Source organism: Trifolium pratense, linkage group LG3 (assembly GCF_020283565.1).
Source record: "Trifolium pratense cultivar HEN17-A07 linkage group LG3, ARS_RC_1.1, whole genome shotgun sequence".
In the NCBI taxonomy this organism is placed as follows: Eukaryota; Viridiplantae; Streptophyta; class Magnoliopsida; order Fabales; family Fabaceae; genus Trifolium; species Trifolium pratense.
Genome location: NC_060061.1, coordinates 530,538 through 601,204, shown reverse-complemented (window position 1 = coordinate 601,204; position 70,667 = coordinate 530,538). Strand labels below are relative to the sequence as shown.

General features: G+C 32.5%; 9 protein-coding genes and 1 long non-coding RNA gene across 11 annotated transcripts; 6 read left to right on the top strand and 4 right to left on the bottom strand.

Moving 5' to 3' along the window:
* The first annotated feature begins 317 nt into the window (after nt 1–317).
* Nucleotides 318–1,387, top strand: LOC123913356. Its single transcript, XM_045964074.1, has 2 exons — nt 318–353; nt 620–1,387. Exons 1-2 carry the CDS (start codon nt 318–320, stop codon nt 1,385–1,387), a joined length of 804 nt encoding a protein of 267 aa, XP_045820030.1.
* An 11,519-nt stretch (nt 1,388–12,906) lies between these two features.
* On the top strand, nt 12,907–14,970 carry LOC123918196. The gene has a single exon (XM_045970172.1). The coding sequence runs from the start codon at nt 13,952–13,954 to the stop codon at nt 14,684–14,686; it is 735 nt and encodes a 244-aa protein (XP_045826128.1). The 5' UTR covers nt 12,907–13,951; the 3' UTR covers nt 14,687–14,970.
* A 1,173-nt stretch (nt 14,971–16,143) lies between these two features.
* On the bottom strand, nt 16,144–19,703 carry LOC123918195. Its single transcript, XM_045970171.1, has 6 exons — nt 19,118–19,703; nt 18,363–18,851; nt 18,127–18,276; nt 17,971–18,027; nt 17,301–17,734; nt 16,144–17,076 (listed from the first exon to the last, which is right to left on the bottom strand). The coding sequence occupies exons 1-6, from the start codon at nt 19,182–19,184 to the stop codon at nt 16,480–16,482; spliced, it is 1,794 nt and encodes a 597-aa protein (XP_045826127.1). The 5' UTR covers nt 19,185–19,703; the 3' UTR covers nt 16,144–16,479.
* Nucleotides 19,704–28,339: 8,636 nt separating this feature from the next.
* Nucleotides 28,340–29,660, top strand: LOC123918194 (peamaclein-like). The gene is made up of 2 exons (XM_045970170.1): nt 28,340–28,621; nt 29,235–29,660. The coding sequence occupies exons 1-2, from the start codon at nt 28,549–28,551 to the stop codon at nt 29,417–29,419; spliced, it is 258 nt and encodes an 85-aa protein (XP_045826126.1). The 5' UTR covers nt 28,340–28,548; the 3' UTR covers nt 29,420–29,660.
* A 3,581-nt stretch (nt 29,661–33,241) lies between these two features.
* LOC123918193 (pumilio homolog 12-like) lies at nt 33,242–37,014 on the bottom strand. The gene is made up of 5 exons (XM_045970169.1): nt 35,839–37,014; nt 35,564–35,726; nt 34,857–35,020; nt 34,506–34,764; nt 33,242–34,004 (listed from the first exon to the last, which is right to left on the bottom strand). The coding sequence occupies exons 1-5, from the start codon at nt 36,753–36,755 to the stop codon at nt 33,882–33,884; spliced, it is 1,626 nt and encodes a 541-aa protein (XP_045826125.1). The 5' UTR covers nt 36,756–37,014; the 3' UTR covers nt 33,242–33,881.
* Nucleotides 37,015–43,510: 6,496 nt separating this feature from the next.
* LOC123918192 (metal transporter Nramp2-like) lies at nt 43,511–48,940 on the bottom strand. The gene is made up of 4 exons (XM_045970168.1): nt 47,956–48,940; nt 46,616–46,752; nt 45,863–46,515; nt 43,511–44,266 (listed from the first exon to the last, which is right to left on the bottom strand). The coding sequence occupies exons 1-4, from the start codon at nt 48,537–48,539 to the stop codon at nt 44,045–44,047; spliced, it is 1,596 nt and encodes a 531-aa protein (XP_045826124.1). The 5' UTR covers nt 48,540–48,940; the 3' UTR covers nt 43,511–44,044.
* Nucleotides 48,941–54,072: 5,132 nt separating this feature from the next.
* LOC123918191 lies at nt 54,073–57,188 on the top strand. Its single transcript, XR_006812716.1, has 6 exons — nt 54,073–54,324; nt 54,448–54,485; nt 54,569–54,679; nt 54,912–55,651; nt 55,757–55,890; nt 56,931–57,188. It is a non-coding gene; the product is annotated as an uncharacterized LOC123918191 (long non-coding RNA).
* Nucleotides 57,189–58,665: 1,477 nt separating this feature from the next.
* Nucleotides 58,666–61,777, top strand: LOC123918189 (agamous-like MADS-box protein AGL104). The gene is made up of 11 exons (XM_045970164.1): nt 58,666–59,304; nt 59,398–59,451; nt 59,730–59,745; nt 59,868–59,929; nt 60,054–60,081; nt 60,174–60,235; nt 60,361–60,460; nt 60,565–60,606; nt 60,793–60,929; nt 61,007–61,197; nt 61,475–61,777. Exons 1-11 carry the CDS (start codon nt 59,111–59,113, stop codon nt 61,588–61,590), a joined length of 1,002 nt encoding a protein of 333 aa, XP_045826120.1. The 5' UTR covers nt 58,666–59,110; the 3' UTR covers nt 61,591–61,777.
* A 1,195-nt stretch (nt 61,778–62,972) lies between these two features.
* On the top strand, nt 62,973–65,628 carry LOC123918190. 2 transcript variants are annotated; one of them, XM_045970166.1, is made up of 2 exons: nt 62,973–63,999; nt 64,169–64,497. In XM_045970166.1, the coding sequence occupies exon 1, from the start codon at nt 63,054–63,056 to the stop codon at nt 63,915–63,917; it is 864 nt and encodes a 287-aa protein (XP_045826122.1). In that variant the 5' UTR covers nt 62,973–63,053; the 3' UTR covers nt 63,918–63,999; nt 64,169–64,497. The 2 variants fall into 2 exon arrangements, with proteins under 2 accessions (XP_045826122.1, XP_045826121.1); XM_045970165.1 differs by lacking the exon at nt 64,169–64,497 and adding an exon at nt 65,383–65,628 and having other exon boundaries at nt 62,974–63,999.
* A 1,332-nt stretch (nt 65,629–66,960) lies between these two features.
* On the bottom strand, nt 66,961–68,313 carry LOC123913351 (putative cyclin-A3-1). Its single transcript, XM_045964067.1, has 3 exons — nt 67,678–68,313; nt 67,511–67,586; nt 66,961–67,125 (listed from the first exon to the last, which is right to left on the bottom strand). Exons 1-3 carry the CDS (start codon nt 68,127–68,129, stop codon nt 66,961–66,963), a joined length of 693 nt encoding a protein of 230 aa, XP_045820023.1. The 5' UTR covers nt 68,130–68,313.
* Between the last annotated feature and the right edge of the window lie 2,354 nt (nt 68,314–70,667).

Below are 70,667 nucleotides of genomic sequence, written 5' to 3'. Positions count from 1 at the left end.
GCAAAATAAGAATTACTGACTTATCTAATGAAAATAGTATTAAAAAGAGAGTATAATATTTAAAAATAATAGAAACACAATAAATAAATAAAAAAGTAAATATGACTTTATTGATTAAATCACGAGAATTAATAAAGTTGGTGATAGTACTAATAAATTTATCGATAATTGATGTTATTTTTATAAATGAGTTTTTCTAGTATGTGCAATTTTAAACACGTTACGAAGTTCATTGTATAATTTATATTAAATGCATAATTTTTTGACAAATAATTGTTGTTTTTTAATAAAAAATTACTATTTTTAGTTGCTTTAAAATGTGTACCATTTATCAATCGTTAGTTGATTCAGTGGTGATTGATACTGAACTTAGTAGAGATGATCACGATTCTATCTCCCGCAACTGCTACCGGGAGAGGGCTGCAGCCAATTAATGTCAGAACTGACCACTGAACCAGATTAAACTGGTGGTAAAAAATATGTGCACATTTTATAAATTCATCCCGTAAGATAAAGAATTTATTTATGTTTATTTTTTGTAGATAGACGAAATGATAAAACAATTATAAACTCACATACTCAAGTAAACTTTACTTGAGAAATTTCATGCAACAACAAGGGGGTGTACCGTAAGTCCAAGATATCATTTCTTCTAATCAATCCTTTTAAAAGAACAAACAAGATAATCCACGCACCCAGCTTTGAAACTTATATGTTTAGTTATTATAACCATGTATTGCTTGCTTTTAGCAAATGCTCTGAGGAATTTGTTTTTGTGATTTTATGCACACAATCCAAATGCTTGCATGTCTATCAATCTCGAAACTGTGGTTGCGTTACTTTTTCTTCGAAGATGGGAAATCAAGAGCGGGTTGTTCACTTTGTGGTTTTGCATAATATAATATACGTTGTCACTAACAAGGCCAACATAGGAGTACTCAGTTTGAATTATCCAACTATTAAATTTCTAAAACTGAAGGGCACTCCCGATGTAACTAACATAAGGTTTAAGTTGGTTAATTGTGATGAGCAACTTTTAGTTGTTGATTCAACGTACGGTCAAATAAGGAATGTATACAAGATAGACTTCTCCGCTATAAATTATGTCAAACTGGAAACTTTGGGAGACATTGCATTATTTTGTAACGTGTGTGATTGGAAGACAGATTGTTATGCATTGAGCAATCCAAACAGGTGGGGATATGAGAGCAACTCTGTGTATGTCACCACTGAATCAACCACAACGTGTAAAGTTTATTCAGCGGATGATAACAAATTGCAAAAATGCATCACGCTTCCAACTCCTGGGGGTGAATCAAATCACTACGTGTACGATTGGTGTTTTAAACATCTACGACACGAAATAGATTATTCTCTGGTTGAATGACATGCATTATGTTACTTTATTTATGGTCTTTGTGTTTCAACCTATTTTGTATCTCCTTGTGCAAAACCTGTAATTCAATTATACACATAATGAGGATTTTTGTTTATTTGAGTCCAGTACTACTATTTATTATTTTGTCAGTTTATTGTTTCTAATTTTCTTGCAAGTGTATAACTGCTGAAATTGTGTCTGCATTACTGCTGATCAACGAAAGTTTGTCTGAATGTTCTTTTCGATGCCAAATTTTGTTTTAAGTGACTTCACATCGTTGATATTTTGAATTTTGAGAAATTAAGCAAGAAATATCTACTGCTTAAATTTTAAAAGACGCTGAATGTCACTGAAGTTTAAATAAGAGTTTTTTTAAATTGATTCTCAGATCAATGTTTTAAAAATTGGACCGGAGATTGAACCGTCGAGACCTCCGGTTCATGGTTCAATCAGTTTAACCGATTGAACTATTATAAACCAGTTCAGTTGAACTGGATAATTAATAAATAAGTAAATAAATATTTTTTAAGAACATATAAGAGTAAAAAAGACACTTCCAAGTGACAGAGATTTTAAAATGAAAGGATTAGAGGAACAATTATTAACAATCTGATCAAAACCAACGCTCCTGATTAAATTTTAGCATTTAAACTACGATTTATTCTTTTTACATCCAATCCATTCGCCTCCTTCTGAACCTTTTCTTTTCCCCCCTTTCTACACCTTTTCTCGTGTATCTATCTGACGCAGTACGGAAGCGCTAGGTTAGCAAAACGCTAAACCTAATGGATAAAGACAAGCCGCAAACACAAACTTGTCAAAATAGGGTTTCGGAGTCCACCGAAAGAGTAATTTGGAGTCCACCAAATTTGAGAAAAATCTCCGAATTTTTATTCAATCAAAAAGTTTCCTTCAAGGCTACAATAATTTAGCTTAAATAGGAGTGACAAATAAAATTAACAAATCTCCTAAAGATTGTAAAAATAAAAATAACAAACCTAGCTAAATAAAAATTACAAATCTACCTAAAATATAAAAATAACTAACCTAGGTGAAATATAAAAATAAGGAATCAACCTAAAATATAATAAAACTAAATCTAACTAAAATAATAAAATACAGAAGAAATCCTCCTACATCAGACTCCTCTACCTCAAAAGAACTCGACCCCGAGTTCTCGTCTTGATAAAGAGCTTCCTTTGCAGGTTGACTCCTCCAATGAACAAGAGACCACCCTCCTGGATCCCATTGAATTAAGTGAGAGGACCTGTCTCGTGTCAACACATCCAAATAACCACCGGGGTTCCATTGCTCAAAGATAGAACACAGAATTCGAAATTTATCACAAAAGGGTATTTGACCCAACTCAGTTAACATGTTTGAGCTAGTGCCTAAACCATAAGATTTAAGGTAAAATCCGAATTGAACCCGATCTATAAGCAAATCCTTGAGTTCAATGTGACGCTGTGATGCGGAGGTTTTGCTGAGATGGAAGTCACCGCCTGCATCCTAGTGTCCGGAGGTTCTAGCGGCGGTGAGGTTGTTGTCGGATTTCGCACAAATACATCTGGCCTAAACGGAGCCGCCACAGGTAGGTCGACCTCAAGTTGTGGATCGCCAGACTTGCACAAGACAATTTTTTTTATCCTAGTTGGATTCTCTTTACCTCCCTCTTCGGACACAACTTCCTCATCCTCAGAACTCGAGTCATTAGTAGATGGGTTGTTGCGGTTGTTGTCGTCGTTTCTGTTGTTGTTACTGTTTCTATTGCTGTTGTAGTTTCGGTTGTTGTTGGATAACGTTGTCACCTGTGTTGTCAGAGCTGTGATGGCCGCGGTTAAAGCCGTCATGGCACCGTAAAACTCTGCTTTCGTCACCGGTTGATCTCCCATCTGATCACGTTAGAAAAGAACAGGAGAAACCTGCTCTGATACCAACTGACGCAGTACGGAAGCGCTAGGTTAGCAAAACGCTAAACCTAATGGATAAAGACAAGCCGCAAACACAAACTTGTCAAAATAGGGTTTCGGAGTCCACCGAAAGAGTAATTTGGAGTCCACCAAATTTGAGAAAAATCTCCGAATTTTTATTCAATCAAAAAGTTTCCTTCAAGGCTACAATAATTTAGCTTAAATAGGAGTGACAAATAAAATTAACAAATCTCCTAAAGATTGTAAAAATAAAAATAACAAACCTAGCTAAATAAAAATTACAAATCTACCTAAAATATAAAAATAACTAACCTAGGTGAAATATAAAAATAAGGAATCAACCTAAAATATAATAAAACTAAATCTAACTAAAATAATAAAATACAGAAGAAATCCTCCTACATCACTATCGATGTTTTAAAGTTTCTCAATCTCATACTGCCATGTGATTCATGTTGTTGTTATGTCTATGTTTTCTAAAATCAATTCAAAGTTCTTGTAACTAAAGATTAATGAGGAGCGTTATATTGACTCCAAGAGTAATTTTAATGGACTAAAATTAATTCTCATTAATAATGATGGACCATCTTCTTCAATTATTTCTCATCATATTTATGATTTTTTTTTTGACAATTTTATAGTTTCCTTTTATTATATTCAATATTCATTCTTTCCTTAATTATATTTTTATACCACAACTAATAATTGTTAAAATAAGAAAAGAAGAAGCAATATCCACATATTCTTTCGAATCTCATGTGCATTGTGCAAGAATGATTTCTTAACCATGAAAGCAAAAAGAATGTGTCAAGTGACAATATTACATCTCTCTATAAATAACAAGTTAAATTTGTTGATTTTTTTAGCAGATTGAATTTGTTGATGATTTTATATAGGGACATATAAACATTATCAAGAATGTCAAGTGTCATTCCTTAAGATTAATTGTAATCTTATATATGCTAAACTTAACCCTAAAGAAGAATATGTCAAGAACCTTTCTCTTCTACTTCCTGACGATTTTGATCTAGGGACTTATGTTGTTCCTTAATTGATAGAATAAAGGCTAAATTGCACTTTTGGCCCCCTAAGTTTCAGAAGCTTGCAATTTTGGCCCCTTATGTTTCAAAATAGCACTTATAGCCCCCTAAGTTTCAAAAAGTTGCGATTTTGGCCCTCTATGTCTCAAAATAGCAATTTTGGCCCCCTAAGTTTCAGTAGTTGCGATTTTGGCCACCTATGTTTCAAAATAGCACTTTTGGCCCATATCTTTACCCCTTTTGCAAAAGGTCAATTTTGATCGAGTCAAAGTTGATGTGGCAAGTCACTTAAGTGACTCAGCTGCCACGTCAACATTTTTTTGTCATCTTATAATTAAAAAAACTAAAAGAATAAAAAAATAAAAGGAAGAAGTCACATGCTTTAAATTTATTCTTTCACTAACACACATATATAATCTCAAATCCTAAAGAATTAACCAAATACTTCGTGACGTTTATTCAAAAGGATTTTTCACTATACGTAAAAAATAAAAATAAAAACCTAATTCCAAATCCAAAAATAGGAAACAATGGAAATTGAAAACTCTTCGTGCTTTTTGTTATGTCTTTTTAATTATGTAATGACTTGATTTGTTATGTCATTTTGATTTAGAAAAGTGTCTTGAACTTCCATTTAGAAAAGTGTCTTGAACTTTCATTTTGCAAAAGGGGTAAACATAGGGGGCCAAAATTGCTATCTTGAAACATAGGAGGCCAAAATAGCAACTTTTTGAAATTTAGGGGGCCAAAAGTGCTATTTTGAAACATAGGGGGTCAAAATTGCAACTTCCTGAAACTTAAGGGGGCAAAAATGCTATTTTGAAATATAGGGGACCAAAATCGTAACTTTCTGAAACTTAAGGGGTCAAAAGTGCAATTTAGCCTAGAATAACAGAAAAGAAAAATATTAATTTTGACAAAGAGGGAATCATAATGTTCTGAAGAATAATTAGGTAAAATAAGGTATATGATTATTATTGAGAATTAAATTTAGTCCATTAAATCTAAACAAAATCAAGGATGAGAATGTGGAGTAACTATTTAAAGTTCCTCTTAGAGTCGATATAAACTTCCTCAAGATTAATTATAAGGTTTCTTTTTAAATATGAAAATTAGCAATATATAAAGCTGACACCTTTGTAGAAGAACAACTAGGTGAGAATGTTGTCAGATTGCCATGGTTGCCAACTAAACCACCAAAAATGAAATCAACTGTGAATTAATTAAAGCATCTAAATCGTTTTCCTTTTGTATTTATTATTAAGAGCAATTAATCGATATCAATGGATTAGTGAAAACTTCCAAAGGTTAAATACTACTCTGGTATACATTGGTGGATAGTGAAAGATGAAGGCTTGAGAGAGAAAACGAAGAGCGATATAATCGGGGACGGATCCACGAATTTATAAAACGGGGGCCGAAAAATGTAATACTTCCTCGGTCTTTAATTTTTTTTGTCTTTTAACTTTTGAGTACACATGTTAAAAAAAATTACATTACAAGGTTAGAACTTTTTTTTACCCTTAATTCATTTGACACGTACTTTTAATTTTTATAAGTATACAAATTAAAGGAAAAGTTCTTAGTTAGATTGTTTGAGAGAACCTGAACTTAAATCATGTGTATAAGACAATTTTTAGTAAATTTTTACTTACTTTTTGACTGAACTTCAAATTATTAGAATCTCAAAATAGTTAACAACCAAAAATAAATCAAACTAAAATATATTATTGATTATTATACACACAAAGTTGGACACATTTAATTTAATTCTATCATTAAACAGAACAATTGCAAACTTGGAATCATGATTGTATATTATTAGTAGTATTATATATCATTATCATTATGGAGTATATAATAACAAGAGGGAGGGAGGGGTCTAAGCCCTTGCTTGCCCCTCTGTAAATCCGTCCCTCGATATGATGGTGCACAACAATAAAATTTGAGATCCGTTATGGCACTGGCCAGACACGGATCTATGGCAAACTAATTGGGGGTAGCTGCCCCCACTTTATTTTATTTTGACTTAATTAGTTAAATAGTCTCTTAAAAACATTTTAGGTTTCACAATGGTTCCTTAAAGAAAAGAAAAAAAGGTCTGTTTTGGTCCCTTAAAGATATCTCTGTCAGTCACGGTAGTCATCTCCGTTAACTTTTAACACCAAATGTATTAGATGGACTAACATTACATGTGGTCCACCATAAGTCTCAATAAATCTTTAATTTAAACCGTTCAGTCTTGTTGAAATAAAAATAACCATTGAATTTTGAATATACACTGTATATAACCATACACCATTATCAACTAATTTTTCCTCTATTTCTTCATCTTCTTCATCACCGTGTTCTTCATCTTCAGCATCATGTTCATAAAATTCATCAAATAAACTCAGAAAAATTAAGATTTGCAACTTCAATATTTTCAGATTTACAACAAAATTAAATTTTGATACCAAATCAGATCTGGATTTTTTTTCTTATTTTTTTTGGGAACAACAAAAATATAGATCTGGTATGAGAGAAACTCAAGGCCACTAACAAAAAGCACCGCCCCACTACTAGTAACGATGATGAGTCCCAACCAATTTGAACTGCACAATTCAAATGACATGCTCACTCTGTGCTTCTCATTGCTGCCTGATTCATCTTTTAGATACAGTACCGCTCCACCTAGAAGGAAAATAACTTCCCTCAACCAAAAAACCACTAAACCTTAGAAACACGACAGCAAACCAGAGACCAAACAAAATGAAGGCATCCAGTCTTGAAAACTCCTAAAAAACAGAATCGCAGTCAGGTCCAAAACTTAAAATGAGATCCAACAATTGGCGACTTGTTTCTCTTGGTTGCGATTTAGGGACTTCGGTTTTTAATTTGGGGATTTAGTTTTTGGTTTGTTTGATGAATTTGGTGATGAAGATGAAGAACAAAAGAGGAAGAAGATGAAGAACAAGAGAAATATTTACTTGATGATGGTTCACCATTACATTCAGTAGACATGCGAATCCCACCGTTGCATTTTTAACAAAATGATCAAACGGTTCATATAGAAAGAAATTAACGGAGAGGACTATTGTGACTAACGTAAATATCTTTAAGGGACCAAAATTGACATTTTTTTTTTAAGAGACCATTATAAAACCTAAAATATCTTTAAGGGACCATTTAACTAATTAAACCTTTTATTTTCTTATTATAGGACTTTTATGTAATGACCCTACTAATAAAGGAGGGCTGCTTTGATTCAAAAATAAAGGAGTGCTGCCCCCAATAATTGGAAACTAAGACCATGAAAGAGGAGTATTTCCTATTGATTTAGTGAATAATTATACCTAAGTGAATAAGGATGATCTTTTTAATAATTGTTTTGTGACATATTTAGAGATACTTTTGACATTGTTATTATAAATGTAAAAAATATTTACAGAAATGATAAATTAGTCTAAATGGTAAAAAAAAATCCAGTTTAAAAAGAGAGAATCTTATTCTTATCTGTCCAATAAATTTCTCGATAGAAATTAGTCACTAATAAACGGTGGTGAAAATTTTGTACTAATATCATAGTAATTCAAAAAAACAAAATCTTATTTGGAAAATTTACACAAACATAATTGAAGGTATGCCTCTTGATGAACAATTTCAAATTGCAGTGATGATTGACAAACTGCCCCCAAGTTCTATTTATAGGACTATTTCTCTAAATTTCTCTAAATTTCTGAATAAATAATTGGGGAGGAAAATAACTCTATTTATAGGATTTTTAACAGACTTAAGCTTTGTTATCATGAGAGTTGTGCCACGATGTCTCACAAAGATGGCACGATGAGGTAGATTTTCTTCCAAAATTTTGTAAATTTTCTTCAAATGAATATCCTGCCTATCGTGGCACGACGACTTCCATCGTGGCACGATGACTTCAGCTATTTTCTTCAATCTTTGGTATTTTTCTTTTACTCTTTGTTTATTAGTCAAGTAACTTCACTTGTTAAGAATTTATTATTCAAGATACAGTAGAGGAAAACGATTCAACCTCAAAAGCTTCCCTTTCCTTCCATCGGCAGCTTCTCATCTCATCATCAACTTTGCAAACCAAATCTTGCCGGAGTTGTTCGTCGTCTTCCACGATCACCGATAAGGTACTTGTGGGCTTTCCTTTTCGTTTTAATTTTCGGTTTTTTCTTCCCTTTACTGGTGAATGCGCGATTGAGGCGTATGAACATCACAATTTTATTTATTTTTCAAAACTTGCATATCACCTGTTTGATGAAAAACCCTTGACGATTAATTACTCTATAACTTGATGCCTTATGAAAATAGCTTATAACATATACAATATAAAAAATTATCTTTTGCTTGTCTTTTATCATTCGCTTCTATTATTATTATTATTATTTTGAATTTGAATTACTAAGATAGTAGTTGATCTGAATAATAATTTTCTCAATACAGATGAAGATATCCCAATTATGCAGGTGTTGCAGATTCGATTTTGAAACTCTACAACACCATGCCAAAGGAATTTCAAACCACACTTGTATTTCAACTTTCTGAGATGACCGGTAAATAGTTTATGGATTAACTTGTCACACTTTGCATTGCTAAACAAGAACTAAATTGATGATTTTCTTTTTGTTGCTTAGTAGGGGTCAAAGTGAAAAAGGTAGAAGAGAATTGTGAACTTCCCTGGGATGTGCTTGATAACATTTGCAAAAAACTAGATATGGACGATCTCTTTCACTTTTCCGGCGTGTGCAGTGATTGGAGGGGTTTTCATAAAATTTACTTGAGAAATTTCATGCAATACCAAGAACCATTACTTCTTCAAATTAGGTATGTTTGTAGAGAGGATTCATTTTCCTTAATCAGCATATCTGACCAAAAAGTTTATTGCTTTAAGATGATGGAGTCCCCCTTCAGATCTGTAACCGGAAAAATTAGATTCTAGGGACAAGCCGGTAGAATCAAGTCTCAAGAGTAGAGATTCCAATTATCTAGAATAGAATCCGGTACCAAAGAGAGATTATGCAAAGCATAATATTGAATGAAAAAGGTTTTTAGAGAAGAAGATAATTTGTTGAATATTGATCGATTAAGTTTCAAATGAGGCACAATGCCTTTAAATACAACCACAAGGGCAATAAAGTAAAATGACATAATATAAACTATTTATTTAAAATAAACTATTAAACTATACTTAATTCCTGTCACAATACCCTCCCCTTCAAACATCCTTGTCCTCAAGGATGAACAATCACAAGTGCCGTGTTTAAGAGGCAAGACTTTCCATTTGATTAAAACTTTAGCATTTCGAACATTTCCCTTGTGAATCATTTTCCTATGCAAAACAGCCACATATTTTCTTCTTTGACGGGCTTGCAGAAAGCTTTGGGTAGTGGCAGATGCAAAATAGACATTTTCAATATCAAGAAGTGGTTCATCATTAGTAAGAGTTGCCTTTACACATACATCCCAATTGACAAAGTGAATAAATTTATCCATCTTCCATAAAAACCAAGGATGGTAATGATAGGCTTCGTGTTCATGAACAATAGTAGCAACACTCATAACTAGAGCTTCAAAGTTTGGCCACCCAATAATGTGCAAAAAGGCTAGATTAAGTATTTCATAAAAATTGTCATGCATGGAATCTACTGTAAGAGAAACTTCAGAGCTCAAATTGAGAACATTTTCATGTATTGGAATACTTATCACCTTCATGAGTGGATAATTCGAAACTCTAACCAAACCCTCCAAATCAGAACTATACACACCAGCTTTAGAAACAAAACCAAATATTCTGACCCCTGCACTATCATCAAAATAACAGTGAATATTTGCGAAAACAGAACTAGGACCATCATAAAAAAATTCACTGCAATAACTGCAAGTGTCAGCAAGTTGTGGTTCAGGTGGCAACACTTCTGGAACCTTGATGCATAATCCATCTAGTAATGGTCCAGTTACCTTTGTTTTTCCACACTCAACAGCCTCCATCACATGTTGGATTGAATTCTTCTGTTTAGCAATCAGTTTCTCACATGCTCTTTGAGTGGACACTTGAAGCTTTCTCTGGAGTAAAGAAATAAATGCAGCTTGCAGCATGAAATTTGGAAGACCAATCCACTTAACCTCTTTCAAAACCTTAATTTCTTCAATTAGAAAATTCTTTATAGGATCATTTTCAGCACAGTTTTCATAATTACTTTCATATAGATTAAGCATTTCCAGCAACCAAGCGGCACAAAGCATGTGCTTGTCATCAAAATACTCTTGAAAATCACTAGGGGTAGTAGGCATCCTATGCATGTCTTTGAACAAATCAAAAGCAACAAACTGATCATTATTCATGCACCTGTTGATGATTGCACTCCAAACAGTTGGTAGAGAAGTTAGAGAAGTTATGTGGCACTTTGGCATTTCATCAAACAGTTGGAGGGAAGTTTGTAAGATTGAAAAGTGCTTTCCGGTGGTGACCAACAAAGACAAATTGAGGGACGACATTGGAGTGACAACCCTGTCAGGTGGTTTCGGTGGCGGTGGGAGCTCACAAATGTGGCTCAGAGGTTGGAAATCTCTGCCCGTAAGGAGAACAGAGTGTGACAGTGGTTGGTTGAATGACATGAAGTGGGAAGTCTCTATGGTATCAGATATGGGATCAACACTAACCTGACGAGGTGAGAATTTGGCACTACTAAGGATGTCGTAGCAGGGAAAAGAAATTGCAGAGCTAGTTGATATGTCAATGGCCGGAAGAACCATTTCCTCTTGTTCATCGACAATTATCGGGGCTGGCTCAATAGAAATGACATTTACAGATTGAGATTGATGGAAGTGTGCAAACTCGTCGTCGACAACGTTCACGGCTACTTTCGACGTGTCATCATCATGCGCAACACTTTCTTTGTGACAATCGATTTGAAGATTATTGTCCTCTGAGGAAGCTTCAGGTTGAAATTTCTCAGACAAATCCCTTTCGACTTCTTCATCCATCTCTATAACTTTGTATCGTATGCCTTTATGCTTCAATGCATGATCTACAGTAAATGGTTCATTGCATACAAAACATAAACCCATTTCCATCTTCTCTTCTACTTCCACAGCACTCAAAATTTTCACACTCTTGTATTTTGGACCCATGATGCGCTGAATCCAAGGCTCAAGATACCAATTGTAACCGGAAAAATTAGATTTTAGGGACAAGCCGGTAGAATCAAGTCTCAAGAGTAGAGATTCCAATTATCTAGAATAGAATCCGGTACCAAAGAGAGATTATGCAAAGCATAATATTGAATGAAAAAGGTTTTTAGAGAAGAAGATAATTTGTTGAATATTGATCGATTAAGTTTCAAATGAGGCACAATGCCTTTAAATACAACCACAAGGGCAATAAAGTAAAATGACATAATATAAACTATTTATTTAAAATAAACTATTAAACTATACTTAATTCCTGTCAAAAAATCTTTCAGCTTAAATTGTCACTATCTCGCGACTTCTGGCGGATATTTTTTTTGGGAAAAACCGGCATAGAGAAAATAAAAGAACGCAATCAACAACACAAGAATATAACGTGGAAACTCCAAATCGGAGAAAAAAACCACGGTCGTTGTCAAAACCGACAACCAGAGAATAAACACTATGTGAAAATTGTTACAACACATAGACTTCACTCTCAATCACCCTATGTGAAAATACACCCACACTCTCCAAAGTAAATATTTGAACTACATCTCAAATACTCTTAAACAAGAGCATAAGAGAAAAGCAAAAAAGACACAAATATAAACTTAAAGTGTTTACAAGTGTTACTGCTTGGTGCAATTATAAACAAAGAACTTAGGTCCATTATATAGCCTTCATTCCCTCATTGCTTCACCATTCTAAGCGATGTGGGACTTCTTCAATATAATTTCTTTGACCTTTTTTTTTTCTTCATTAGCAATGTGGGACTTACATTGCAATCAATCCCAACAATCTCCACCTTGATTGTAATGGTCTTCAATCTTCATTGTCTACACCACCAATCATTATCTTCTGCTTTCATTGTCTATACCGATAATCATTGTCTTCACCAACAATCATAATTCTCATTGTCTATACCGACAAATTAAATTATCATACTCCACCATAAAAAGTACACTCCACTTGGAACTAAACCATCCCAAGAATTTTATTCACTTGAAACTAAACCAGCTCAAGATTTTGCTTCACTTGGAACCAAGTCATCCCAAGAATTTCATCTCGAAACCTCGCTGAAAATTTATGGTGGAACTTCCATGTTGGCTTTCTCCGGAAGTTCATCAGCCATCGAGATAACCGCATACCTTGCATCGATGCCAACCAATGCCCGCACGCTATCATCACACACCTTGCATCCATGTCAACCGATGCTCATGTGTCACTTGAACAACTTCAAACTGCTTTAAAACCACCTCAGGCCATTGTTAGGCTCCAACAATTCCAGTTTAGTTACATCACCTAGTAAACCTTGTTTCACTAGTCCAACTAAACTCATGTCACTAACAAGTATCCACCCGAAGATTCACAACTTAACCAAAACATGAGAATCACCACTAGTAACAGATGCATAACCAATAATAGTATCAATATCTAACAAGTATCTACCTACTATCTATGCATCAAAGTTCAAGAAAATACCTCGCATTGTGTTTAAAGAAACTCACTCATACCTTGAACTTTACGAGCTTTCCGTCACCAAGATGAACAACTCCACCTTCAACTAGCTCTAGAGATTCAAAAGTATTTCTTCTTCAAACACATGTGATAGGAGCTTCCAAAGTTCATGACTCAACACTCCACTGATTCTCAACTTCCACTAGCACCTCTGCATCCTCATGATAAGTTGTTGTTTCAGACGTAACCCGAGTATTGTTAGCACCGCCTCTCCAGACTGATGTCGAGTATTATTATCACCGCCTCTCCAGGCTGGCCTTGTGTAACCCTGATTGCATCAGTGCATCCTTGACTTAATATTTCACAAGCCAAACATGATTCTTCCATCAATTTTCTCTAGCCTAAACTTCACAATAGAACTCCCTCCTCCTGAATCAAACCAAGAGCTCTGATACCAGTTGTTGGAAAAAACCGGCATAGAGAAAATAAAAGAACGCAATCAACAACACAAGAATATAACGTGGAAACTCCAAATCGGAGAAAAAAACCATGGTCGTTGTCAAAACCGACAACCAGAGAATAAACACTATGTGAAAATTGTTACAACACATAGACTTCACTCTCAATCACCCCATGCCCCAATACACCCACACTCTCCAAAGTAAATATTTGAACTACATCTCAAATACTCTTAAACAAGAGCATAAGAGAAAAGCAAAAAAGACACAAATATAAACTTAAAGTGTTTACAAGTGTTACTGCTTGGTGCAATTATAAACAGAACTTAGGTCCATTCTATAGCCTTGATTCCCTTATTGCTTCACCATTATAAGCGATGTGGGATTTCTTCAATATAATTTCTTTGACCTTTTTTTTTTTTTCTTCATTAGCAATGTGGGACTTACATTGCAATCAATCCCAACAATTTTGTCAAGGGGGGGTACCATAAGATCAAGACTTCATTTATGCTAATCAATCCTTTTACCATAATAAAGATAATCAATGCAGCACCCTCCTTTGAAACTTCCACTATTCTTTATTCCATGCGTGTATTGCTTGCTTTTAGCAAATGCTCTAAGGAATTTGTTTTTGTGGTTTTATGCACACAAACCAACTATTTGCGTGTCTATCAATCTCGAAACTGTGGTTGGGTTACTTTTTCTTCAAAGATTGGAAATCAAGAGTGGGTTGTTCACTTTGTGGTTTTGCATAATGTAATATACCTTGTCACTAACAAGGCCAACATAGGGGTACTCAGTTTGAATTCTCCAAATATTAAATTTCTAAAACTGAAGAGTACTCCTAATGTAACTAACATAAACTTTAAGTTGGTTAATTGTGATGAGCAACTTTTAGTGGTTGATTCAAGGTGCCATCAAATAAGGAATGTATACAAGATAGACTTCTCCACCATGAGTTATGTCAAACTGGAAACTTTGGGAGACATGGCATTATTTTGTAATGTCCGTACTACGAAGACGGACTGTTATGCATTGAACAATCCGAACAGGTGGGGATATGAGAGCAACTCTGTGTATGTCACCACTGAATCAACTACCATGTGCAAAGTTTATTCAGCAGATGATAAAAAATTGCAAAAATACATTAAGCTTCCAACTCTTGGTAAATCAAATCACTACATCTATGATTGGTGTTTTAAACATCTACTACACGAGATAGATTATTCTCTGGTTGGGTGACAGGCATAGTGTACACCGTGTTACTTATGGTCTTTGGGAGAAATTTCCTCTTCAATGTCTCCTTAGGTAGCTGTCCCCCCTTGTTTGGTCTTTGTCATTGTGAATTTTGTAATTGGAGTAAATATACTCTCTTTTTGGTAGTGGTTCTTAGGTGTATTTTAGTGCCTAAGGGCTGTTTTTGGGCGGTGTTTGGCTTATGCTGTTTCTAATTTTCATTTAAGTGTAGAATTGCTGAAATTGTGTCTGCATTACTGCTGGATCAATGAAAGTTTATTTGAATGTTTTTTTTTCAATGTCAAATGTTGTTTTAAGTGACTTCACTGATATTTTGAATTTTGAGAAAATAAGCAAGATATATGTACTGCTTAAATTTTAACAGACTCTGAATGTCACCAAAGTTTAAATAAGTTGATTGTAAGATCAATGTTTTAAAAATCCGACTGGAGATTGAACCACCGAGACCGGCTGTTGATGGTTCAATCGGTTGAACCGTTATTAAATCGGTTGAACATATATTTTTTTAAGTATATATAAGAGTAAAAAAAAGAATACATTACATCCCAATATCTTATTTTAGTTTGGGTTAAATATGTTTTTGGTCCCTATAGTTTCACAGAATTTTCGTTTTAGTCCCTGAAGTTTATTTTCACAATTAAAAGGAAAAAAAATTCCTAATTATTTGCAATTTCTTCTCTAATTAGTTGGTTTTGTTATAACAAAATTTCTGAAAGAATTTAAAAAAATAAATAAAAATAAATTTAGTTAATTAATAATTAAATTGAGAAAAAGAAAAATGAAAATAGAGTAGGATTTAGATTAACAGTTTCAAAAAAACATTATAAAAGAAAGAGAGTGGGATTTAAATTAACAGTTTTAAAAAAAAATGAAAATAGAAAGGAAAAAAAATCATTTTTTTAAACTTAAAAGATTCGACTAGTCTTAAACCCTAAAATAAGCCGAAAAACCTAAAAACAGCCAAAAACCATAAAATCGACCCTAAACCCGACTTGAATCCTTAAATTGGCCAAAAAACCTAAAATTGACCATAAACTCGATTCGAACCCTAAAATCAGCAACAAAAAAATCTAAAATCAACTATAATCCCTACTTGAACTATAAAATCGGCCGAAAACAAGAAATCAGCTAAAACCCCAAAATCTACCCTAAACCCAATCGACTGAAAACCTATAATCAGCAGAAAACACTAAAATCGGCTGAAAATTCTAAAATCGATCCTAAATCCTCCTTGAACCCTAAAATCAACAGAAAACTTTAAATTGGCTCGAGACCCTACAATCAATTTTACGGGAAATTTTAGGGTTCAAATCGGGTTTAGGGTCAATTTTAGGATACATGTCATGTTTAGGGTCGGTTTTAGGGTTTTAGAAAAGTTAACCACTTGAGAACCTAAGCAATGTACTACATATTCAACAAATATTCTAAAACACTGCAGTCGGTTTTGAGATCTGATGACAATCAAACTAAATAAATGATGATTGGAATATTTTGACCACAACTGAATGCAAAAAACTAACGAGTTGGAATCAAATTCTGATACCAATTATTTTAATTTGGAAAATTTCTCACTCAAAAATGAAAAGGATTGTACAAATATTTATATACATAAAGAGAAGTAATCTAAATATGAATGTAATCTAGCCACTAGGTTTGGTCTAGTGGTGAGGGATTTTGGTAGTAAGCTATAGGTCATGTGTTGGATTCCCAGCTCATTGTAAACAAAAAAAAATTGAATGTAATCATATCATGACCTTAAAATATCATCCTTCATTTATTTATGTGAGATGTGAGAATCGAGATCCATATGTTGATATGATCATTTCTATCAATGAAGGAAGTTGAAGCTTTGCAAATAGAAGAATTGGAACACAAGCCAAAAGAGCAATAGGAATTGGAGCCCATTTTAGTCTCTCCTTTAGCAACATAGATAGAGCTGCACCAAATGCTACCATTGTAGTCACTATTGCCAAGAACAAAAAAGCCAAACCTATTATTAATTTCTCAGGTAATGCCATGACAAAATCTTCTTCCGCAAAGCGAGCATTTAGGATTGCTAAAAACATCAATAGAGAAGTCATTGAAGAAAATAATGCTAGTGCATCTGACACAGCAAATACCATGAATGTGGTATCGGACAAGAATATTGGTATTCCTTTGTCCTGGTTGTTTCCTCCAGGTACGGTTATAGCAGCCGCAAAGGCAATCGTCGCGATAAGAGTGGCCACTAACATACAAGAATTTGATGTATCTTTCATCCAATTCTTCCCTTCTTCAAGCAATGCCTTATGCTCTTCCTTAAATACTTGCCAAGGTGTTTTGCCATCTTGATTCTTAACTTCTTTATGGAGAGGGTGGTCCAATTTCTCTACTTCCTGTTGGTGGAAAAACTATATCAGAGATATTTCAACTTAATTAAAGGATGTGGATGTGAACATTTTTAAGATAGACGATAGCGGACAAATTTTACACAAAAGATAATAGATTTGTTTGAAACTTTAAACTAACTTAAAGAATCTCCAGTGTACAAGTATAGTTTTATCTAGAATTTAACTTAAAAACTACTAAGAATTTACTTATGAGATTAGATTAAACAAACCTTAAACCACTGTAATTCTCTTTGCATTTGAAATGCAGAACCTGGAATTGACTCAACTTGAGAAGCAAACCTTGCTACCAAATGTGATGTAGTATTGTTGGATTCATCTAATGCCATGACTTGCATCTTGCAAATTGTTGGCATCTTGCATAGAAGACTAAAAACTTTTTCTTGCCTATTCTTGACGGCAGTTTGAGCCACATACCCTTCATTTGGAATGTGAGTCCAAACCAAATCAGGAAAAAACTGAAAACCAATCCTTAAAATTTCAACTATGCCAGATGATGTGGCACTGAAAATTATGTCTGCACTCACAAAAGATTGCCAGAATTGACAGTCATTCTTGGCTGAAGCTTGTGAGCAAACAAATTCAACCAACCTTACAGCAGATACATGTCTCACCTTTGAATCTCTAACTAGCTTTATGCTAGGAACTGCAAATAAAATTGTCTATTTTATAAACTTGAAATAAAAGCATAAGAGAATGGTCTATGCAGCACCGACACGACACTGATGCATGTGGTTACATAATTACATTCAGTCATTTCCATTTTTCTTAAATTATTATCACTGTCTACATGTTAGTCTCGTGTCTAGTGTTCGTGTTTGTGTTTCATTGAAAATGATACATTTAGAGAACCTCTAGAATGAGCTTACAAGGATAACTAACCAAGAGTTTGAAGTGAATTCCATATTATATTTCCATATTCAAGTTCCACAGGAACACCTGATATATAGCATAAGAAATGTCAAGTTTCAATAAGGTAGAAGAGTATTACAATCCAGCATAGTACCACAAAATAATTTACCTCAAGAAAGTACTTACAATGGTAAATGAATCTTTTCCAAAACCCAATATTGTGCCCACTTTGAAAATGTGATGGTAATTTTGACAGAACATTAAGTATAATGCTTCCATTTGAATCAGAAACAGTAGCTAAGTTAGGGTAACGCTGCAGTATATACATGGTGATATCTGTGCATGGTAGAATAAAAAAGGATATAAGCATATGAGTAATAGTGTTTTTATATGGTTGGTTATTAAATCAGCATGCTAATTACCGTGAAATCCGGCGGCAGTAAGCAAGGCAACAAGCTGAGTAGCAGAGGGACCAGAGAATGGACAAGCAGGACTGTCATCTGTAGTATTCAAAACAAGATACCAAACCATCTCTTTACATATTGTAGATGTGATACTATAGATGAGTGGTGTGAATCCTTTAAAATCAGTAACTTGAGTAAGAGAAGTATTTTTAGCCAACAATGCCTTGGCAGCATCTATGTTTTCGCCCATTGCGACATAGTGAAGACAAGTACAACCCATCAAATCCAATTCTGTAAGCATATTTGGCGGCATATGTTGCGTCAATTTCTCAACAATTTTCCACTGAGATCCTACAGCTGCAACATGAAGTGCAGTCCTGCCAAGTATCGTAACCTTCGCTGTCAATGCGCTTGGATCGTTATCAAGGAAAGCCTTTGTAGATTCCCAATCGCCTTTTAGTATTGCTAAGTGCAAGGGTTGGTAGTAACTGTGGTTAAATCCTCTAGCTTTTGGCAATAACAGTGACAACATGAGTTTGTATTTATGGAAGGAAGAAAATATATGGTATTCTCTAGAAAAGTTACAACTAGAAGTATTAAGCTTTTCAACTAAGCAGATTATATTTCAAATTTTCTAAGAAAGTTCATGAAAAAAACAATTCTATTACCATTTGTTTTGCATATTTCTGCTTACCAGAACAATCAAAATCATTATTTCGTTTCTACTAATCCAAAGTTGGTTTCCGAAGAAAAATAAGAAATAAGGATCATACCGAACTCAGTGACCGCAGCCTTGAGATGATCAAAAGACATGAGCTGACTTAATTCTGCAGATGCCATTTCAATTGCAAAACTTAGTCCTCGTGTTTTCGAAGCTGGAAACTGTTTCAAAATGGATAATCAAAAGCTGCAGATGATAAGGAAAGTATGCACTGTCACACTCATTTGGCTCTTCCTGATATAATAGTTGGATTATACATATGCTTTCCTTTTAAACAAAGCAAAGTTGAACTTGAAACTCTTCTTTTGCTGGATACAATTGCAATAGTTTGCATAATCTATCATTTACAGGAAAGAAAGAAAGAAAGAAGATGCTGAAGAGAACAAGTTATACTTCAAGTGGAAAATCAAAATGTATTCTTGAATCTTTTTGTTCCTTTTTTTTTTATTTTTTTTTTAGACGAAGTGGCAAACACCGCTGAAACTCACACACAACTACGAGGTTCCTGATTCGAACTCAGGTGATTGTGTCTGACCTAACAATATCGACTTTATTCGGTTGAGCTAGGGATAAAAACAAAAAAGAACATCAATGCAAAACTTAAAGGAACGTGTTCCTTTTTTTCACTTTTTAAAGACTTGATTCTCATTTCCACATTCAACTTCTGCATTGTCTTTTTATTCCTTTTCAGTATAGTGGACTATATATACTTGCCTAGAAAAAAAAGTAAAAGTAACTTGTGCCATGTTTGTTACACTTCATTTTCTTAGTCATGAAACTTTAAATTTGGCTTTTGCTTTTTTTTCTGTTTCACACAAAGAACACTCTTTGTCTTCAAATTAACTACTTGTGTTATCAAAAAAAAAAAAACATGGAACTTTAGTTTATGTTTTTTGTAAATTCTAATATGCATCACCCTACAAAACGATGCAACTTACGCAACCCTTAAAAGTCAACATTTTTGCTAATATCCATACCATGGACCCTATTCAAAACACACCATATAATAAAACTCAAAACTTTTTATGAAAAAAATATTCAAGTTGGATCATCCATACCCATTACCAAAAATCATACTACAACTTGGATGCTACCCATTTTCTTTCTTTCTTCATCAAATGTTATTTCTTCTATGTTATTTCTCCTCCTCTTCTCAAAACTTATTTCTTTTCTTTCTTTAATTTTTTTCTTTCTTTCTTTTACTAAAATATTTATCCAAAACATTTTAAATAGGAAATTAAATATAAAACAAAAACAAAACTTAGATTAAAAGAAAAATAATGTGTTCCTGAGATCATCCTGTTCTTCTGTTCCTTCAACTATTCTTCTTCTTCCTCCCCACTACAACTCTACACATGTTCTTCAACAATGGGAAAATTCAAATCCAAAACTCATACAATCAAACTCATAAAGTCAAAAAATTAAAACAACTTTATGTCTAATTTGACACTACTACATTCGAATTTGAGCTCTCGCATAATAATTGAGTTATGATTCGTTCAATTTTGGGTTTTTATGGCTATTTTTACACTACTACATTCTAATTTGGGCTCTCGCATACTAATTGAGTTATAATTCGTCCAATTTAAGGTTTTTATGTTTAATTTGACTCAACAACGGTCGAATTCGAACTCTCGCATGCTAATTTTAGTTGATACATTAATATTTTGCATGATCTAAATTCTGGGTTTCTTCGTGGTTGAGGTTTTTAGTTCATTTCTATGTGATCCCTCTTTATTCATCTTCTCTAAGGCTACTTCTTGTCTCTATGTTTTATCTGTGGATGACACTTTTTTTTTTCAAAGCTTCTCTTATTGATGATTTTGATCAACAAGCTTAACGCATAATTTGCACTTCAACACCTAGGATCTCTTGAATACTTTTTGGTAGTTGAGCAGCTTCGTCGTGCTTTTTGGTATGCCTTAATGTCTTGGATTAGAGGGGTGTCAATAATACTTTGCAGTTCAAAAATCTAGTTTAAATACTAACTTCATTTTTTTAAACTAAATTATATATATAGTTCACTCTAGTTTAATTACTAAGTTTAATTTTTAAACTACATGTCATAACTTGGTTACAAAGTTGAAGAAATATGATTATTGTTGCACGTATACTCTAATTACCATTCATAGATAAAGAGGGAAAAATACTTGTACTTGCTTGGTATGTTTTTTTAATCATAACTAGAATATCGACCCGTGCGGTGCACGGGTCTGATTAGCTGTAAGATGTATAATGATTAAATAAGATATGATAATTCTAATAATGTAAAGTATATGAAAAAAGTTGAGTAACATTAAACGATAATTCAACAATAATTTTTGATAAATATTCATACAAAAAAAATTATGTTATATTACGGAAGACTTCCTTATAAACCACATTTGAAGTCTTAGTCGTATCTTCATCGTCGTCATCGATGATCAATATTTTTAATCCTTTTCTAGAAGTAACTCTTGAAATTGCAACATACAACTGACCATGTGAAAACACTGGTGACGGAAGATATATCTCAACATGCTTTAAAGATTGTCTCTGACTCTTATTAATAGTCATCGCAAAAGAAATCATTATAGGAAATTGTCTCCGTTGAAATTTAAAAGGAATTCTCACGTCAGATGGTGTCAGAGAAAAACTAGGTATGAAAACCTGATCACCAATATTACTTCCTGAAATAAATTTTCCTTCAAGAGCACGTTTTCCCTATCTCGTAATAATAAGTCTTGTTCCATTGCATAATCCTAATTTTTTATTCAAATTCCTTAATAGCATAACTGGAACTTCAACTTTAAGTCTCAACTTGTGATTTAAAAGTCTCGACGTAGAAATCGTGTTCAAAATTTCGGGAGTATAAACATCATCCACTGTTTGACCGTCTGCATTTTGTGTGAGTGGAGTATCATAACTCAAATATGTTTTTTCTTCATCAGAAATTAAATCCAACATATAATCATTTATTGTGTCGACTATTGAATTTTTAGGAGCTAGTATAGCTCTATTTTGGAAATACGTTATATCGTTCGTGTTTTGTAAAAGTTGGGGATAAGTGCTTTCAACGATAGAAGCAAGAGGATCACCTGAATTTGGAATCAATAAATCTGATGGAATGTCAAGTTCTAAATCATCGTAGTTGTCATCTCCAATTTCTCCATCGCCAACACCCAAAACCCATTCAGAAAACAATCTTCTTTGTTCAACGTTTGCACTCGAAGCACCACCGAGAAGCCTCATGTTTTTACTCAATGTTAAAACTTCACAAAAATTCCAAAGAACCGAAGAATTAATAGTAGCATGAACAACTTCTGGCCTTGTACATTTGGGTATTACTGGTAGAATTTGTCTAAAATCTCTGCCAAAAACAACAACTTTTCCACCGAAGGGAATGTGTTTATTTTTTTCATCAACAGACTTGAGAATATCTTTTAAAGTTCGATCAACAGCTTCGAAACAGTGTTTGTGCATCATTGGTGCTTCATCCCATATAATGAGATTTGCTTTTTGTATTAATAGCGCCAAAGGGCTTTTAGGAACTATGATACATGTTGAAAACTCGTCAACATTTAGAGGAATACAAAACCTTGAATGTGTTGTTCTACCGCCAGGTATAAGCAATGCAGCGATCCCACTTGAGGCAACTATTAAAACTATCTCACCTTTTGAGCGTAATGCGACTGACATGGCCCTCCAGATAAATGTCTTCCCTGTACCTCCATAACCATAAAGAAAAAACACACCATGTTTGTTTTCGTTAACTCTTGTCATGATTGTGTCATATACTTTGCGTTGCTCTGAAGTCATAGTTGACATCAATCTAACATGTTCCTCAGCTAATGATTGTTTGTTATAATTCAATTCGTCGTGTATTAAACTATTTTGTATATCAGGAACTAATGATGTGTCTGCTCTAGGCATTGGAGGATAATCTTTTAAACTCTTCCCACAACTACGTAACATCATCTCAATATCTGCTAGTGCATATTGTATCAATTGATCATCGGTTAATATTATATCTGCAATGCTAAAATCAAAATAATGAATGTGATTAGTGACATGACTATGGTTGTGTTTGGTTGTATTGCAAAAAAAATTGATTTAGCAGAATTTAGTTTGATAGATTTGATTTTGGTTAAAAGTGAATTAAACATAATCGATTTATGTTTGGATACATTAACGTAAAAATAAAGGGTATTTATAAAAAATATCAATTCTTTTTCCATTATTTTTTTTTTGACAAAATTCTTTTTCAAATTTTAAAAAACTACAATTTAATAAACTGCATAATAAATAATTTAAAAAGTGTTATAAGCAAGGTTACATGAGACATTGAAATGTGAAAGATTTTTTTATTTTTTTTTTAATAAATTTCAATATTGTTGAAGGTGTTATAGTATGAGAATATATATATAACTTTCCAAATCACACGTGATAATAACTTTCCAAATCTCACATGACAATTATTCTCTAAATTTATGATCCGGTAGAAAAAAAATCATTGATCAGGAAAGACGTAAAAATATTTCGTGATGAATAATACAATCAACAATAATTTTGATATGATATACTTTTAAAATTGATGGTGCTTATCAATTATTGTACATAATTTTAATCATAATTGGTATACTTGCCATAGTGGTGGCAAATATTGTCTTGTATTGAAGGGTTGCAGGTTCGAATCTTAGTCAAGACAAAATTGTATTATTTTTTAATAAAAATTGCATGATAAAATGGAGGGAAAACAGCGAAAACAAATTAGGGTTTAGAATTTGCTTGTGTATACAAACTTATAATATAAAAGATTGTGGTTTCTTTGCCCTCAACACGACCAGAAAGTGACCCCGACGATTAGCATTTAAACATTGATCCTCATTAATTTCACCCACGTTTGGAGTGGAGTAAATACGACAAAAACTATGACCAAAAAAAAATACGACAAAAACTTTCAATATATTAGAATTTGCCTAATTTTGATTGTATTTTTCAATGTTTGCAAGGTTATCAGACTCGAGAGTCTACTCAGACTCGAAAAGGGTCGTAGACTCGATTCGTAGACTCATACGAGTTTATGAAAACTTAAAATTGAGTTTAAAAAGCCTATAAGTTACTCATAAATGATATATATAATAATCATCAGATTTAATTGACGCATTAGATCAGTGTTTTAAAAACCGGATCGAACCGGTCGGTCGAACCGGTTGAACCGGGAACCGAAGGTAAACTGGTCTGGTCTGATTGTTGGACCGGGCATGCTAATGAACCGGTGGAAACCGAAATGAACCGGAAAAACCGATGAACCGACGGTTTTTTTACGCTTTTTTTTTTTTCTTTTTTTGTTACATTAAACAACACATACAAAACGGATGAAATTGTTTTGAAACGAAACGAATTTCACTTGATATCCAAAGCACAACAAAAGTAACATTGGATAGGGCAAAACTAATAACAATATAAAAGAAACAAATGTTTGCTCAAAATTATTAACCCATCTGAATATTCCAAGAAGAAAGTAACAATTTCATCCCATGAACTGAAATTCATAGATCAATCACTGAAAAGGTCTAACCTTGGCTAACAAAATCAATATTAGGCATGTTTGAAAGAAGAAAAAAAAATCAGTGAGATGAAAGAAATAAAGAGAGAGAGAGAGAGAGAGAGAGAGAGAGAGAGAGAGAGAGAGAGAGAAAGAAGAAGAAAGAAAAGAAAGAACAAAGATCTGGCTAAATAGTGAGGAGAAAAGAATCAAAGAAAAGAGAGAAAAAAGAAAGAAAAAAGCCTAACAGATGGAGGAAGAGAGAAAATAGAGCGGCTTTGCAAATTGCAAGTAGGTTGTGTAATAGGAGTAATGAAATTTCAATTTTAGGGTTATAACTTTTATTTGGGCTTTTGGGTCAACAAAACTAGGTAAATTAATAGCCCAAAATATTATAAAAAGACTACTTTTCTTTTTAACCAAATAAAAAAAATCAAGTATATTTAACATACAATTTTTTTTTGTAAGATATACAATTATTATTTATTCTTTTAAAACCTATAAACATAATTTATTTGTATATGACATTTTTTATATAAAAATTTATTTATTATTATTATTAGTGGTATATGTCATTGTTTTATAGAATTTATGGCATTCTTTTTATGAAATTTTCATATTTTTTATACTTTCTTAAAGACTGAATTATCTGATTCAACCGGTTTAATAACTATATAGTCTTATCATAGAGACCGGTTCATTCCATCGGTTTAATCTGGTTTAATCTGGTTTGTCATGCGGTTCGATCAGTGACCCAGTGGTTCGACCAGTGAACCAGTAACTCAGTGCTCTCGCCGGTTCGATTACCGGTCCAGTTTTTAAAACACTGCATTAGATTAAAATTATTTCACTCACTTAAAACCTCATGTGATTTTATTTGTGCAAATTAAAAGATCTTGCTATATATAATATTTCCTAATCTATTAATGCACCTCCCACCAACAAAACCTACCGAACACTAATACCTCTTTCTTTTTTTTCTTCACCGCTTGCCGCCATCTTCTTGTATCATCTTCTTTATATTTGTAAGGTTATCTCAATGATGTCATTTCTTTTTAGGTTGTAAAATTATTTTTTTTATGTCAATTTTTTTTATAGTAATTGACGTAGAAATTTTTTATATTTCAATTTCAAACTCTTTGTCAACAATGGCAAAAAGTGATAGCAAATAAACTTACAAATATAAAAAAAAATAAAAAATATTGATACAAGAAGAAGATGGTGGCAAGCGGCAAGTTATGGAGTAAATTAGAGGATTATATTACTGTTGGTAGGTTTTGAAGTGGGAGGTGCATTAAAAAATTAGGAAAGATAATATTATAGAAATAAATTAGAAAATAATATATATAGGAAGATATTTTAATTTGCACAAATAGAATCATATGAGGTTTTAAGTGAGTGGAAGAATTTTAATCTAATGCGTCAATTAAATCTGATGGTTATTATTAATAGTTTTTATTTCTCACAATAATTAGCAGTTCTCACCGGATACATTACAATTATATATAACGAATTAAAAATTAAGTCCAGTAAAATGAAGTAAAATAATGAGTCCCAAAAATAAGGAAAGCAAAAGAACAAAGAACTCTCGGATAGAAAAATCTTAAGACAACTCGTGACTAGACAAGAGCCACCATACCCTAAACCACTGGACGATCCAAACTCGGGTTGAAAATGAGTCGACTCGACTCAATAAAAATTTGTTCAACTCGAAACTCGACTCGAGTTCAACACAATTTTTTTCAGCTCAAGTTCGATTCATTTAAAATTCACAAACAATTCGGTTCAATTTGTTAAGTTCGGTTTATTTTCAGCTCGAAACTCAACTCCAGAGTTCACTAGCACTGCTAATTTTTTTCTAGCTCGAACTCAATTCTATTTGAGTTCACAAACAGCTCAGTTTAGTTAATTAGCTCAAACCACATAACTCTAAAATAAAAAATAAACAAATTTTAGATCCATAAATAAATTGTAAGGTGAGGATTGCCACTTGCTTATAAACACTTGTCGGAAACCTGATAACAGGTGGCCCAACAGATCGGGGAGAGACTCTGATACCATCTTAGAATTGACTATTGGGCCTAACTCATCCTTACAAAATCGGCTTGTAAGGTGAGGATTGCCACTTGCTTATAAACACTTGTCAAGGCCATCTCACAATCGATGTGAGACTTCTTAACAATTTATACCAATTTTTAATGAAAAATCACATAACTCAGAGTGGGTATTAGTTTTTGTAAAATCAAATATATAAATTTAAAAATAGTTTTCAAGTGTTATATATAAACGAGTTAGCTCGTAAATCAAATGAGTCAAACTATATATAGCTCAAGTTCATTTCATTTAATTTTCCGCTCAAATTCAACTTATTTGATTCATGAACTAAATCAACAAACCAATTTATGGAATTAAATCTCAAACTTTGTTTGAATTGACTCGATTTATTGTCAGCACCCAGATTCACACTCCACCAAGATCACTTCAACTCATTATCACCACCTCACAACACTCTAATACTAATTTGACATATTTCATTTGATTTACTTGTATCTTCTGACTAACACTTGAAAACCAAGAAACCATATGCTTGCTTGATGGTTCATCTTAAACACTAGCATTCCATTGAGTCCGTGACAACAAAGTAAAGCTGGAGGCTGTCCTATGGATTAAGGGAAACTTTACTACAACATTCCCATTCTTGAAAAAATGAAAAAGGTATTAGAAAAAAGGACCCTTTAAAGCATGCTTGGATTAAGATGTCGTTTATATCTATTTTACATGTTCGAAAGCAACTTCATTTCAAAGGGACAAAAAAATTGCTTTCAAGTTACAAATAATTGCTTCTATTTTATACAAAGTTGCAAATAATTTGCTAAAAAATGTTAGAATTAATAATTACTTCTATTTCATTTGACACCAAACAATTCACCAAAATCAAAATGTGAGATCCTCAAGCAGACCCAAAGAGTTTGCTTTATATTGTTGGTGAATAACAATAAAAGTATGATGAAGTACAATATGCTCATGTAAATTATCAAACTCAAATAACCTACATTTTTTTAAGAAGAAAAACATGTCATTATAATAAAATATTTTGTCATGACTGTTTTGAATTTATTTATTTCAAAACTTTACATTTTGAATTTACTATTATTTATTTCAAAACATAATAAAATAAAAATTAACATAAATTTTTTTCATGTACCCATGTTATATTATAAATAATAAAAGCATGTTGTTAAAGGTCAATTTCATGAAAAATGATCAAAACCACATTCCAGCTGTGTCCTGCTTGCAAGCATTTACACTTTCTGTTATTTTTAACAGTTAGTAGTTTTTTAGGAAAATTTCTCCATATACATTTACTATATTTTTTGGTCAATTATAGTAAATTAGTGAGTTTTTTGGTAAGAGTAAATTAGTGAGTTAGGCAATAGTAAAAAATCAATAATTTTTTTAAAATTTATTTACTATTATACATGTTTAAAACGAATAATCCAAGAACACTTAAATGAGATGACGCAGGTCTCTTCTAACTTATCCAAGTATTAGGTTCGATCTTTGTCTTAGGCATATAGCAATGTTAAAATTCTTAGAAAAATTTGTCATCCTTTTGAGTTCCACAATCTCTATTGTTTTGTGGCATAAAACCGTATAGTGAAAGTAAGAGGGAGTACTTGGGAAGTAATGAATTCTCAAATATATATAGTAACATCTTCCTAACATTTCACCTACCATTCATTAAATTCAGGTACCACAAATCATAACCTTTAACTGGCTCACACTTCCACGGCACAAACCTAGTACCAAACTTTCAATTTAAAGCTTTGTTCCTTTCTGTGCTTTGGTGATAGCCAACCCATAGCCAGTTATATACCACATTACATTACAACTCTATATAATAGGCCTCTTTTCTTTTATTCTATTCTATATACTCTGAAATATATATATCAAAGATGAAGCTTGCATTTGCATTACTCCTTCTTGTCCTCAGCTCCTCTTTCTTAGAAGTCTCGTTAGCTGGTTCTGGTAAGCCAATAATTAAGCTTAATATTGTGATGTTCCTTCCTAACTTGCCATCATACTTGTGATTAATTTGTTTCAATTAATTTTTAATATAGTCTTTAAAATATTACTCTCTCTGATTTCGTCTTTAAAGTATACAAAAATAATACGTAGTTATTAAAATAAATGAATTCGTCAATTTTGTCTCTAAAATATTAAAAAAAAAAAAAAAAAAAAGACTAACATGTTAGTCCATATATATATATATAAAGAGTGACAGACACTAAGAGTACTTAGATGATATGACGCGGGTCTCTTTTAGCTTAACTAAGATCCTGGGTTCGATCTCTGGCTTGGGCAGCAGTGTTAAAACTCTTAGGAAGAGTTTGCCACCCATTTGGATCCCACAAAGCTCGATGGATTTGTCTCTGCAGTTTGACACAGAGGATACCCGGTTTAAAAAACAAGTGACAAACACTATATATAAAAATCATGACCTTAGTGTCTCCATTATAGACCAAATTTTACCTACTTTTATTTTTTTTTTTTTTTTATAGAATTATACATTAATGGATTATTCTATATATGGAACTTGATTATTTTTAATATTAACTAATGAAATGTTTGGATATACTAGTTTTTTGTGACACTAGGTGTGCGGAAAGGTGCTCAGAAGCTTCGATTCAGGACAGATGTTTGAAGTATTGTGGGATCTGTTGTGAGAAATGTAACTGTGTGCCATCTGGGACTTATGGGAACAAAGATGAGTGTCCTTGTTATAGAGACATGAAAAACTCAAAGGGCAAAGGAAAATGCCCTTAATTCACACATTCATGTTTATCCTATATATACCATATATGTGCATCATATCATAATCTAGCTACTTTCTACTCCATAAAACTCGCATATGTATCTCTAGGTTTAATTTTTTTTTTTTTTTAAGCAATCTCTAAGTTTAATTATGTCATGTCCTATTGTGTATGTATCCTTGCTAGCTGAAGCTGATTATGCTTTCACAGCTGTTATTAATTGGATAATAATTTGTTTTAAAAAAATTGGATAATTATTATTTATGTTTTTTTGAAGCAATAATTATTTATGTTGTATAAGGGAATTTTATTATTATTTCATTATAGTTGAATCATGCGAATGTTAATAGAAACAAAATTCGTGTCATGTTATAGGCATGTGAGGATCATAATAAGTTCATCATAACCAATTAACCATGCTCAACAAATAAGAGTATTTGATTTAATTTGAAGTTTAATAATAATAACTATGGACCGCATCATCTATTTTAAATTAATTCATTAATATTTGAGACCACGTACTAAAAAGTATATATATAAGCCATTAATAATAGTGTGCAATGTACAAACCCAAAATAAAAACAACATATTAATCATATATTCATAACAAATTAACATATTATATTGTTATGCAATATTGCAATTTCAGAATATTATATCTTTTTTGTTTTGGTGAACAAATATTCTCGCACAATTGTAAAGAATAATCTAGTGAAATAATTGAAATTCAATTATTTATTTTTTTTGAAACAACATATTTTATTAAACTTCACCAAGGGTACAAGAAATACACAAGGAGAAAGCAAGCAGGGGAAAAAGCTGCAGAAACAGATTCTCAATAGACTAGGATATTACACTTTTGATAACGGCGGAACAAAAAAACAAAAGCCTACACTTGAGCACCAACACCAGTACATATCAACAGCCCAGCAAAAAACAGCAGGAGAAAAAACACCAAACCCCGGCAGAAAAGTCAAAGAATCACCTCCGGAAACAGTATCGCGGCAACTGCATCCATTCATACAACAAACATGGAGATATCTTCAAAGGGTGCACACTCCACCTCCACGACATAACCTTAATCTCTTCAACAATTTCTCTAGGATCTTTGATGACATTCTTAAAAATCCTTAACATTCCTAGCTTTCCATTAAAACCATAGAGTTGAATGCCAAATAAGCAAGAATCCCTTCCGCACCTTTTTATTCGATGACGTGCCATAGAACCAGAGAAAAAGAACAAACAGATTAGGGGGAATAATTATATCCAAATGCATGCAGCTACTTGCACACCTCCCGCCACACAGTTTGAGCAAAATCACAGTGTAACCAACAGATTGATCCCTGACTCTAGCTAGATTAGCCGCACACCACATACAGTCTTGATTACCTGCATCAAGCATCACACCTCTCCGGTAAAGATTAACTTTTTCCAACTTGTATTTATTTATTTATTTATGAGCCAATGATCGAATTTAGGCTGAATAGTCAATAAACTTTTAGCACTTATTATGATTATGTTAGTTAATAATGTTATTTTGATATCGGGATAATGATTAGTTTAATTCAAGACAATGTCTCGCCTAAAAAGAAAAATAGAAAACCCAGACAATGTTGCAACATTGAGAATATCTTATCTATAACTTGATGAAGTTTTGTTATTTTTATTTGAGCTAATAACTTGATGAAGTTGTTGTTCCTTAGGTTTTATTTTGGCGAAACACAGGGAGCAAGCAATAAGTACCACAAGTTAGATATGACCTAACGATTGAAATATTATTGTATAATACTATAATTGTTGTTAAATATTAAAATAAAATTAGAATTAGTTCCAACAAATTATGGTAAAATATGTATAAATATAATTTTGTTAGATATCAAAATAAGAATACGGCTCTCCTAAAATGAGCAACTCATTTTGTTTTTTGACTCAAAAATGTATATTGAGAACAAAAAAGGCAATATTGTAGACCATTGATTAAAAACCAAAAATGTATATTGAGTTTGTGAAATAACAACCCTTAATTTTTTTTCTTTGAAGAAGTCAAATTCTTGTAAAGGTGAAGTTGGAGCCATTAAATCCATATAAACAATTTGAAACCCCTCTCCCTAAATTTCTTTTCTCTGTCAAAAAATTTCGAAAAATATTTTTCAAAACTTTTTTCAGTATAAATTTTATTTGCTTACACTGGAAAAAACTAAAAAAACGTTTTTCGAAATTATTTTTTTAGTGAGAAGAGAAATTTGGGGAAGAAAAACCATCAAACAATTTATGAAAGAGGCCCATTGTGTGTAAAAAAATTATAATTGCTCTTCTATTTTTATGTTGCTTATAAATTATAATCCTTTGATCTTACCAAAGAGATATCTTAGTGTGATACCAAAATTTTAAGCACAGGAAATTAGATTAATAAAAATAAAAGAGTGCAAAATATACGGAACGTAAAATCTAACCTAATAAATCTACACAAAAATATAAGTTAACATAAATGGATAATAAATAGATTCAAAACAATACGTGTATCAAACCCCTAGCTCATCCAAACAAACGAACAATAATCACGAGCATAATCCAGCACACCTGCGTACGTGTGCGAAACCATATTACAAAAAAGATGATGCTTGATAATTCTAAGCACTAATCAGAGGTCGAACAACAATCACGAGCATAATCCAGCACACCTACGTACGTGCGCAAAACCAAATTACAAAAAATATGATGCTTTATAATTTGAAGCACTAACCAGAGGTCTCAAAAACGAGTGTATGGACCGACCGTCAACACGGAACAGATCCAAGAACCAACAACTCCCTGTATTGAATGATAGCAAGCAAAATAACTTTTTCGAGCCAAACAATCCAACATCAAACTGAGATAATGACGAGGATATCAAATCAGTTCAAAATCAATCACAAAGACTGATACAGATAATAAGGCATGTATGATTGGAAAATTACAAACTAATCGATGAACACAACAACCACCCACAATAACCAGAATTCGAGGATGGATCATGCATAATCAGAACCAGTACTAACAGCCGAGTTTTGTGACACAAACTTGTGGTTGTAACAATTGTTAAGGCCTTGCCATGGAAAATGAAAGCTTGCTTTGAGGAATCGTTGCAGAGTTTGTCGTCAATGGTCATGCCGATGAAAACCAACGTTGAAAACTCAAATCCAAAAGCAACCTAGAGATGCGGTCATAAAGAACCGCAATCTTCTTCACAAACATAACGACCTAACGCTGGTGGCGATGGTGTTAATAGCCAAAACTGTGGCAGTGCATTCGGTTGTGGCAGTGCATTCGGTTGTGAGAGCTACCCCATTTGGGGTTTAGAGACGGTGACAAGAAGACACGCGCACCACCATCATACTCATACAACTACATTGTGATAAAGAAGTTTGGATTGTTAGGGGGAGCAATTTAAGGGTATAGAGAGGTGGAACGCGGTGAGGGTAGAAGTCGGTGAAACCAAGAAACCGGAGTAGTGAACTATATATTAGAATTCTTGAGATAGGGTTGAGTTGTAAAATAAAAAGTTTTAATAGCCTAAAGTAAGGTCGGTCAAGAAAGACTTGTTAAGTCACAACCACAAATAAATATAATTTTAACGCATACTTGGAGAAAAAGAAAAATGAACTCAAAAATACATATTTTTTATGTTGAAATTAAAGTAAATAATATGCATTTTAATGTGTACCCAAATCCTAAGTCAGTGAAGAAATAATTAAAACGATGAAAATCTCACGACACAGTAGAAATATACTAGAAGCAGTATGATGCTTCATATAAACAAAAAAGTAATAACAAAATATAAAACAAAACGAGAGTAGAGTAGAAATGAACAATTGTAAACAAAAAAGTCATAACATATTATTCTACCAAGTTTTGATCCAAACTTATAATTCTGCAAAAATCTAAAACAAAACGACCCACAGGACAAAGACAAAACGACCCACAGGACAAAGTTACAAGGAACAAAGAGTCACCTAAATTTATCAATCCACATTATTCTCTTATTGGACACATAATATAGAGCAACAATAACAGTAAAGTCACAAAAAATACAGCTCTAGATATCATAACTTGTGAGACCCGCTACAGCTTCCATTGCAATAAACACACATGAGGTAAACTCCTATACAGCTGCTGAGCACTGTCCTCTCTAGTCCAATATAAACTGTTCCACAAACTAAGTCCTTCCATGCCAACAACAACAACAAAAATCTGAAAAAGAAACTAATGAAACAACAGACACACATAGCCTAAGACACTATTTTTTTGGGGGGGGATAACAGCTTAAAGACACTAGATTTTTTTTATGGGATAACTGCCTAAGACACAATTTTTTTTTTAATAACTGCCTAAGACATAATTAGTACGTACCAGGGTAAAAGAAACAGGAACATAAACAAATAAACAAAAGAAGATACATAAAAAGGGTTACTCCTAGTAGGTATGAAACACTATGTTTATAGATACTGATTTCTTCCCTCAAACTTATCAAGCAACTTTTTGCCATACATATTGGTACGCATCATTTGAGAATTAGTTTGGATCAGCTGCAGCAGGGCATTCTTAATGTTATGAGCACCCTGTTCATTAAATAAGAAAAACAAAGTTATCTCAACAGCACAGTGAATGAGGTATATGCAGCTAATAGAATATTGAGTTTAATACAGTGTTTGTTTATAATAGTATACTACTATACTCTGCACATGCCAATAGAAAGTGAGAAACTACTACATATTCCAATAAAAACCATGTGATACATATTTATTTCAACAGAGGAATTGCCAACAGGACCACAACAAATAAACTGCTTATAATTCTTAATTGAGGAAATGCATGATTACTTACGTGCAGGTCATTAACAAAAACCAATTTTGAGCCTTTTAAAATAATTTAGCTGTCTGAAGAAGAAAAAAGAAAAGAAATAGCTAACATCTTCAGGGTAGATGCATTTTTTTGAAGGAAAAAATATTGATCTACAACTAAGACAGCTAAAACCATGCAGTTCACCTTGGTAATTAGAAAATTGAGTAATGCACAACAAATGAAGATTAAGAAACTGCAATGCATTCAAGCAAGCTAACCTTAAATCTTGTCAATGCCGAACTGATGACATAATTTCCATATGGATCCACAAGGAGCCTTGATACACTTGAATCACGAAGCAACTCCACAATGATGTGTGCAGATAGATTAACTCCTGCGTCTTGGAAAAATTTTTCCACTACATTACTGCCATATTTATTGCAGGCAAGATATATAAATTGTCCTTTAAGCTGACTGAATAAGTTGTTCGAGACTCTGGGAATTTTCAGAGACAATAGATGTTGAATCACATAGTTGCTGCAAGATGAGAAAACAAAACACAGGGAAGATAAGTAAAGTTGGCTATATTGGCTAAGAAACAAAATAACTAAACACTTGAAAAAACAGACCCGTAACAATCTTCTGCTAATAGTGGTGCATTAAGGACAATGTCATCGATCAGGTGATCCTTAGCTTCTCCTTGAGTATGGCTAGCACAATACTGCAGCACACAACATCCGGTCTTATCTTTTGCAATTGACAAAGTGTTTTTTGCAAGAACATACAGGAATTGCTGCGACATAAGACCACCATTATCAGAACATAAATAAGTGCATAAACCAAAGTAAAGTAATTTGACAAACAGGTATTATCTAATAAGAGTGTTGATCCTTTTTCCTTTCTTTGTAATTTAGGGAAAGAAATAAAAAATCATCATTGTATAATGCTGAAGTACTAATCCAAAGAAGAGCAAACATGCCACTATTCAGTACTCCAAAAATACATATATGAAAGACAGGAATACATCAAAAAAGAATTTTTTTTTGAAATGTATGGTTAAATATGATAACAAGAATTAGTATTTATAGTGTAGCATGAAAGAACTCCTAGAGGGTTCCATAAAAAATGTCTAAACCCACAATCTGCGCAGTGCCAGGGCAGAAAATGACAAAATCTTAGTCAATGTATGAGGAAACTATCTTAAATTACATTTAAATAGATTGTTATGTTTGTAAAAAGGATGCACAATTTGAGCTTAAATTGTCTCTATAGTTCCCTGCAATTCAAAAGTGTGTATGCAAGTTTGAAACAAAACAAAATGAAGAAAAGACTTCACCTTAGTTTCTTCATGTGGGAAATTTTTCAAACAATGAAGAACCACACGGTGACCATTTATATCCTTAGACATCAAAATAGCACTTGGAGTCAAAGCTGACATAATTAGAGTTCTTTGTTGTCTGGTGGTAACCTTCTCCAACAGCTTCTCAACAGCACGAGAACTTCAACAATAAAAATACAAAAAACAATCAATTAAAAAAAGCACAAAGCACAAATTACAATGCCTTCATGAACAAGAAACAAGTATTCAAAACAAGATTATTGAAAATATACCCATGAAGATTAAGGCAAATTTTGATCAACTGAAGACTATGGTTAGTGATGTTCAAAACAATCCTAGTCTGTTGATCTTGATTGCAAAATCCAACCATCTTTTGAACAACCTGACTACCAGCTGGATCAGGCATGAGCTCAACCATATGACTTATCAGCTCCAAGAAAATGTAATAAACAGCTTCACCTTTGAAATTATCAATCAAATCCTGCAAAATCTTACTTCCATGATGATCCTTAGCCATTGAAAAAACCCTCCCACGAAAATCGTCAAACCAATGTGAATTCCTTCCATTCACATTATTCACATTCACAACATCATTAACATTAACCCCCCAAGAAACATTCTGCACAGAGGATTCATTCATCAAACCAAATTGAATCTTTCCAAGCAATTCATCACCACCACCACCACCAACAACACCCCCATTACCATAACCAACATAACCACTTTGCCTAGCTAAAACAGCATAATCATTATTAAACCCATTAAACCCATAGACATCTCTATTATCAGACCTGATAAAAAGATTCTGCGGCGGGGGAGAAATTACCCCGCCACCGTTAACAATATTAGGTCTATTGAAACCAGTTGTTTCACGAGCTTGAATCCCATAGTTATAATAAGGGGAATCAACAACAGAATTGACACCAACACCATAACCATAAGATTGATTATTAACATTATTAACAGAAAGACGAGAAAAAACATCTTCTAGGGTTTGATTCTCACCACTAGGGTTTTGAATTTGAGGTGAAAATCGAACCTCATTACTTTGATTGTTCTGGTTCAGGTTCAGGTTTTGGTTCTGGTTTTGGTTTTGCGATAGCGATGATAAATAACGAAGATAGAGCGATCGAGGTGAAAACGACGTCGGATCATTCTCGGCCAGATCGGGATTGAAGCGGTTCGACATCGACGGTTAGATTGTTACTTACGGAAGATGAAAAGACGGTGACGGCACAGTGACACTGATTATGGTTGGTTATGGTTTGGAAAAAGAAAACAGGGTTTAGTTTTAGTTTTCTTTGAGGAAAAAGAAAAAGAAAATGGGTTTTTATAAAGGGAAATTAATTATTATTATTATTATTTATTTAATATAAAAGGAAAGGAAAATAAAAAATTAGGATTATGGTGAAATGAGTGATGAACTAAGAATGAGAAAGATTAGGAAGGGGAAGAGGGAAAGGTTGGTAAGGAGAGTAGTCCTAGGACTCAAATTCTGCATGCAATATATAGTAACTTTTTCATGCGGAGAATAAATTAAATAAAATAATACTAATAATGAAAAGGGTATAGTTTTGTGTATTTATATATATGTGTGGGGTGTGGTGTGGCTTATATGAAGATGAATGTTCTGATCTGATGTGTATTTTTTTTATTTTATACTATAGTGTTAACCCCACCCCACCCCACCCCACCCCACATGTCATTTTCAGCCCAAGTTGCATGTGGGCTTCGTTTTCAGATTCTTATGGTCAACACTCTTCTTAGACTCTTTCACCAACATTTTTTTTGTCTTTTTCTAGTAAAAATACCAAATAAAGAGTTTGCCTAGAGTTATATTTTTAATGCTTTTACTCAACTGCCAAAAATATTATTATTATAATATTCAATTCAACAAACTTCGCTTGCAAGTTTAGTCAAAAAATAAATATCTGATGAGTGGTGAGTACGGTAGGAGTAGTAGTTTTGGTCATTTACGATGGAGTTATTTTGGTTTTTATTTTAGGAGTATATAAATTTCATTAAATTTAGTAGTTGATTTTAATATTAACATGAAATCATGCCTCTCTCTATAGACTTTTAATATACCAACGCGTTGTTTCCTAATAGTGTAAATTAAATATAATGGATTATATGCTAACAATCATTAATAAAACTGTTTGTCTTTTTATTAAAAAAATTAGTGTGAAGGATGGTTTCTATTTATGTATTTTTTTTTTTTGTTACTTCTATTTATGTATTTAAATATGCGTCAAACAAAAATTATGTATTTAAACATAAGTTTCATTTTTTTTTTAAATAAATATAAGTTTCATTAAAAATTATTATTATATTTATATGCTACAAATTAATACTACTTTTTTTAGGTATTTAAAATACTACTAACTTATTTTGTAAATCTTTTTTATCAAAACTTATTTTGTAATTCTATAGTAGACTATAGTACAATTTTCATTTTACTTTTGAATAAATGTAAATTAATTTTACACATTCTTAAAATGAATTTAGGTCGCAATACATTGAATCGTCTTTTTTTTTTTACAATAATTATGTACCATAAGCGAATTTTACACACATTTTAAAATTAACTTATATCGCAATACATTGAATCGTCTTTTTTATTATTATTTTTTAAATAACTATGTAATTTATGTGTAAACAAATTATACACATTTTTATGAACTTATGTCGCAATACAATAAGTCGTCTTTTTTTTACAATAAATACACTAAATTGACTTGACCAAAAAATGAAATTTAACCAAAAAATATATATATGTTGTTCAGTGCAAGGAGTTTCAAAAATTTAAAATTTGATCGCGAGGTAAGTAAGGTCTGACTAAGAGTTGTTCCCATCGGAAATCGAACTCGGATTCTCTTGAACAATTAATTCTAGAATGAGCTCATTAATCAATTGAAAACAAATGTCTTGGTTAGTCGTCTAACTTTTCAATTATGCAACTTTGAAACCCTTAATTTCAATTGAAGGATTTTGGTCCACTTAGTTTTCCAATTATGTAATTTTGAACCTCTTTAAGTTTCAATTAAATCTATTTTGGTCCCATAATTTACCCTATTTCTAATTTCGTTGCCCCTATATATAGTTTTTGACTAAATTATACTGACATGACATTTTTATTTAACGATAAATGATAGATTAAAAGAAGAACAAGTTTTCGGTGTTATTAATATAAACAAACACTGAAATTAGAGGAGTCATGAAATCAGAAGGAGGATAAATTAGGGGGTCATACTCGTTCAATTAAAATAAGAGAGTTCAACATCACATGATTGAGAAATTAGAGAAGTATAAAAACCGACCAACTAAAACTAAAGATTCAAAATTACATAGTTGAAAACCAACAATTTTAGAGAGATTTAAATTATTTAAAATCATTCTAAGCTACAATTTTATCCAACAATGTTCCTGCTAGGAGTGTGCATGGTCGGATATTTTTACAAACCAAACCGTATCCAAACCAAAACCACTTAAATGGATTCGGATTGATAACCATAACCACATTTTTCTACAAACTGGTTACATAACTGGTTATAAATTTGGTTATGGTTACCAAACCGGTTATTTTTATAAAACTGGTTTAAATTTGGTTTAAAACCAGTTTTTTTCTAAATACAAATTAAAACCAATATTTCTCTTTCAATTTTTAAAACCAAAATTTACAAAAAAAACAAAAATAAAAAATCTCATACCTGAAATTTAAAAGACAATTAAATTTGCTAGGGTCACACTCCTCTAAGACACTCCAATTAAAATTTGCCACATCATCCACTAGTTTTCTCTATGTAACCTGTTACCTGTTTGTAACCACTTATTTTATTTTATTTTTTATTACTTGTTAATACGTTTCATCTTCTTCTCTGTACTTCAAACCTTCCAACAAAATTGTCCCACCACTAGAATCGTATCTTCAAGTTTTAGGATTTAATAATCCAAACCTGCATAAACATTACAATAACCCAAAACAAAATTCCATTGAAAACATGTTTCACACTAAAATCTTAATTGGATATGGTTTCGATGAGTAGTGTAGAAATTATAGATCCCTTCGTTGAGAATGGTTGTTCGGAAGGCTTAGAAGTGAGTAGCAGCAATGAGATCCGTCGTTGGATGGAATGCAAAATGAAATTAAAAATAAACAACCAGAGAGAGCGGGAGAGAGAGAGAGGGAGAGAGCGGGGGGGAGAGAGAGGATGGTGTGGTGGTTGGTCGGATTGGCTGGAGATGGTGGTGGTTGGCCGGATTTGCGGCGACGGAGAGAGCTTTTCTCTCTTTCTCCCTCGTTCTGTTTCTTACTTTGTTTCCTTTTTTTTTATTTGTTTTTTTTTCTTTTATATAGATTTATTAATAGAAAATGGTGGTGATGAAAGATGGAGTATTTATCTAGATCTCTACATTTTTTGTGATCCAACGGATATGGTTATAAATCTGGACATCCAAAATAAAAACTGGATTTATAAAAGTGGATGACCAACCATTTTGTGATAGACTGGTTTATATTTGTTTGTAAATAACCGGTTAATTGGATATGATTTTGGATTTAGATGTGGTTTTATCCACGTGACCAGCTATTTTGCTCACCCCTAGTTCCTGCCTATAGTTTTCAGTTTCCACCGTCAATCCGAAATGGAACTTTTTGCTCAACTAAAACCTAATAAAAAAATAAAATTTGTTTGAACTCGATTGGTTGATGAAATTCTCAGATAAATTACTCGTAAGAATTTGATTTCAATTTCTGAGATGAATAATATTTAGTCAAAATTTATTTATCTAGGTCAAATTCCAAATTTTAACATAATCTCATTCTTTAAAAATCAAATGGATCCTACAAAACATGAGAAAAATAATTTATTTCGTTTAACATAATAGTAGTTTTAAAAATTTTAAAAAAAGTCAACCATAAATACTTGAATGCATGATAATGATACTTTAGTAAGCACAAAGCAAAGTTGATGAAAGAAAGCACAAGGAAAATGCAAAGTTGGTGTGGTGTTTTACTTTTACCAACAGTCTCAAGTCAAGTCAAGTCAATAGATAAACGGCAACATTTCTCTTTAGTGCCTAAACAAGTACTACTATATATATTTTAGGTTAAAAAGGAATCAAGAATCATCAAAACGAGTTTATGAATTATAGACGTGCAAAGCACTTCATAGCTTGTGGAAGAAGTTTGAACACATGTGGTTAGGCTTAGGCAGTACATTAGGCATTGTTTTCTTTTTCCTTTTTGTCTGTGAAAAAACAAAACAAATTCATCTAACTTAACGCGTCTAATGATATTTAGTGCTTTAGCAAAACTATTCAACATTCCAACCTTTGGCTAGTTCAAACTTCAAAATACACGATCACGGATCAACAACTAATTGAGTAGTACTAGTACTTCACAAAAAATAATTAATGTTAAATTGAAAGTGCAAGTTATTTTGAGAGTTTTTTTTTAACAAAATGGCTCGTTAGTTAGGAGAAAGTGATCATCATTTGACCAATAGAAATAACTCTCTCGCATATATGATTAATCATGTAATTTTCATTTTTCTGAATGAATGGCAAAGATAAATATTAATCATGTAATTAACCATGTGTGTTTAAATCATGTACAAAATCGTTATCAATACAGTGTTTTGTATTTGTGTCAAAAAGTTGTGGAAAATTTCTCATTCCACCTACCCACTTTCTCACACACTCCCTGGAAATTTCATTTTTGTCCTTGGTCAAACAATTCGGAACGCGTTTTTCGAATTTTTTTAGTTCAAATTTGGAAAACACATTCCGAAGTTGTTTTTAAAGGCAAAAAAAATTCGGAAAATGCGTTCCAAATTTTTTGACCAATGACAAAAATGGAAAAACAGGGAGTGTGTGAGAAAGTGGGTAGATGGGATGAGAAATTTTCAAAGTTGTGTGCAGGTAACATGATTTTTTTCCCCTTCAAACTCGTTTTGTTTTTGTGTCAAAAAGTTGTGTCTGAGTAACATGATTTTTTTTCCCTTTAAACATCACCTACATGAACAAGTTACTTAATTAGAGTAATTTCTTTTATCTTTTATACAGAAGGCCAATTGTTTAATTAGATCCATCTAAAAAATATTACTAATAAACAACTGATCTAATTGAGTACTTGGGTGCCTTAAAAAAAAAGAAGTAAATCGTCTTATGTCATCAAGAAAATTCAATTGGTCTATAACTTCATGTCATGAAAGAAGGCCAAATACTATTCACCAAAAAAAAAAAAAAAAAGACCAAATACTTAATTTTTTTCCCATACATATTCTCTATTGTAAATTTAGAATTGATTAATTAAATAATAATAATTAATGTAACACTAGCTGCTAGAGCTATGAGGGAAGCCAGATAAGCCAACTGAAGTTAAATCTAATTATAAAGGAACTGCTAATACAGATATAACTGACATAGTAGTTGTTGTAACTTGTAACGGAAAAATTATTCCTTTAACAGCTATCTAGTCTATATAGGAGAGAATCGTCTATAAATTTGGGATGTGGATTCCATGCAGTTGGTAAACGCTGCATTCATGCGGTCAGCTTGTTTTGTACTCTTTGATGCAGTTGATTCTCTACTCTTGATCATATCTAATGGTTGTTATTCACCTGCAGTTATTTTTTGACCGCAAGGAATTCAAATCCATAAATTTGAGTCTTTCCCTAGCTTTGATATTTAGGTGCAGAGGGTGTATCCGATTCACATAAGTTTTCCTAAATTGTTGTGATTACGTAGACTATGAATTGTGTAAGATTGTCTGAGTTGACACTAAGAGCATCAATTGTTCCTATACTTTTATCAATAACATTGTGTCAGAGTGTGAGGTTATGAGTTCAATAAAAAATTGTAGTTGAGTCGTTTCTTTAATTGAAAAATGTAAAATAATATAGAAAAATATGTGCGACCCATTAAAAAATGCAAATGGGTTATAATAATGTTCTAAAGGCTGATTTTCGGTCCAACCGACCGGTTCGATTTTTTAAATTTTTTTTTTCTTTCTTTTCAATGAGTAGAAATTGAACACTATCAGTTTTCACAATACTCGCATCAATCACTCGCTCTAGACCGGATGATATTGTTGCTGCGATTTGATTTAATTAATTTAGAGAAAACTTTGAAAATGAATTGCTTTGCAATTTATTGAACTGAGTAACATTAAGAAAACTGTTTACAATTACACTGACTAAAAGTGTTTACAGAAAACTGTTTGGTTTGACAGTGAGAGAACACTTCTCATGTCATGTCATGTCCCAATGAAGATACTGATGTGATTTTTTTTTTGTTGATAATAATACTGATGCGATTTTACAGAAGCTAGGAAATGTATCTTGGGTAAAACATGCGCAAGAGGGGGGCGTATCCAAAGTAATTATCTGAGCAAAAAAGTAGTTTTGCACTGTGCCGATATGAATAGTAAAGTAGATTTGGTAGTCATGCATCGTCACACTGAAGGCTGAAAAAGCTTACATAAGATTACCACAGGTTGAGGTATGTTGTGATGAGTTTGCACTTTGCACAATCATGCTGCCTTTTATTATATTATTATATATTAAAATGAGATATTTTCATTTTTATTTTATTCTTTTGAACTGTTAAAAAGCCCGGAAGCAAAGTGAAACTCAATGGTCACTATTTATCCTCTTACACCCTACCCTTTCCTGCCCTGCTCAATAAATTTCCTACTTCCAAATATACACTTAAATGTACAGAGCAAAGCAGTATCAATGCCGAATGCCGATTGCCGGGTTTACATCAGAGTCAAACCAGAAAACCAATAATTTCATGACTATTTAAGGCTTCTCAATTATTAACAGAAACAGCTTATAACTTGGGATAAAGAGTTTATAGTTCTAATAGTTCACAATGTGTTGTTCATATACCCAAAAAAACCTTCACATGAGATGATAACAAACTAGAAAACAGGAAAAATGAAAGACACAATGAATGTACTTATATTATTGACTATAAACAACTTATGGCTGTTGTCTTACCTGTGGCCGACTGATCAAGGAAAAATATACTCCTTGTTCCTTCACCAAAGCAATATGTAAGTGTGAGTGTTAGTCTGAGTTTAAATACAAACTGTTTACAACAAAGAATGATGGAGCACTTCACAACTTGTTAGAAAAATCATAAGGCATGCAGGAAAGTAATCTATCCTGCAACCTGCAAGTTGTAATGATGCTCTCTCCACATCTTTCATTACCGAAAGATATCTCTTTCTTGTCTTGTTACACATTGTAGGTAACCTCTATAACTCTACTGGAGAAAAGAGGTGCAGTTAAATCTAGGCTCTTTCCACTATCTGACCTTGTACATCCTTTAATCCCAATTGCAGGGTTGGAGAAACTCTATAGGGCATCCTTCATGGTGTATGTGTATGAGTCAAACTCGTCAAGCAAAATTGTTTAATTGAGGCTTGCTGTACTATTTCCAGATTAATGATGTGTGACTTTTGTTGACTTAATTCCCAGTAAGAGAAAAACCCTTTGGAAATCGATCAACCCAAGCGGAAGGAAGAATTCCACTTTGTGAAATTAAATATACAATGAATGCAATATAAGAAACTGTGCAAGAGCAGGCTACAAAAGCAAATAGTACGCCGTTCACCTCAGAAAGGAAGAAATCTACTAAGAGATACCCATTAATTACTATTATCAGTGCAGCAACCGTCCAAGCCACCCTCTACAAAATAAATAAAATAAGGTGTTATTGTAATTTTAAAAACATTTTAAACTTTATATAGCAGTGAATATTCATGATTTGAGGAAGAAACTGTCAGAAAATTAACACTTTCAATGACTGTCAAAAAAAAATACATTGGTATCTATATTTTGTAAGTCTCTTTGAAAGAGTCATCAATAATACTTACATATTTTATATAACTACAGAATTTCATGCTTCATTTTCAAGGTGATAAACATGTACAATATTACAATCGGATAACCAGGTCACTAGGTTGTCGCTGGTATTACACTAGGCCCGTTCCACCATTTTAAACTTCAAAGTTTAAAATATATAACAGATATGGTTCGTTTACCTATCTCAGATCAAACTATATAACAGTGATGTCCTTTGTTTTTTAGGAAATGTAAGTGATGTCCTAGTAAAATGTAGTTTGCAGATAATTTGTGGCACAGTATAAAAATGATTGAGCTTAAAACCTCTTACAAAAGAAACATATCTTTGAAGAAATTTAAAATTCACATGCAATTCTACTATAGGTGCACTGTGCACAGATCCAATCATGTACGTAAAAAACTTAAGACTGGAAAAGTCACATTTAATTTAGTTCATTAAAAGCTGAACCGGGATACGCAAAGATCAAACTTGAAAAAATTGTTAGAACTAAATGCATTTAAACTTCGGTAAAACAAGCCAAGGATAGAAGCAGATTCAATTTCAGACAAACATCAAAAAAATTTCCCACTCAAATCAAGCTTATTTTAGATGACTTGGTATTTGATTATCAGATTCAAAATAAGTATTAAAACTTAATGCATCTAAACTTTGGTAAAACAAGACAAGGATAGAAGCAGATACAGACAAAAATCAAGCATGACAAGGTCTTTCAAACTTCAAAGTATTACTACGGTTCTATTTCCATTTTACCCAGAAAACAAGCATAAATTGTTAATTGAATGGTCAATAGGTAATATAGTGCCGTTAGTGACAGCATGGGCTTAGGCAATCATAATGGACCCAAAGTTTGGGGAGTCTATGTTAGGAGGAAGAGGAAGCAAGGGAAACATGCTGAGATGGCAGAGAGAGACGCAGGTCAGTAGAGGGTTGGGTCTGTATTCTGTTATATAGGAAAATGGAACGAAGAGAGAAGTTATGCAGAGTTGTTTTCTGTTATTGGCAGAGAATTTGCAGATTCTCTGAGGAGCTGAGCTCTAGGGTAGTTAGGGAGGTTGTTCCCTAATGCTTTTATCACATTTTCATCAATAATATCAATATTTTCAGAATTTGTACTTCCTATACTTATTTTCTTTGTACTATTTCATTCCCTGAGATTCTAGTTTGCAACAATAAGCATCTTAAAAATCTTGATATTTCATTCTCAGATTAAAAATCATTCTGCTAATTAATCTACCTGCAAAGACAAAATTAAACTCAGGATAACTTTATTTTTGTTTTCTAATCACTAAGTCATCATGTTGTTAAATAATCTAATAAGATAAAAAACCAAAACTTTGAACCATGGCGGAAGTTGCTTCATTGTTCAGAGATCTAACAATTAACATTTACTGAAATGAAGGAACAGTTTGATCAACTCACCTCAAGAACAGGCCCAACCTTAAAGGACCCCATGATACGCTCTTTGGAGACCAACGTGAGGAGGGGAATCAATGCAAAGGGAATTTGTACGGACTGAAGCACATTAAGCCATTCATTCAAAACATCCAATGAGCCTTCTGAGCTATTATAAACAATAGCTACAATTATAGTTGGCACAATTGCACAACTCCGAGTGATCAATGCTCTCAACCATTTCTTTAATCGAAGGTTGAGGAAACCCCCCATTATGAACTGCCCAGCATACGTGCCAGTAATAGTGCTACTTTGTCCAGCTGCCAATAACCCGATCCCCCATATATAAAGAATAGGGAAGAGTCCACCTCCATATTTTTCCTCAAGATACTGCCCTGCATTTACCAATCCTATGCTATTTGCCTGCTCTGTACCATAAAAACCCTTAGCAAAAACTGTTGTGACAAACAGATTGATCATAAAGGTGACTGAAAGTGCAACTGTTGACTCAATATTATAGTAATTAAGAGCCTCTTGCACCCGGCCTTTCTTATTCGGATCAATCTTCCTTGACTGCACTAAAGCAGAATGCAGAAATACATTGTGAGGCATAATGACACAACCCACAACGCCCACAGCCTGACGGATTGTTTTTGAGCTAAGTCTTGGAATCAAAATACCTACCAGAAGGAATAAACATGGTTATGCCAATGGATTATGGGGAGATAAACCTTTTATAAAAAAAAAGGCGATTCAATTACACAATAAGATAAAATTTACCCATGACGAGCTCTTTTCCACTAGGCTTTGTGTCACCAAACATCCAGGCAAAAGAAAGAGCCATGGTACCGATGAGAACTGCAAAAGCAGCTTCCAACTTCCTCACTCCGTAGTTCTCAAGAAAGAGAAAGAAAAAGCTGTTCAACAACAGAGAGAATAAAGCACAGTTACATGTTTAAACATGGAAGTTGGAAGGCTAATAGCTAATAAATAATAATTGAAGACAAGAAGTGCAAAAACATGGAAAGTCAAAAAATTGATATCAAGAAATGAAGCCAGCAAATGTTTAAAGATAAAGGTTGAACGATACATGTTTCTATTACTAACTTCAATACAGAAATTTAATCCAAACCATCCAATTTCAGAACTTCTGTGTTGACAAAGGTTGTCATGTTTGAATAGTACGCAACAAAGCATGTGAAACCATCCAAGTATAGAGGGCCTACTATAGTACTGAGTACTGACAATACCATGACAGAAAATTTTGAGTTTTGAACATGAATTTAAGAGTAAGTTCAGTTCTGTGATGTAATTGTTAGCTGAACATGATTGATATGTGTTATTTAGACTCTAGAATCAAGATACAGCAAAGGCAAATATTTGTGAAGTATATAAAGCAAATTAACCATCATTCATGTATAACTTTTTATACATAAAGCAAATTAACCATCATTCTTATATAATAACTGAAATCAAACCAACTTCTTGTATAATAACTGAAATCAAACCAACTAACAGTCATTAACAACTACTAACAGGAAACTTAATTTAACAGAACTCTCGATTCCAGTTTTCTAATCTCACCTATGACCATTTATCCGTCCAAAATTTCCTTGCAACTCATGAAAATTCTTAACATAGATATGCCCTATGAGATCTAATTATTAACAAGGTAATCCGAATCCATACTGCTCCAAATTAAAAGAATGGCCCTAGATCCTCCACTAGATCGCCTGTTTAGATCAACTTATTTGAACTTATCTACTAACATAAATACTTGCAAGACTATTTAAGAGAAGTTATGAAAACAACTAACTAATAACATGTCCATAAGCTCTTTTCACCTAATTTTCATAAGCTTTTCTTTCATAATAGCTTACGAAAACAACTTATAGCTTACATTAAAACACTTTGACTTTATTTTATCTTTTATTATAGAGATAGTACATAACAAGCACTTACATAATAAGCACTTAATTCATCTAATTATTATCCAAACAATCCTAATTTCAACATCTTCAACAGAAACCTCCGTATCATATTTGACTAGAAGAATTAGTTAAACAATAATTCCTTAAAATATGAATAGTTTAAACAAATTGAATGAAAAGATGAAATACCAATCAGAAGCAGTGATAAGAACACCAGCCCAAAGAGGCAAAACACCACGACTAAGAATCTGAATAGCAATAGCACTACCAATAACCTCTTGAATATCAGCACCAATCAAAGCAAGTTCAGCCATAAACCAAAGCACATAACGAGCCCAATTAGGATACTCATCTCTACAAAGCTCAGCTAAATGACGACCAGTAGCAACACCAACCCTAGCAGAAAGCAATTGAATCAATAACCCCATAAAAGTAGCCCACATCAACAACCATAGAAGAGAATAACCAGCAATTGCTCCAGCTTGTAGATCCCCTTCCAAATTCCCTGGATCCAAAAAAGCTATACTCATCAAGAATCCAGGTCCAGTAAACATCCATAGCTTTTTCCATGAGAAAGGTGGAACGGCTGAATCGTCTATTGAATCGAATTCGAAATCTACCACCACGATTTTCTCGCCGGATTCATACGCTGCTTCTTCTTCTTCTTCCGATTCACCTTCTAGTTCCAGTAACCGGTTACCTTCTTCGTCTTCTTTTACCTCTTCCTTTGAATTTGAATTTGAATCTTGTTCTTCTCGCGATGGACCACTCATTTTTGTTGTTTATTATTATCAGAAACCGATTATTATGAGTATTATTACCGTCTAAGCCGGTTTCAGGTGGAGCTAGCTTCCGTTTGTGATGTGCGCGCCTATTTATAAGGATCTGATAATGAATGTTACTCTCTTCTTCTTCTTCTTCTTCTTTTTCCTCTGCTACTTTTTCTTTCTCTTTTCTTCTTTTTTTCAGTTTCTTTCTTCTTTCTACGTCTAAGATAATAGTAGTATTAAAATATATTCGTGAAAAACAATCGAGTTAAAATAGGAATATTATTTAATTAATTTGATTCTTCTTTTTAACTGTTTTATTGCAGAAGAAAAAGAAGATGGTGGGGTGGGGGTAAAACCAGAGATTCGTGACGATTAAGGTTTGTTGGTAAATGGTCTCTTCAATTGATCAGAACAAACATTTTTCACCCGGTTGGTTTTACTGTTACAATTTCAACGGTTTTTTTTATTTATTTTTATATAGTACAATTTCAACGTTTGTTGTGTATAAAGGGGTTTTTTTCCATTGAAATGAGACTCAGTATTATAAATTTAGGTTTTTTTTATCTAACTAGAAATTTCATCTTAAAATGAATATGTGTACCGACATTCATTCACATTCTTACAAGATAAATAATAGTACTAGTATATTTTAAGAAAAAAAAATCTATTAAGGTTGTTAACAAAATATTTGCGTCAAGAAAACTTATTGGATTTCAAGTGTAGGTGGTTAATTCTCACATTAACTAATAATGGGTAAATTGTTGTATATATAAAAGAGATGACTCATATACATGATGTCTTAAAGATTTTGGGTAGAGATGTGACGTTTTTCCTCTTTTGGTCACAGAGTATCAATTTGTTTTTTTCCCAACACTCTCTGGGCTTTCCAACAAGTGGTATCAAAGCTATGATTCGACTTAGTGAGAGAGTGTGAGTGGATGATGTTTGGATCAATTATAGAATGTTGGAACTCAGATTTGGGAAGAAGATTATTGAATTTCAAGTGTAAGTGTTCAACACCGGTTATGAATGAGCAAATATTAAATATATAAGAGAGATTACTCATACGTGATGTTTTAAAGTTTTTGATAGATATGTGTCGTTTTTCTTTCTTCTAGTTTGGAAACATTGATTAGTTGTTTCTTCCGACGCTCTTAGACCCCACATAATTCTACAACATAAGCAGTACAATCACCTAAAAACTTGCTCTAATATTGACTATCTTGGCTTGATCATATTCCTCCTGAATACCTTACCAAAAAAATATATATATATATCCCTCCTGAATAAGCTCTAAGACATGCCGAACCTGATGAAGGACTAGTTTGTAGTTTCCTTCTTACATAAACTATTTAATTTAATTTGAGTACATATATACCGTTAGATATTGGGCCTAGATTTCTGCAAGCCCAATGTGAATTTGTTGTACTTAAGCTCATTACTTGTATGAGGTGTTTGGCCTACATAAGTAAGTGTGGTACACTTTGGTAAATCAATGAGAATAACCCCCTTTGCCTTTACAAGTGGTATCAGAGTCGGGTTAAGAACTGCAGTGTGGGCATTTGACCCAGGACCACGCTAGGCGTGAGGGTGAGTGTTGAATGTATTGTTGTGTTGTTGGAGATTGTTTGAAGTCTCACATTGCTTAGGTTACCGGGATATGAAGTGTATAAATATGTGAGGGCAATCTCATCTTTTGAACTAGCTTTTAGGGATGAGATCGTAGCATATTTAACATATACACGATACTATTATTAGTACTTTATGATTGTTTGAAAGTTACATGTCACCCCACCAGGTTTTGTTTCTTTTTGACTTCGTCACACCACCATGTTGCATGTCAATTTGGTGTCTAAACCCAAAAAAAGTGCCTACACTATCCTGCACTGAGTGAGTGCTACATGATCGTGCAATTGCAACCATAGGATTTGGACTTTAAGTGGAAAAAAGATAAAATGAAGTGGACCATTAAAAAACACTTTCACCGATTCTCTTCCTTTTGTGTGGTTCACAATCACAAGCATGTCCCTATTCAGTCCTAAGCTTAACAAATTTCTTCAATCAAATTGGATGCATGACTGTGTTGTCCACTTAATGATAGTGAAGACCTTAAAGGTTAAGAAAGGGCCAGGACTAGGAGCCATGACTGAAACTTTTATACATGAGATGAGAATGAATAGTTGCTTGCATCCCCATTTCTTTTGGCGTCACCTAAGTTCTTTTGTGCCCCTCCTACCAAAATACCATCTTCTACTTAAGTAATGAATTGAGTTTGCTACTTAAATTGTAAACGTGTAAAATTTTGAAAATTTCATATTGTACATGGTTTTAACATTGCATTAATATTGCTAAAGAAAAATATTCCTTTGTTTTTTGGTAAGTGCAAAAATAAAAATAAGCGTAAAAATAAAAGTTTTACTAATGCAGTAATGCTATATAATTTTTATTTCTCCATATACATAAAATAATACAAAATAATTTCATTGATTTATATAAATATTTATAAACAAATTAAATTTTTTTTGACAAACAATTTCATTTTTTTTAGTTGACCAATATAATAATATTCATAATAAGTAGTAAGTCTACCCGTGCGATGCACGGGACAAATATTCAACTGTGATTGATAATTTATGTAGTTTTGAAAAATAAAATGAAAAGAAATTAACAATAAGATATGAACATATTTTTATAAAAGTTGTTATTTTCTTTGGGTCTTGCTAACATGTGCTCTTAGGGCACTTGGTAAGGAGCTTAAAATAGAAGTTTTATATTGCAAAATATAAGATTTTGACTTTGCAAAAGTTGAATGCGCAAATTTTTAGACTAATTTTCTATATGAAGTACCTTAAAATGTGCCCTTAGGGCACATGTTATGTTTTCCCCTTTTTTATAGACGAAATAGTAAATTATTGAAAATTCTCACACACGCCACACATACAAAGTGAAGGGACCGATGTTCGAACTCCGGTCATGGCATCCAACCTATCAATTTTTGCATTTCTGCCAGTTGAGTTCATATTTTTGGAGATAAAAATTGTTATTTCACTTTAAGCAAATTGAGATGCATTTGGATCCTCTATGTTATTTCTCTCATGTTTTCATTCAACATCAATTTCAACCAGTTATCGCTAATAAAAAAAAAAGTCAACCAGTTATATATTTTTTCTCTCTTTTCTAAACTATTTTTCCCCTTCTTTATGAGTCATCACCATTATATGAGAAAAATGAGAGAGAACAACATCAAAAGAGCATGGGAGAATCCAAATCCAATTGAGATCACTTTAGAAGCAATGATTAATGTATTGATAAAATAAATACCGATAATTTAATTTTTTTATAGATATGGGCAAAATGGCAAACTACTAAAAATTCAACACACACAAAGTGGAGAGATCGAAGTTCGAATTCCAATTACGACATCCGATCTAATAATTTTGACTTCTTTGTCAGTTGAACTATAATTTGTAGACTTCAAAAAATATTTTTAGTTTAGTATTGTTTTATTTAAACGCATAAAAATGCAACCTTATAAAAATACACTTTTAATTTAGTTGTTTTTTTAATGGAGGATGACATGGCACTGCCACATGTATTTTTTATGGCTTGCCATGTCACCAATTAGTTTTTTTAATTTTTTTTTCAGTGTTTTTTTTTATAAAAAAAAATCAGTTTTTTTTTGGCACCCAAATCTCAATTAAAAGGGAAAAAATTTCTAATTATTTGCAATTTCTTCTCTAATTAGTTGGTTTTGTTATATCCAAATTTATATGAATGAAAGAATTTAGGAAAATAAATAAAATAAATTTAATTAATTAATAATTAAATTGAGAAAAGGAAAAATTAGGTTAAACAAATTGTTAAAAGACCATAAATGCATAATAGAACCAGTTGAAAACAAAAGCGATGAACGCAGAACAGAACCTAGGATTCATGGCGCCATAAACCTTCCAATCTTCCTAATCCCAAAAATCAAAATCGAAATCGCATTCGGTTTAATTTAATTAAATTATTAATTAACTAAGAAACTAATTATATATATATATATATATATATATATATATATATATATATATATATATATATATATATATATATATAATATTTGACGAATAATTTTTTCTTTCAATAATTTAGTGGCTAAAATAATGTGAAAAAAGAAATTAATGATGGCAAGAATATTTAAGTTACCTTTCAAAAAAATTTAGAAAAAGAAAAATCCAAAAGTGGGATATTGTCTAAGAAACTATAACTATGATATAGGGAAGATAAAAGGTTAACCAAATAAAACGGGGCATATAAAAAGTAGCGATAGTAGCAAAAATCTTTTTCAATTTTTTTAAGAAAAAATCAGAGAAGGAGCTGAAAGGGTTTTGGGCAGGATTATGTAAAGTTTAGGCGGCTAAAATTATTAACATGTGTTTTCTATTTTAATATATAAAGGATAAAGGATATTGCTAAAAGAGTGATTGCATTCTTTGAATTTCTTTGAATTGTAGTTTCCTTGAATAAAATGTTTTTTAATGCATCAGATTTGAATTTGAATTGAGGAGAATGATATTGAATTATTAGGACAATTGATGTTTTTAATGAGTAAATGTAATAATGACATTGATGGCCAAATGAAGGAGAGAGCAGAGTTGTTGAGAGGCCAATATTTTGAAGAAAGAGAAAGGTAAATAGGTCTGATTTTTACATATTATAGATATAGATTATAGATATATTATTTATACTAAAGAAAAAATCTCGCATTTTTCAAAAGGTCAAAATTTCACAGGATGTCACATAAAGGGTGTGTTTGATTTGCTAAAGGGTAAGTACTGGACAGAACAGTACAAGATAGAACAGCACAACACATGATAGAACAGCACAGAACAAACTTTTGGGATATTGAACATTTTTTTGTCTTATACGATATTTTGTTAATAAAATAGTATTTTGGCATTTTAGACAACTTGTACTGCGGACAAAAAGTTGTGTTGTTTAGTGAGGGACAAAAAATTTTGTTTTTGTCCTGTCCATTGCCTCCCAGTTTGTCCAGTTCCTGAAACAGTTTTACAATCAAACACAGTACAACTACAGTTGTCCTGTCCAGTCCCTTATTTTTTGGCAGATCAAACAGACCCAAAATTTTTCTCGCGGGAGAGAATCCACCCCTCAATAAATACATATGAAATGTTGACAAATAATATAATTATCCGGGTGGCACTCATTAATGCAAAAATATACACTCAAATTGTCACCTTGCCACCTTCTCTCTCCATCTTTATAACTACACACATCCAACACAGTTGTAGGGTAATTTTGTACACATGTCACTCTCATATTCAATTTCAGCAAATCCTACATGGAAAAAGACAAAAAACCTACTTCTTTTGGCTGAAATTTCAAATGATATTCCCTCCTTCAGCTTTTGACGAAATGGGCCAACAAATGCTATCCGGCCCAACTTGATCCAGTCCATTTCAGGCCAAACAAAAAAAACTACTTCCCCAAGAAGCATGTTTGACGTGTCTCTTTTCATTATTTTTCAAATCCATACAACTTCTTCTTCTGAGAAGCAGTTGTCCCTTTCATTCTTAGCAAAGGAACAGTGTTAAGTCACTTTCATTACCAACAAATTTGTCTGACTGATATTGAAAAACAGATTCTCAAATTTCAAATTTCAAACTCTCTCTCCCTCTCTAAACAACAAAGCCACAACCTTCTTCACTTGATGAACTTGATTTTCCTTCCAAAGAAGAATCTCATGGATGTTGCTGGGCCGATTTTCATTCTGACGGAGCAGGTAATTTCAAACTCTTACTCTTCGTTTTTGAAATCCCCAATTTTCTTCAATCTACTTTAATCCCTAATTTTCTAATCCCTCTTTTTATTTTATTTTTTCAAATTCTCTCATCAAATGGAAAAGATTTCATTCTGAAACCCGATGCGTGTTCTCCCAAAAGTGTAGGTATCACTCTTGATTTTCAGGATCGTTTTTCTTTTGTTTTTTTTTTTTTGTATTTAAACGATTCATGGGCTGTTTGCAGGTTATATATTTAAGCTCGAGTTGTTGTCTGGAATTCTGCAACAAAGAAGATGAAGAGAAATATGAAGAAGCAACACTCACCATGAAGGAAGCGGCAGACTCAAACTTAGAAGTAAGGGCTTCCAGATCAATTCTATTTTGTTTTATTTTCTTCAATTTGATGTTGCTTCTTTGAGTGGTTATGTTTTCATTTCAGAATTCAATTTTATCAGAAAATGTGTTTCATAATTCAATTATCAGACTAAAATCAATGATTACTTTGTTGTTTTTGTTTAGTTTTGTCTTTTCTATTTCCATTTGATAACTAATATGATATATGATATGAATATTTTTAAAATCTGTAGAATTCTGCATCAATTCCAAGTGAAACCTCAAAATGATGGCGGACACAATTTTTTGTTCAAGATTCAAGTTAAATTGTGTGAAGGGTATCCCCTTTATCTTATTTCCATTGGAATGACTTGGTGAAACTTGTGATTTCTTTCTTCTCTGTCCAGACAAGAAAGTGCAGATAGTATATGATCCAAAATGTTGATTGATGCAGAAACCAATTCTTATGTTAGTTTTGAGATGTCATTGATATATAACATTTAATTGCATCAGTACTAGCTTTTATTTCACATTTCATTTCTTTTATGTGATTTTTCATGTTTTGCTAATGATAATTTTCAGGGGTAAAAGCTTAATTGTTTTGCTAATGATAATTTTCCATGTTTCAAATCATATCATTTAAGAATTTTGCTTACTTATCTTTGTACTACAAATTGATTTTTGCATTAGTATTGTTGTTATCGTGGATTAGTGTTCACTTTGCTAGAGGAATTCACTATATCATGAATTACAATAGGATTGTTCGCTGCGATTGAATTTGATTTAAATTTGTTTCAATTGATTGTTCTCTATTTTGTTTATTGATTTCATTCTTTTACCTTGAGTTATATTTTCAGAAGTGCAGGTTACACTTCTTAATATCTTATTTTTCTGTCAAACAAGATGATTCATACGTTGACACCTACATATCAGTACAATTGGAGTGGACTTTATAAGCATTCACATCCACCACTTAACCTTTGCAAATCTCTTGGTAAATTAATTCTTCATTGTATGTGCTGGAAATTGATTTGTTGTATTATCTGGTCTACACACTGTATGGCTGAAAAAGTGTATTATGTTCTGAACTTATTTTCAGTTTCTATTGGTTAAGAAGATTACATAATGCAAGTATAGCTAAAGTGTGGAATATTTATCTGTTTATAAGATCTGAAGGGAAGCTGTTAGCAAGCTTAGTTAACGAGGATTGACACTGGAAAGATAATGTAGAAGGTAATGCAATACTTGCCTTTGTAAGTTTCTATTGTTATACACTAGAAAGATAATGTAGGAAGTAATACATGTTGCATTAGGTTAGATCGGTAATTCATAATATGGGGTGGAAATGCATTCAGAGAATTCCCTGTTTCAAGTTTGAATGCAAGCTGTTTTTTTTTATTTTGAACACGAATCATACACTCTATTGATGGTTTATTTATTAAAGTGATGACATGGTGCCATTGGCCTTCCTTTACATTGTGTGAGTAGATATCTTGCTATAGATTTCTATGTTTAGCTTGCACTAGATTTTGTGATGCTAGAGCAAGATATGAGTAGGAATTTCTCAAAGTTATCGAGTCACCATTGGTATGAGAGCAATTGTACACTAAAATAGTTAGTTTTGGTTGTAAGATTTTAGGTATTCATTCTAATTCTAATTTATAACAGACATGAATTTTGTTATAATGTGTTTCACTGCCATAATCTACCATGTTAGTTATAGGTAATCTGTTGGATTGTTAGTCATAAGATTCAATGTTTCCTCATAGTCATAAGATTCAATGTTTCCTCATTAATGTTAATGGGTGCAGTGTAGCTTCATAATAATGAAGCAGGCTGAGTATATCTTTGAATTGACAATAAGATTGACTGAATCACGGTGTACCAGTGTAATTTTAGTAAAAACTATACTTTTGAGGTTCAACAAAATTATAGTGTTATCACGATTTTTATAAATCCAGTCTTTTCAAACATGTAAGTATGTAACAAAGCTTATCATAGACAAATCTGTTGCAGCAGGACCAAATGGAGAATTAAGCACAGACTAAACCCTTTGGTTAATGAGAAATTCTTCATATTTATTACCTTTTGATATTTCCTTGACCATTTAATTTATTATGACCTGGTTGGCCTTAATTTTTGTTCAATTTCCACTACGCCATAGCCACTATATTACAACACTGCTTAAAAATTTGATTATTAAACATAAGTATTTTCTTATTGTGTTTTGTTTACTAATGATCTTTTTTTTTTTTTTTTTGTATTTTTTACAGATTAATTTGGTTTTACATCTAAGGGAGATTTGTGGGCCGAAATACAGACATAGCTGCAAAATTGGTTCTAAACTTCTAAAGGATTTATGCATGATAATACAATGTTTATAAAGGATTTTATAGTTTCATTCGATCTTAATGGTCTTAACTTTGTTTAGTTCATGAGTTTATCTTTGAATAGAATTTTAAAAGATGTCTTGAATGAAAATATAGATGACATTATTAAAATATAACATTAAGTTTTGCTCTGTTATGATATATCTACTACATTAGTATCTCACAGTTTTCTCTACTCATCTGATTTATTATGTTGACATGTTTAAATGTACATTCTTAACTCCTAAACTAAACCAAAGCATATCATTAGATTAACTACAATTTAGTAATTCTAACTTCTATGTATTATCGATTCAATCTTATCCAATTAGATTGATTGCAACTTAAGAATTCCAATTTTAATGATAAAATGATTCAATCTCATCTAATTACATTAATTTTCACTTAGAAATTTTAACTTCATAATACAACAGAGTAATATAATTTAAGTTTTAGCATCAATAAATTCCAAATTTTATATCTCTAAAAAATACGCGGGAGGCTTGGCAGGGCTATACGATTTTATGTAGTCTTTATTAAACACACGAGAGGCTGTACGATTTTGACTTTTGAATCTTATTTTGAGTTTTTTTATCGGGTGGTTTTTTATTTTCTAACTCAAGGTGATATCTCATCTAATTACATTAATTTTCACTTAGAAATTTTAACTTCATAATACAACAGAGTAATATAATTTAAGTTTTAGCATCAATAAATTTTAAATTTTATATCTCTAAAAAATACACGGGGGGCTCGGCAGGGCTATACGATTTTATGTAGCCTTTATTATACACGCGAGGCTGTACGATTTTGACTTTTGAATCTTATTTTGGGGTTTTTTTTATCAGGTGATTTTTTATTTTTTAACTCCAGGTGATATTTCATCTAATTACATTAATTTTCAATTAGAAATTCTAACTTCATAATACAACGTTGTAATATAATTACGGTTAAACTACACAAGATTGATGATTTGTTAGTGTCATTTTCTTATGTCATTATTTAATCATATAAGCTATATGTGCCCGTGCGTTGCACGGGTCCGATTACTAGTACACTAACATATTGAATTGAGAGTGACGTGAGTAATATTATCTAGATGGTACAATTGAGAAAGGAAAAAAAAAAGATAATTAGTATTGTATAGAAATTGAAATAACTCAATCATTTTGGGAAAAATTTCTTTTGCAAATGTCTGTCATTGTTTGTTTTAGTGTAATGTGGTGTGTACTATATGGTCTCTAATAGCTATCAATTAAGTTGTCTTTATGAGACTTTTATCCTCTCGTTATATACGTTTATTTGAGTATGTGTTTGACTCCGAGCTAATAGAAAGAAACAAAAAAAGAAAGAAACAAAAAAAAGGAAGTAATTGAGATTTTTCACCCTCTTCATATTACATATAGAGATCATCTATTTGGAGAAATGAAACTCCTTTAATTAATTTTAATACCTCAAGAGTTAAGCTCTCAGTTACCTTGGAAGTGAACATTTAAACTCACCAAACAAAATCAAGCTGAAAAACACTAGACAAACATGTTTGATATATTACCTCTAAACATGTTTGATATATTACCTCTTAACATCAGACACAAATTCCTCTCTTTTATGGGACAAATCCCCACGGTTTTCATTTTGATTCATTACATGTTCATACTAAATGACAATTCCATTATAGAGAAATCACGAGGTTCTTAAAAGTTGAACATGCAATTCAAGCAATTTACGCAGCAATTCGTGTTAAAAAGTATGGCAGAAAGTAGCATCAAAACAAGAAAATACCTCTTAGAAGATTAATAGAACAGAACTTATAATGTTATTAAACTTGCTCTTCAAGTTATTATCTTATCTGCATTATACAAACCGCCATGATCTCGCGTCACTTTCCATAAATGCCTAACAAAAACAAAATTCATTTACCGAAATTTCTTCCTTATTTTCTTCGATTCTTGACACATAAGTTTCACAATGCATTTCGCGCATGGCAACGTGTGCTTGAATCATCTCAACTCATCATTAATAAGGCGTGTTTGGTGTTGCTTCTTTTTTCACTATATATCTAACTTTTATGCATCATGAAGTGAATGAAAAAGATGGGGAGAGTGAAGCTTCAAATCAAGAAAATTGAGAACACAACGAATAGACAAGTCACTTTCTCGAAGAGGAGAAATGGTTTAATCAAGAAAGCTTATGAACTTTCTGTTCTTTGTGATGTTGATGTTGCTCTCATCATGTTTTCTCCATCGGGGAGAGCCACTCTCTTCTCGGGCAATAAAAGGTTCGTATCGAATGATTATATATATATATATATATTTGTTTTGAAAATATTTATAAAATAACTTACTCTCTCTTTTTAATATATGGTTTGAAGCTTCGAAGAAATTCTAGAACGATATATAAATCTTTCGGACACTGAACGTGGAAAGTAAGTATTCTCTAAATTCGGGTTTGTTGTCGGTCAACAATTACACACAATCAGCATGTCAGTGGTCGTTTGATCGAAATTGAACCGTTCAGATTTCAGTAACATATTTTAATTTATAAAAAAAAAAAAAAAAACTACCGAGCTTAAAATTTGGACAGTCTCGATCCAACAATCGCCATAATAATCTTATATCCTTCATACTTTATACTTATTATTTTATCCTGATGTTGGTGTTACCTTTGATCTATGTGAACTTTTGTTACCGTGCAACTATGAAGGCTGCATAATGAAGAGGTGAGTAATTTATTTAGCCTTGCTTTGTATCATCCTAAAATATAATGTTTTAATTTGAACTCAACAATTTTCAAATATTGCTGAGAATATTCTGAAATTAAAATTTTTGATTGTATTTGTAGAACATTCGAAAGCTTCTCCGTAAATTGAAAGTGGAAACCGATCAAATTTGTCAAGTTCGTAGGTATTTACTGCAGATACTTTCTAGTTTGATTAATCTAGATTTGAATCTTAGTCGATTATTAACGATTGGTTAGTAACCTTTTTTTTTTTTTGTTTTCAAAACATTTAATCATGTTGCTTTGCAGCCCTATGGTTACAGACCCTCAACTCAAGGTATTTGTATATTTTAATCTAGATTTATATTTTTTTCAACTTTAAATAATGTTATATATGTTGGTCTAATGACATTTCTATGTTAACTTCAGGAGGTTCAAAGAGAAATTTTAATTTGGAAGACTCAATTGGAAGAGATGAAGAATCGACTAAGGTTTTGGTCCCTTTAATTGCTAGTTACCATCTATATTGAATAAAAAACAAAACCAGATTCTTAGATGTCTTAAAAGGATCATAGAGCATGTTCATCAATGTTTGATTTCATGCTATAATTTTTAGGATATTTGAAGGAGATCCTTCTGAGATCACTACATTGTGTGAAGCTGAATATCGCGTACAAGTACTTCAGGAAACTCTAAAACAAGTGCAACTGCGAAAAGTAAGTTTTATAGCAGCTACACCATAAACTCACTACTACTGATTTGTGTATACTTAGAATGTTGAATTTGTATAATCTTTCTAACTTACATTTTTTTTCAACAGTGCTTTTTGGAGGAAGAGCAAATTTCTCATGCATCTCCACAGGTATATATACAAATATTTATTAATCTGTCACAATGTAACATTCCCTACCTACTCTCATCATTAAAATGTGTTATGTAAATATAGTTTTCATTCTTAGATGTCTTAGTCTCTTAGATGAAAAGTACCCTTTATTGCATCTAATCACTTGGTTGCAACTTGCAACTATAAATTAATTATTATGATTAGGTACATCTTACAAAAACTGTAGATGTAGATGGCTTTGTTGCTGGAACTACAGAGAATGCATTAAGCTGGTTTCCACAAGGAGATACCAACGATCAGATTCTGAACTTTGTTAATGCTTATGGCCCTCCTCCTCTCAGGTATTTTTTATTGGCATTGACTCATTTCAAGTAAATTTGTATCAAATTATTTATTATCTCTTTGTTTCTGCAATCAGCGATCAACAAGCAATGAGTACTGTTGTTAATATGGTAACGCCAACTTCGACCCTTCTGCATTCTGGAAACATCAATGGCGATTGTCAAATTAGTCCCGGGAATGGTACAGACGCTGAAATTAATAATACACCTCAGTTTGGACAAATTACAGACAACAATTTGTCCTCTTGGGAGCACCTCCACCATTTAGGTACTTGAATATATTCCTGATAAATAATGAATTATGTCATGTCGGTGTCGGACACCGACACTTATGATTACATTGAATTATGTCATTTTTTTCAAATTATTATCAGTGTCGACGTGTCAGTATCCATGTCGTGTCCGCGCTAATGCAATATAATCACTAAGGACCTACTGTGCAAATTGATGATAACATTTTTCTTCATTATTAGTTCTAACCCAAGTGCAGTTTTGAAACCATTGTTTTGTAATGAATGCTGTATTGATGTTTGAACTGTATGCAGAGAATGGTGCATTATCAGTTGCAGAGACAAGAGACGGACAACTACTGGAACAATATCTTTCTCAAGTTGCCATGGCAAATGTTTTAATGAGTAATCAAGATCAACTTCAAATATGATATATGATCTCTATGTACATGTTTTTTGTAATGCTAGAAATATTAAAATGCATTTGCAATTGCTCAGCTAGCAGCTGAAAATAAAATGGTTAAGATGTGTTAGTAATTTAGTATCAATGTTGATGACATATATGTCAGAATGTCTGCAGTACAATTTAATTGGCTGAGTGTAGATGCAACATGCTAGAATTTTATGAATCATTGTTAAATCAAATTTGTTCGCCCTATAAATTTAATAAAAGAGGCTTATGGCTTTACCTAATAAGATTCAATTTTAAAAAGTGTCGTCTCTTATAACGCCTCAAACCCTTTTCACGAAACAACCTCTTCTGCAACATTTGTCGGTCTTTTTACCCTCCTAATATCATTTCTACTTCAATGATCCGGGCGGATTACCCGGAAAAACGCCTTAAAATAGAGAAGGTTCTGGAGGAGCTTTCCACAAACCGTGATTCCTTGGTAAATGTAAATTTGGGGCAAAAGGCGGCCTACGAATTGATTTGATTATCGTCATGCGTGATTGGGAATCAAAGGGACTAGCAGACGTACCATGAGACTTTCTCGTCGTCAGCTTGCTTTGGTTTGGCTTGTTTCCGAGAAGAGGTGAGCTGCTTACACTGTGAGGAGACAGGAGCTCTCGAGCTTAGAGAAGTTCCCTAGGCTAGACAGAGGTCTAGGGGGAGTCCGAATAGAGGACTCTTTAAACCGGTGGGCCTACATATGATAATGTCGAGCCGCATTCAATGCAACATATTTGAGAATGCTCCTAACTCCTAAGAATGGCCAAAGTTGAGATTTGAAAACAATGAATATGTTACCTTTCTAACCTTTGGGTGCTCCAGTGGAGTATACTCAAAGCAATGTTATTTTATTACACACAAAAAACGACTGTCTGAACTTTATCGCATGTTCTTAATTGTAAAATCTTTATTCTTGAATCCATCTTTTTCTTTTTTTTCTTTTCTCTCACATACCAAATCAAGGGTCACAAATTCACCGAACTCCCAAGTCAATTGAGGCATCCTTTCTTATTACACACACCATCATTGCACCAAATAGACCCTTAATTTTTGTTTTTTTTTTTCAAATAATTTAGTGTCTTGACTTACATACATTTGTGTGGAAAAATTCAACTTCTTAACCCCTCTAATAATATATCTTTATAACTACCAACTAAACTACACTTACAACACATATCATTTGTGTTTAAAATTGATAAAATTTGATTACCAAAACTAAAGAAAATTATCACTAGAAAAGCAGCTGCTAATTAATTAGCTCACTAAACTGCTTGTGTAATGAATGTATGGTTTCCAAAATTACTCAAATCAAACAAAAACTCAGTTATTTATTTATTTATTTTTCAGTGAGCGGAAAGGAAGCAGTCCACGTGGACCTGCACAAGATTGAGAGAAAACTTTACCTTTCTTTACCATTTGAACAAAAAATTGAGAGTTGAATCAATGACCCATCCAAACCCTAATTTTTCGGTGAGTTCATCATATCATCATCTTCATCACCTCATGTATCCATCATTACATCATCACTTTATGTTTACAAATACTTTCCATATAACAACAAATCAAAAGCAACGATATGCAGCAGGAGTAGTAGTTTCATTTTCACTGAGTAACAATTCACAAAGACAAATTAAACCTAAACCACCTGCAAGAGACAGAGTAATAGATTTCGGAAAATACAAAGGAAACATGCTAGGAACACTACCTTCAAACTATCTCAAATGGGTTTCAAAAAACTTCATAGCACGTGATTTTGAAGATTGGGCAAAGCTTGCAGATGAAGTTCTTGCAGATCCAGTTTACAAAGACCGAATCGAATGGGAGTTTGCTTATAATCTCTTGAGTGGTGACAAAGCTTCTTATGCTTCTGTTGTTGCTAGATCTGGTAGTGTAGCGGTTGAACTTCAAGAGATTAGTGAGAGGTTTGGTTGGGATAATGATGATAAACTTGGTTGGAGTAAAATTGATTTTAAACGTCTTGGTACTTCTTATGGAGGTAGAATTCCTAGAATTGGGAATCGTAAATCGAGTGATGCCGATGCCCATGCAAAGACCAACCAGAAACCTTCTGCTGCTGCTGCTACTACTAGTAATAGTAGTAGTAGGAGTAAGAGGATGGAGAGAAGAGAGAGACAGAAAATGAGATTAAGGAGTAGTGCACATGAAGAAACACAACAAGAACAAGAGAAGGAGGATATGGTGGGTGATACTGAACAAGTTAAAGATGATGATAGTGTTGTTGGCAGCCGATTCCCTGGACGTCAGGCTCTTCTCCGTAAGGCCATCAACCGCCGCAAAATTCCTTAAACTAAAAGATTAGTGCGGTGGCAATCATGACTGTATGTATGCAGTGAACATCGATCAAGATCATTTGGAATTTGTCTGAAAGGTAATTAAAATCTGTTGCAAAATTGTTCTTATTATTTTAGTTATTGTAAATATAATTAGCTGTCACATTAGTCTTAACTCAAACAAAAACACAAGTAAATTGTTAAATTATTCTTTCCATTAGTTGCATTATTGTTAATAACAGAGATTTTCTTCATCGTCATTTCTAGCCGGTACAATGCATGGATTCCTACACTAGTTAAGTGCAATTTGAAGAAAGAGAAAAATAATAGAAACACTAAGCATGTGTCTAAATAGGTATACTCGTAATTATTTTTTAAAGGTCAAGTGTGCACAAGCTTGTTTTAATCATTGAATCAATAAATTTCACCATTGATCAATATGCACATCGCATCTCATTTGATCTAATTGTAGACTTATTGATCATCTAATGGTGAAAACAAGTTTGTTCATGGTGAAAGATTTGTTTAACTTGTGCACTTTAGACAAAAACTTTTTTTGAAACATGTATACTATACTCATAATTATTATACAGATACAAGATATACATGAGTTTTGTTAATTTGTATTACTTTCCATCCACCGTTTAGCCTTAGGTATAGAAAAGTACTTATTGTTACGCTACTAAACATTATCAAATTGTTTATGGCTCCGTTTTTTTTCCTACAATAAGTTATTGTTCTGGTCTAAAACGTGATAATCTTCCCTATTGTATGTATTATTGTTAATAAAGCAGTCTCTAAGGCCATACAAGAACTAGTCCCCCTAGTCCAGCCATCTCTAAGGCCATGAATCCTTAGCTCGGTCGTACCATGGGTCATCAAGCCCTTTGGTGGGTTACTCACCTGTAGGTACTGTACACAACTCCCGAGCGTCAAGACCGATAGGGTGCAGGCACTCTAAGAGTTCTGAGTACCTGCTAGTTAATCCCCTCTCGTTGGTGGGGTACTGACCTGTAGGTACTACTGTGATCAACAATCACTGAGTACCGTTAGTGTTGTTGATATGGTAACGCCAACTTGGACACTTCTAAACTCTAGAAACATCGATCACACTTGTCAAATTAATCCTAGGGATGATGCAGAGGCTGATATTAATAATGCACCAAGTCCTCAGTTTTGACTTTTGACACCAATTAATTGTCCTCTTGAGAGAACCTCAATTGTTTAGGTGCTTGAATACATTCCTTTTTCCTTTTTTTGATAAATTGAATACACTCCCTAGTATAAATAACTATAGTTTGTGTTATATTACTCAACTTTATATTAGTTGAAAATACAATTACTGAACCTTTACTTTTTTGTTATATCAATTACTGAACTTCGATGATAAGATAATAGTTCTGGACTTTTAACCCCTAGTGTAGTTTTAGAGACATTGTTTTGTAATGAGTGTAGTTCATTGATGATTGAACTATTTGCAGAGAGTGGATCATTGTCAGTTGCAGAAACAAGAGAAGGACAACTATTTGAACAGTCTATTTCTCAATTTGTGCTGTCAAATGTTTTACTAAGTAGTCAAAACTCAAGATCAACTTCAAACATGATTATAAAAAAATAAAATGATGTATGGTCTCTATGTGCATGCTTTCTGGAAAACTAGAAAGTTTAAAATGTATTTCCACTTTCTCAGCTACCGGTGAAAATAAAATGGTTTGGATGTTTATCCATGTTTATGACTTGTATGTGTGCATAACAAATTTTATTTTATTTGATTGATAGACAAGATGGCAAAGCCATTGAAAACTCACACACAAAGTGGAGTGACCGGGGTTCGAACCCCGGTCCTGACGTTCGACACTAACAATTTCGGCCTATGATTTGTGGACTGTGTGCATGACAATTTAATTGGCTGAATGTTGAATTTGATGAGTCAAAGTTAATCTACACATAAATTATCATAAACAAAAGCAGCCGGCAATTAGTTCATAAAAACTGCCAAGAGCAGGTTGACTAGCTGCGAAATACTTACATTTTAATGGATGAAACACACTAATGTAATGGCATTGAAGGTGAGCACAGCACAAGGAAAAACAATCTGTTGGGTGGTTCCCCAACACAATCTTAGTTATTTATAAAGTGAAATTTTACAAGTTAAACTGCAACTTGATGTAAGGCTACCACAATTTCAATAACTACTAGCAAAATTAAGTTAACTGCTATTTACCATATAACCTTCACAACATAGAAATTCAGCATTGAAATAACTTCTCAGTTAAGTCGTATACCGATCGGTCCCTTGCCCATGTAGCATGCTTGTGGAAAATCATTGAACCACTTCAAAAATTAACAGTTTCATCCAATTCCCTCACTCTACTTCAAACAGATAACTTGGTAAACAACTAGGCGAAGGCATGTCTGCGACACATTTATACTGTTACAGTATAAAGATGTAATGTCATTAAACTTGCCAAAATAATTTAATAAAGTCTAAGGAATGTGATTAAAATATAATCACCTTTTGCCTCTTGTATTTCTTTCGACTAAACTGTAATGTCCCTTTTCTTCTAGCCGTATACAAATCATGTAAGATGAGAACACATTCTTTCAACTCAACTGGTTTATACCCTGTGTGTTCTTGCAAGGCTGAAGTCTGCCATAGACAAACAAAAAATCTACATAACTGCTTTGAATCATATACGTTAATCTGGTAATACGAATACTTTTTACATAAAAGGTAAGTTATTAACTATTTAATCAAAGACTTGCCCAGGGATAAGTTTCAGGCCAAACGATGAATCTAGCAAGAAATGTGACAGACGCGGCCACCAAAGAAGGCAAGAACATCAAACAATCATAATCCAATAAACTTAGCTCAGCAAGATAGTCATTCAAGAATTCAAACTGCAATCTCAAATCCTGAAAGAAACGGAAACAGAAACAAATAAACAACAATAACACTTAAGAACGCTTTTGAAATGCCACAAAAATAGATAATGAGAAATTAAACTCACGTTATTTTTCTCGCAAGCAATCCCAATAAACGCCCTGCATCACAGTAACTACACATAATTAGTATACTGTCTTGTAAAATATTTAAATTGACATTTGCAACAACAATAGAATAACAAACATATTTGCCAATCTTGCCTTAAAAAGGTCTTAATAGTGGGGTTGCCCATGTCAAAGTTTAGGGTCTTGAGTATGTCAATTTCCATCTCTAAAATCTGCATTGACAGCAATAAACAAGAAAGGCAAAATAAGAGGCATTCACAGATTAATTCACACAACAAATTTAATTTAACGAGTAAATAGTCATTTTGATCCATAAATGTATGAGGCACTATCACAACAGTCTATACTAAAATTACAAAAATATCGTCAAGCGTGTTATTTGTTAGTAATTTTATAATAATATTCTCAAGCATGTTACTATTTGTTAGTAATTTTATGGACCAAAATGACGTGCAAACCACACAATTGATGACAACGAAAGATACGGGCATTTAGTTAATTGTTGTGATTCAAAAAAAATCAAAATTAAGCTCAGTCAACTTAAATCTTTAAATTAAACTAACACAATTTCACAGAAAACAGTGTATTAAAATTTACCTCTTCTTTGCTGTATTGATTGTTGGTAGCACGCCAAAAGTTTTCCACATTGGGTGGGAAAGTATCTTCATACTTCCTTTATAATCAAGAATAAAATAAAGAAATCAATCAATCACAATGCTCAAGAAAACAAAGAGAAAAACCATTTGCAAAATTCAAAGGCTTACGATGCAATGAACATCGATGAAACACACAACAATTGAAGCTGGTCTCTGCTGACAGGTTTAAAAGATAGGAACCTATCTATGCACGAAACAGCGAGATAAAGAGTATCAGGAAGAAGGTTGAAATAATCTACAATGCTTACTACCCAATCAATACATATTCCTCTCCACTTTGGATCAATGTCTGTTTGAACTTTCTCCATGTAATCTATCATTGGTCTTCTCTTTTTCTCTAATGAGAGAAGATACTTGTAGGCTTCAGAAACAACAGAACCATCATTGTCAGTTTCATCACTAATAAGGTTGTTTTTGTTCTTGTTCTTGTTTTTCTTCTTCTTCTTGGACACGGATAAAGGAACAAGAGACAAGAATCTCCAAGTGAAAATTATTGATAAGAGGAGAAAGATAAAGCTGATTTGGATTCGACCTGTTGATAGCTTTGAGTAAAGATTCATACCTAGCTAGGTTTTGAAATTATGCAAATATTCTTTGAAGGGTGATCAAGGATTGTTTTCGAGTTATAAAGGTCATCAAGGGTTTTTTTATCTTATATACATACTGAGAGGTTTCATAAAATATAATCAAATCTTGTACGGAGTAATATTTAATTGGGATGATTAAAATTTTACATAGGGCAACAGAATCTATTCTTACTTGATCACTGTAAAAAAAATAAATAAAAAAACTCGATCAGGGCAACAAAATCTATTATAACTATATTAGGATTAGGATTAGGATGAGGATAAGATTAGGATTAGGATAATTGAGTTTGGGTTTGCTCCATTCATTTATTTTTATTTATTGTCTATTTACTATTTTTTTATAAGCAAAAATTGAATTATAAGGAGTACAAGGGATACTCATTCCTTCCTTACGATTCAAAAAACAATCTCATTAGATGCTTTGAAGGCAAAAGGATTGTTACACCAATCAGAATAAACTAAATTGACATTGCTTCCCACATGACCTATAAACTAAAATCACGAAATATAAATAAAAAATTATTATTTACTATTTATGATAGATATAAACATAAAATATGAGTTGAATTCGTCAATGGGTCCACTTATTCAAATGTCTCTCGAAAAATAGGTCTTAGTAATCTAGAGTTAGGATTTGTTGGCCGGAGTTTTTTTCTTTTTGGTATATTTTACTTGGAGTCAAAGTGAAAATGTTTTTGAATTTGAAGTTTGATGCCCTTGCTTTTGAAGATTTTGGTGTTTTTTTTAATAGCCCAGTAATAAAGATTTATCCCTTAAAACGTATAAGTTTTTTTCTTTGTAGGGTCTATCAAATTTATAATTACGATGACAAATAAATCAATAAAATATATAAATTAATGGTTTAGATTTTTGTATTCTTTACGAAAATTCTTGAATACAGATGTTGATAACTTGAATACATACGTTGATCTCACTGTGATCTATTTTATACATCGTGTATTATTATTTCAATTGCTTTTTTGTTCTCACTCGTTGTGCATGAATTCCTGTGAAATATTAGTGACCCTAAAAAAATGTCTCTCATTTTAGTGTCATCAGAATGTAAACGAGAGACATCATAGCAGATATATGACTTTGGAAGCAAGTTCACAACCTTGCGTTGAGTTTTTGCAAAGAGAAAATTTCACAGATAAAATTATTGAGAGTATTTCGCTTGACCGGAGGATATTCAACACATCAAATGTCTTTAGTCTTTGTCGATGAATGTGAAGTTATTTGCGGCAATGAAACTGAAGTTATTGGCTAAGCTATTTATTTGCGGCCTTTAGACTTTTTACGTATGTCCTTAGTGTTAAATTTGAGCTACAATTATTTTAAGTAAAATCACAAGTTAAAACGAGTTTGCATAATTTAACTATATGTAAAATCGATAAAATCACTTAAACTCACTACGTGTACGATTCAGAAGCTCAAAAATAAAATTACTCAATTCAAAAATTCAATTTTATCAATTAGAAATAGCATATGTTTTTTAAGTAATAAATACAATATCATATGTCTAAATGTTTAGAGGGAAAATTAATTTTTTATAAAAGTATACGTTAATAATTACAAAGGAGTATGACTCAATTGGCAGAGACATTGCAAATTATTGCAGGGACCGGGGTACGAACCCCAGTGCTCCCACTTATTCACCTTTAAAAAAGTGAAATTTTAGCCAGTAGGCTACTTGACAAAAAAAAAAAAAAAAGTAACCATTATTTACATTGTTTATAATAGCATACTCCTTCTATTCTTTTTTATAAGCAACCAAATTTGTATGTTTATTGAATACTCAGAATATTTAGTCTATATTATAGACAAGGTAAATCAATCATTCAATGACTTTTTTTTAATCAAATTCATTCAATTGTCTTAAAAAGTGAAATTTTGTTTATTAGAAGAAAGAGGAACGAAAGTACATAATTAGAGAGATAATAATTTTCAGTACTCATGTTTTTTCAATAATGTCTATGTTTATGCACATACGAAAAACAAAAAGAAATACAATATAAACGACGAAAACAATTGATAGACAAAACATATAAGTAATCGGATTCGACTCCTCTAACGTGATTGGGTTCATCTTAGGGTTAATAAATTAAAGGTAAGTATTACAAGTATATCATAACAAATCATTGGGTTGTTACAATCACAACCCTTGATTTTCTCACTTTACAGTTTACTCAATTTAATTCAAATCCTAAGTAATCATATTTCGATAAAATAATATAATCTTACAGAATTTTATGCAATTATTTAAACATAATAAGTAATTTAATAAATTATAGATACAAAAATGTAATAAGAGTTTCGTAAAACAATGATAGAGGTTAAAATTTATGAATACTTTATATTTCAATTATATATAATATTCATTCATTATTCTTGTTCTGGACTGGGCCAAGAGCTGGCCCAATCCCTTCTGCCCGACATTTGGGGCACAGCCCACTAAGGGAAGACTTCCCCGACACGTCAGCCAATGACGTGCCCTGCTCGACATAATGGGTA

Excerpts from the sequence above, each read along its gene's own strand:
- LOC123918196 (XM_045970172.1), top strand. The coding sequence starts at position 13,952 with ATGCTAATCAATCCTTTTACCATAATAAAGATAATCAATGCAGCACCC.
- LOC123918195 (XM_045970171.1), bottom strand. The coding sequence starts at position 19,184 with ATGGCATCTGCAGAATTAAGTCAGCTCATGTCTTTTGATCATCTCAAG. Across the intron at positions 18,852-19,117 it reads GGCTGCGGTCACTGAGTTCG|CTAGAGGATTTAACCACAGT; the intron begins GTATGATCCTTA and ends TATTGCCAAAAG. Across the intron at positions 17,077-17,300 it reads GAGAATTACAGTGGTTTAAG|GAAGTAGAGAAATTGGACCA; the intron begins GTTTGTTTAATC and ends TTCCACCAACAG.
- LOC123913351 (XM_045964067.1), bottom strand. The coding sequence starts at position 68,129 with ATGAATCTTTACTCAAAGCTATCAACAGGTCGAATCCAAATCAGCTTT. Across the intron at positions 67,587-67,677 it reads TCATCGATGTTCATTGCATC|GAAGTATGAAGATACTTTCC; the intron begins GTAAGCCTTTGA and ends TTGATTATAAAG. Across the intron at positions 67,126-67,510 it reads ATCAATACAGCAAAGAAGAG|ATTTTAGAGATGGAAATTGA; the intron begins GTAAATTTTAAT and ends CTGTCAATGCAG.
- LOC123918190 (XM_045970165.1), top strand. The coding sequence starts at position 63,054 with ATGACCCATCCAAACCCTAATTTTTCGGTGAGTTCATCATATCATCAT.
- LOC123918189 (XM_045970164.1), top strand. The coding sequence starts at position 59,111 with ATGAAAAAGATGGGGAGAGTGAAGCTTCAAATCAAGAAAATTGAGAAC. Across the intron at positions 59,930-60,053 it reads CAAATTTGTCAAGTTCGTAG|CCCTATGGTTACAGACCCTC; the intron begins GTATTTACTGCA and ends GTTGCTTTGCAG. Across the intron at positions 60,236-60,360 it reads GAGATGAAGAATCGACTAAG|GATATTTGAAGGAGATCCTT; the intron begins GTTTTGGTCCCT and ends TATAATTTTTAG.
- LOC123918194 (XM_045970170.1), top strand. The coding sequence starts at position 28,549 with ATGAAGCTTGCATTTGCATTACTCCTTCTTGTCCTCAGCTCCTCTTTC. Across the intron at positions 28,622-29,234 it reads AGTCTCGTTAGCTGGTTCTG|TTTTTTGTGACACTAGGTGT; the intron begins GTAAGCCAATAA and ends TGGATATACTAG.
- LOC123918192 (XM_045970168.1), bottom strand. The coding sequence starts at position 48,539 with ATGAGTGGTCCATCGCGAGAAGAACAAGATTCAAATTCAAATTCAAAG. Across the intron at positions 46,516-46,615 it reads TGGAAAAGAGCTCGTCATGG|GTATTTTGATTCCAAGACTT; the intron begins GTAAATTTTATC and ends TCCTTCTGGTAG. Across the intron at positions 44,267-45,862 it reads AGGTTGGGCCTGTTCTTGAG|AGGGTGGCTTGGACGGTTGC; the intron begins GTGAGTTGATCA and ends TTTATTTTGTAG.
- LOC123918193 (XM_045970169.1), bottom strand. The coding sequence starts at position 36,755 with ATGTCGAACCGCTTCAATCCCGATCTGGCCGAGAATGATCCGACGTCG. Across the intron at positions 35,021-35,563 it reads TCCCACATGAAGAAACTAAG|CAATTCCTGTATGTTCTTGC; the intron begins GTGAAGTCTTTT and ends CTTATGTCGCAG. Across the intron at positions 34,005-34,505 it reads CGGCATTGACAAGATTTAAG|GGTGCTCATAACATTAAGAA; the intron begins GTTAGCTTGCTT and ends TTTAATGAACAG.
- LOC123913356 (XM_045964074.1), top strand. The coding sequence starts at position 318 with ATGTGTACCATTTATCAATCGTTAGTTGATTCAGTG. Across the intron at positions 354-619 it reads AATCGTTAGTTGATTCAGTG|GGGGTGTACCGTAAGTCCAA; the intron begins GTGATTGATACT and ends TGCAACAACAAG.